Here is a 72,089-nt window from a genome sequence, read left to right as displayed (position 1 = left end):
AACAGAACAATAAGTAATTTTTGGCAGCTCTTGCAAAATTATTAATATCAACCTGGGAGATTGAGATTAATGATTCATTAAAAAAAGCTACTGATTAATGATGAAATACAAGTACCTCAATTCTCATTGATGAAGGCACCCATGTCTAATGGCCTTCATCAACATCAGATCAGCGAGTATTCTCAGTTCATCTTCAGGCTTCTTTCGAATCCACCTTTTTTTGTTTTCTTCAGGATATGTAACTTGGGTTATATATTGGAATCTACTGATAGTTCCATATCAACTTTCCCCCCACTACCTAGGATGATCTAGTCTATTATTCCATCATTCTTGGAAGCAGGAGACATTTGGGGAGAACCCACTGTTGTTATTGTTCAGTTGCTAAGTCATGCCCAACTCTTTCTAGTAGGCCAGGGCCATTCATCCTCCACTGTGTCCCGGAGTTTGCCCAAATTCATGTTCATTGAGTCAATGACACTATCTAACAATCTCATCCTCTGCCATCCCTTTCTCCTTTTCCCTTCAATCTTTCCCAACATCAGTGTCTTTTCCAATGAGTCCTCTTTTTTCATTAGGTGGCCAAAGTATTTGAGCTTGTCCTTCCAAAACCATTAGAAAACACCAATTATAAATCATATTTCTCTGTTTTTAAAGGAAATGTCCTGCCTGCCAATATGCTTCCAGTCAGAATTCTAGATGTTAGTGACTATGCTGAAATTCTTAGCACTGGTAGATACATCTGCAGCATATTGTGTTCCTCTAATGGATATTGGGTACATTATGCATACCTTACATTGGTACCCTGATGATGGAATGCTTTCCCCTTGGATACTAAGTGACACCAATATTAGTTTTGTGTCAGTTTAATTATTGCATTTGTAATTTGATCTACATTCTGCTGATGATTAAATAAATTAATTGGGCCAGTTTATTTAAAGAAAACAAAATAAATACATTTATACTGTTTATTTTTCTCCCAACTGTTGGTTTCTGGTTGTATCTTTTTATTATGAGACAAGTATGTCTTCTCAAGAGAAAACAACTTAAGAGCTTTTGTTATCTACCTCATGAATATCGTGTTAAAAAAGAATTGCTTCACCCTTCAAAACATAGGAGGCACCTGTGCATTGAGTCAGTGAAGGTCATTTCACTCTCCTATACTTCTACCATACTGGAATATGCAAAGTTACTGCTGGGGAAAGAACCTCAATATCTTCAATGTCGAACAAGAGGTTGTCTTGTCAGGACTGTTCTGGACAAAATGGAATGGATGAATTGCACTTTCAGCTGAGGGTGACTGAAAATAGACATTTTAATGGATGTTGAACTCTACAGACCCCAAGACTTTATCATTTTTTAGCTTTTAAACACCACCCTATAATTCAGCACTATCAGCCACCACCTCTTTCATTTTATCATCCACAGGTGAATACATTTGTCGAAAACATGATTTTCGGGTGCTTTATGCAAGTTGGAACTGTCAGAAAACACAAAAGGGGAGAGGAATAGATGACAGTTGCTCAAGGAAAGGGCATTTGTAAGAGTGATTCATACCATGTGACTAAGTAACAAAGAAGGCATATCTAAAGGGCAAATATGAAGTCACTAGGAGAATGTTTTTGAATTTATGACCATGCATCTAAATGATGTTTTCCAGGCCTTCATGCTTATATTTATCTGAATAGCATGGTGAACTTAATACTATAGTTGTTTATTTCTGCAACCTTGGGAAATAAGAAGGATTGAGAATCAAACAGATTTGGCAGCTCTGCTTAGAGAATCTCATTGTTAGAGATGTAGGAAATTCCATATAAGCTCCTCTGAAATGAATTAGGCTTGGTATATCACTAGACAAGATAAGAAAACATGGTCCCATGGTGCTTAATCTAATATGGTAATGAAAACCCACCTTAAATAAGGCTCCACAATTGCAATCAGCTAGTCGTCACTTGAGAGCTCCTGGTGTTCTCTGAGTTTGGTTATTTTCTTGCAGACATTTCATTATTCAAACTTGATAACATCATCATACTAGTAAAGGGTGGGGTTTGCTCTCAGTTTATATTCTAATGTCTTCCCCTGTCTGTGTTGGTGGAAGTAGTCCTGGAAGTTGTTTGTTTGGGCTGTTTGCTGTTGGCTTGTTTGGCAGTTCCTTGATTGAGGTATTATATACTTGATTGTTGGACTGATGTTAATCTTGGAGTTAATCTATGCTCATCTGAGTGCTGATTGCTGTTGGGGAGGTGCTTGAGTCTTTTTAGTATGTAGAGTATAGTATGTAGCTCAGAGCACCAAGAGTCACTCATTTCAACCCTGAGCTACAAATATTGGAATAAACACTTAATCGTTTCAAGAGAATCTATAGGAAAGATGGTGCTACAAATATGCAGCTGAAGTGCAACCTCTAATTTAAACAAATACCAGAAGACAACAGGAGAATAGAATGACTACCCCTCCTCCTCAAATTCTTTGTAGATTTTTTTTTAAAAAATGCTTGCATGGAATATTATGGGGGGTGAGTCATTACCTCCTGTAGATAGGGCTCGCAACTTGGGAGTCCTCCTAGATTCACAACTCTCCTTAGAAGACCATATTGTAGCTGTGACTAGGGGGGCCTTCGCCCAGGTTCGCCTGGTGCGCCAGTTGCGGCCCTATCTAGACCGGGATGCCTTACGTACAGTCACTCATGCGCTCGTGACCTCTCGTCTTGATTACTGCAATGCTCTCTACATGGGGCTACCCTTGAAGACCACTCGGAGGCTCCAACTGGTACAGAATGCAGCCGCGAGAGTTGTACTGGGAGTTTCCCGATACTCCCATGTCACACCTTTGCTCCGTGAGCTGCATTGGTTACCAGTTGTCTTCTGGGTGAGGTTCAAGGTGTTGGTGATGACCTACAAAGCCCTTCATGGCATGGGTCCAGAATACCTTGGGGAGCACCTGCAGCCGGCGTCAACTTCCCTCCGCCCAGTACGCTCCCACAGAGAGGGCCTCCTCAGGGTGCCACCAGTCAAAGAATGCCGACTGGTGGCCCCCAGGGGGAGAGCGTTCTCTGTGGGTGCACCGGATTTATGGAACCATCTTCCGGTTGAGCTCCGGATGGCGCCCGATCTCCGCTCCTTCCGGCGCGATCTTAAAACCCATCTCTTTAAACAAGCTGGCCTGGCCTGATGGGATGGGGTGGGATTTTTATAAATGACTTTAATTTTAAATTTGTATTTATGGGCATTGTTTAATCATGTTTTAATAATTTTAATTTTTGTATCTAGTTTTTATGTATTGCCCTGTTCGCCGCCCTGAGTCCTCTGGGAGAAGGGCGGTATACAAATTAAATTAATAAATAATAATAAATAATAAATATGGAAAGAGAAAACTAGATTTTCTGACAATCAGTGAAGTTTAAAAGGAAATGCTGAGGCTGGGCCCCAATTCAACCTGACACAATTAAAAAAAATGGAGCTCAGATGGTCAAATTTTAAGTAGGCTTTACTATCCTTTCTCATACTGTTGTAACAGAAGACCTTGGGAAATGACCCCACATTAGTAGCCATTTTCAATTTCCTTCTCTCTCACCCTTCTATTAACCAAATAGTAAAAATGAAAGTGGATAGAGATAGAGATATAAATGTATAGGTCTATAGGACAAGAAGCCCTGTTTGAGTTTCTATAGCAGCATAGTGCCGACTGTGGTTTAGAACAATTTTGATTTACTTTAGTCCAGCCAAAATAGCCCAATTTGATACAATTTCACCCAATTTGACATTTTTAATAATTGTCATACAAGCATAAAGGATATGAGAGAGCAGAGGGAGAGTGACACACACTGCTGCTGCAGCATATTTAAAATGATAATAGTAACATAATAGATATATTTCTTATAGGTCATCTTTCACTGAAATGTTTGTGATTTGACACTAATCTAGTGAGGAGGATAACAAAAGAGAATTGACAGATATACATGTGAAAACCACAGAAGAATCAGAAAACCGGTCATTGTTATCAGCAAGAGATAATACAATGCTGAAGGAATTAATTATGATGATTGCTTAAAGTGTACCTTTTTGTGTAGCAACTCTAATTATTAACAGCAACACTTTATAATGGGAAGGAGGTAATCATTTGCAGTTCCTTTAACATTCATTGCAGTAACATTAATCACATTGAGCTCATTTGGTTTTAATGTGAATATAATATGTGATACCACAGGAATTCCATTGTAATTTATCAGTAAATAATGTTGAGTGCTATCAAGAATTCCTTTGTCAAATAATGTATGCTGGTTTTCGAACTAACACTCATTGGTATGCATTGTCTCTCTCTTGCTCATTTATATACTCAACCATCCTTTCAAACATTCTACATAATGCTTCTAGTAGTTAGACAAAGGATTACAGTGGAGGCCAAATGGGAATTCCACTGCCCTTTTTTTTGATAAAACTTATTAAATAACATCCAGATATTGTTCTGACACAGAAAATGCTTTTGGGGTTTAATCAATGATAATGCTATGAAAATTATTATATGCTTGCATAGTCATTGTATTCATTATCCAAAAGCAAGATTTCCTTTATAACATTACAGCATGGATGTAGAATCTGTCGTGAGTATGATAAGTATGCTCAGAACATAAATGGCTTATTGTAATATTTGTAAATGTTCTCGGAGATAAGCATAGGGTGTTTTTGAGCTATCTGGAAGTTGGGAGTAAAGCCTTTCTTTCTCAGGTGAGTGGAAGAAATGGTAAAACCCTGGAGTTATTTGTTTTTCAAAAACCACATGGAAAAATTGGCTACCCAAGAAAAGAATTACCATTGTCCACCAGGTTTTGAACTAACAAACCTCTGTGTGCTAAGCAAAGCATTCAACCACTATGCTATTTCAGCAAAATTAACAAAAGCAGGTATGAAAACTAGAGGTTGTGCTAAAACATGAGCTCATTTGAAGGTGTGGTCTTTTCTTTGCAAAGCAGCCAAAGAGAAAAAAGAAAAAAAAACCTGCTGAAGAAATTGCACAGTTGTCATGGATCCGACAGATGAAACTCTTAAAAAAACTTTGAGGCATTGTTTACCTTAAATAATCTTTTATTTGAGAAACAAAGTATCGGCACTACATAATTAAAGCCAAAAGCTGAATTCCCCTCCCCTGGGCACAAATAACAAAGCACAATTCCCTCCTCCAATTAACAGTCATAAATCACATTCCCCAATTAGCTTGAAGTGTGGACTTTCTCCCCTGCTCTCCAGCCCACCAAATTTTTATTGACTCTGGGCACAATAACCTTGGATTCCCACAGCTGAGTTATTATTGTTATGACTAACTGGACTCTCATCCACTTTCCCCCTCCCAGCATCAACTAACTCTAAAAGCAAAAGAGTAGAATGGCTGCATTTCCATCTGTTGTCAAAGCAAGAACATCTGATGTTAGCAGCGTTGACATTCGCCCCCCTTACAAAAAGGACAAATCCTGTAATACAAACAAAAGCACAAATTAGGGATTGCCTCTTGCTTTGTTAGGTTTCTTATAGAATCTATTAATGAGTGTCAGCTTTTACATCACTAGATTTCACCCAGGTAGCCTCAGACAATGGATATCCCTTCCATTGCACTAAATACTGCAATTTCCCTTTACAAATTCTTGAATCAAGAATACGCTTTACTTCATAGTGAGTCTGTCCTGCCACTACAAGAGGTTCAAGTGCCTTCTTAGGGGGAGGTCTTAAGGTGAAATCCTGAAAAGGTTTCAATAGGCTACAATGGAAAACAGGGTGAACTTTTCCCAAGAGTCTGGAAAGTTTTAATTCTACCTTGACCAGTAGTACGGGGAAGGGTCCTAAGTACTTTGGTCCTAACTTCTTACTAGGTAACTTGAGCCATAAATATTTAGTCAACAGATAAACCTTTTCCCCAACTTGAAATGTCCTTTGAGAAGCCTTTTTCCTATCTGCCTGTTTTTTTGTATGTCTCAGAAGCCTTTTTCAAAGCAGTTTTTGTGGTTTTCCACACCTCCTCCCACCCCCTCACCCATTTATCAAAAGTCTGGGAAGCGGAGGGTCCTTGGGGATGTTCAGGTATTGGGCTGAATTCCTTTCCTGTGGCCACTTTAAAAGGCATGAAGCTGGTGCTGCTGTGAACATAATTATTGTAAGCCACCTCTGCAAAAGGGAGGAGATCAGTCCAGTTCATTTGTTGATAATCCACATAGCATCGGAGATATTGCTCCACCATTGAGTTTGCAGATTCAGCTGCCTCATTGGTAGACAAGTGAAAAGCTGATGATAGTCCTTGAGATGAGCCTTTAAATATCCAATGTGCCCAGCCTTTTTACATCATGGCCGTGACAGAGAGAGTTAAGGTGGAGGGTCTCTGGCAAGTATAGCTTTCCCTCCTTGTAAGCCAAACCATTCCTGCATTTTAGGGAGGTTTGATTGTCATTGAACCATTGGTCTCTAAGGAGCTCTCGCTTTATTTTCTTGGCCCCAGGGTCATCAGGGTTTGGGGCTCTTGAAGGTGGGACTCTGTGTAGCATGACTTGAGAGGCAGTTTGTAGATTGAAGATAATTGCCTCATTACCCTCTTCACGCTGGCTTTTGTACTGGGGTAGTCTGGCTCAGTGGGTTAGGACGCTGAGCTTGTCGATCAGAAAGTCGGCAGTTTGGCGGGTTGAATTCCAAGTGCCGCATAACAGAGTGAGCACCTGTTACTCGTCCCAGCTTCTGACAACCTAGCAATTCGAAAGCACATAAAAATGCAAGTAGAAAAATAGGGTCCACTAAGGTGGGAAGGTAACAGCATTCCATGTGCCTTTGGCATCTAGTCATGCTGGCCACATGACCACGGAGACATCCTTGGACAAGCGCTGGCTCTTTGGCTTTGAAATGGAGATGAGCACCAGCCCCTAGAGTCGGAAACAACTAGCACGCACATGCGGGGGAAACTTTACCTTTACCTTTAGTCTGGATAAAGCATCAGCTAAGAAGTTTTTTCCTCCCGGTATGTACTTTAGGGTGAAATTAAAACAGTAAAATACTGCACCCATTGTACTTGTTTCGGGGACAATTTTCGGGGAGGTTTCAGTGCTTTTAGGTTTTTGTGATCAGTCCATACTTCGAAAGGCACTTTGCTGCCTTCTAGATAGTGTCGCCAGTTTAATAGAGCCCAGAGGATCACAAAGGCCTCCTTTTCCCACACAACCCACCTTGTCTCACACTCAGTGATTTTTTTTGAGGTTTAGGCACAGGGTTGTAGGTTCTCACTCTGGTTCTTTTGCAGTAGCACAGCTCCGATGGCCACGTCACTGGCATCGGCTTGAATTACAAAGGGCTTCCCTGGTCAGAGATGCTTTAAGACTGGCTCAACCACAAATAGTCTTTTTAAGTTCTCAAAAGCAGTCTGGCAGCTCATGTCCATGCTAGTGGTTGGGTTGGATAGGGCTTCCCTCCCTCTTTACCTGTTTTTAGTAATTCTGTAGGGAGTAGGGCAATTTTGGCAAAGGAGGGGATGAACTGAAGGTAGAAGTTGGCAAATGCTAGGAAGCTCTGGAGCTGTTTGTGAGTCTTTGGGGGCTGCCACTCAATGACGGCTTTCATTTTGGTCGGGTCCATTTCAATGCCCTCACTGTAGCCAAGATAATCTAGTTGGGTCTGGTGAAACTCACACTTTGATAGTTTGACATAAAGTTTGGCATCCAACAGCTTCTTTAACACTTCTCTCACTAGTTTTATGTGGTCAGTCATATTCGTGCTGTATATCAGGATGTTGTCAAGATACACCAGAACTCTTGTATAAATGGTCATGTAGGACCTGATTAATCAGTTGCATGAAGACAGCTGGAGCCCCCTGTAGTTCAAATGGCATGACTTTAAATTGGTAGCTCCCCCTGGGACAGTTAAAAGCAGTCTTCCACTCATTTCCCTCCTTTATCCTCACTCAGTAATATGCCTCTCTCAAGTCCAACTTAGTGAAAATACTCCCCTTTAACAGGTGGGTTAGTAAGTCCTTCAGGAGGGGGAGCGGGTAATTTTTCACACTCACTGAATTCAGACCTTTATAATCCACACAGAGACAAAGTGACCCATCTTTTTTTTCTTTAAATAACAAACTTGGCCCGTTCGATAAATCCCCTCACTACATTTTTGTCCACATATTGCTGCATCTCCTCCATCTCAAGGGGGGGGGACATAGTGTACATTCTTGGTTGTGGGAGTTTGGCTCCCAGCAACAGTTTGATAGAGCAATCATTGGGTCAGTGGGGAGGCAGGGTGTCACATTCTTTCTCACTAAACATCTCTGCTAGGTCCCAGTACTCACTGGGGATGAGTGGCTTGACCTGGTTGAGACAAGGAAGCCATGTGTGCTAGCTCATTGGAGGGGGCTTGGATCTATAGGTAACCTCACAGTCCTCATTCCCTTCTCCCACCAGATAAATGGCTTCCATTTGTCCCGCCAGGCTAGTCCTAGGATCACAGCCTCAGTCATTTTCTGAGCCACCATGAAACAAATGAACTCCCAAGACCTCACCTATTTCTAAACATAGGGGTTCAGTCAATTGCGTGACTTGCTTGTATACCCATTTTCAGGGCAAGTGACAAGCTAATAACACACCGGGAGCATCCAGAGCCAACTAGTACTTTTAAATCTACCTGTGCCTCCGTCTTTGGGATTATGAGTTTGGCAGGTAGTGAGAAAGGTGGGAAATGTCAACTCACCATTGGGTTATTCTCTCCTTCACCGTTGCTGTTGTAGGAGTGAAAAGTGGCAGCAGGTCCAGCTTGGGTCTCAGCACCCTCCTGCATGGCGGTCATGACTTGGGCAATGGGTTCCTGCACAGTCCAGTTGGTTTTCTCTTTTGTTGGCTGCTGGGCTGGTTTCTTTCTCACTGGTGGTCCCAGTCTATTCTTCTGCTGAGGGTAAGGGATTGGGCAACTCACTGCTCAATGTCCCTGTTGTCCACATCTGAAACACTTGATCGGTGGACCTGCAGGTGGCCTGGTATTTTCAGTAGTTGCAGTGGTTGGAGGCTTTTTTGGGGGGTGGCTCTCATTTGGGTTGATTTGGCCTTGACTTGTCTTCTTGTGGGGGTGGCTTCTTTTAGAAGGCGAGCTGAACATCTAGTCTTACTTCTGCCTGGTACCATTCTTGCAGCTGATGAGGGACTGCTCAATAAATACAGGCCTTGGATATGTGGTCATCTAGTCCCTTCTTGAAGTGTTGCACTAGGGATTGCTGAGGCCATCTCTCTATTTGGCCAGCTATCTTGCAAAACTCTCGTCATTGGCGATCTGGGCTCTTGGAGAGTCGACAACTGGAGCTGTCTCTCCCCATGGAGCTGGAGGCCATGGTAGGTGGCTTTGAGGATGGGGAGGCTGCTGATCTGCACAGATGGGACTGGGGGTTCCCCTTGGCAAGAATTGATGGCTGCCTCACTGATCATTGTGATTGCTCACATATGGGAAACAGGAAGGGTGTAATCCACTTTTCATCTCTAGCTCCTCAAATCTTTCCACCAACTTCTTCACTGATTGACTATAAGTTGTGGACAGGTACTTCCACTCAGTTGAGTCTTCAGCAGTAGTCAATTTTGTGGTTCCCCACCAGCCTGGAGAATGCAACGTGTGGGAATCCCCTCTTTGTAGCTCAACCTCATCCCACTTTTTGGCAAGGCCAAAATCTCAAGATGTCTGGAGTCCCTACTGGGCAAGGTCCATTCCGACGACCAGATCAGGTGTCCTTGTGGCTTGGGCTTTGCCCCCAACTGAGAGGCCTGAAAAAGTTCCTTCTCCATCAGTGTGCTGGCTTGTGCTCCTCCTCTGGGGTAGCAACCACCACCAGAGTGCTGGTTTCAGGTGCTCTTTCTTTCTCCATGTTGAAATCTTCCCCGAATCTTTGTCGGTCTATCCCTCAATTCTTGGGATAGTGACTGGGGCTCAGGACCCCAAGATAGTTAGGTAAAAATATAGCTTTTGGCTTAATGTTATGGTTCCAACAGATGAAACTCTTCAAAAGAACTTTGAGGCATTGTTTACCTTAAAGAATCTTTTATTTGAGAAACAAAGTATCGGCACTACATAATTAAAGCCAAAAACTGAATTCTCCTCCCCTGGGCACAAAGTAACAAAGCACAATTCCCTCCTCCAATTAACAGTCATAAATCACATTCCCCAATTAGCTTGAAGCACGGGCTTTCTCCCCAACTCTCCAGCCTGCCAAATCTTTATCAACTCTGGGCACAATAAACTTGGATTCCCATGGCTGAGTTAATATTGTTATGACTAACTGGACTCTCATCCACATTCCCCCTCCCAGCCTCAACTAACTCTAAAAGCAAAAGAGTAAAATAGCTGCATTTCCATCTGTTGTCAAAGCAAGAACATCCAATGTTATCAGCGTTGACAACAGTGTTCTTTCCAGAATAGATAAAAGTAAGCAGTGATGATAGGGACGCAGTGGCTCAGTGGGTTAGGATGCTGAGCTTGTCGATCAGAAGGTCGGCAGTTTGGCGGGTCGAATCCCGAGTGCCGTGTAACAGAGTGAGCGCCTGTTACTCCTCCCAGCTTCTGCCAACCTAGCAGTTCGAAAGCACGTAAAAAAAATGCAAGTAGAAAAATAGGGACCTCTACGGTGGGAAGGTAACAGCATTCCGTGCGCCTTTGGCGTCTAGTCATGCCAGCCACATGACCACGGAGACGTCCTCGGACAAGCACTGGCTCTTCGGCTTTGAAACGGAAATGAGCACTGGCCCCTAGAGTTGGAAACAACTAGCACGCATGTGCGGGGGAACCTTTACCTTTACCTTTTTAAGCAGTGATGGGATTAAAATATATGAACAACCGGTTCTCTGTGTGGATGCCACTTCCGGAAGTCCATTCTGGTCCTGGGCAACAAAAAATTAGCTACTGGTTCTGCCGAAGTGGTGTGAACCAGCTGAATCCTTCCACCGGAAGTAAGGCAATATAAGGTGGAAAAGTATATTTTGCAAGTGAAGAAGATAAAATCCACCTGTGGTCAGTTTGAAAGTGAATTGAGGCTCAATGGAAGGCAACATCCATTTGTGAAAGGGCTAACTGGGCATTACAGATAAGGCATGAGCAAGTAGTTTTATCTGACTGCATATATTTATCAGTCGAAACAAATGAAGCCAAATTATAGCAAGAATTACCCTGAACCTGCAGATTTACAAAGAAGCACTTTGCTGTACTAAAAAAAAATAATAATCATCTAGCCCCACCCCCAGATCAAGGTGATATTTCCCTTTGAAATGCTAGATCACAGCATCATCGCCACTTTGATCTGGATGCTAGAAGATACTACTGTGCATGTGTTATTCATACACAAAGATGCCTTTTTGGAAAAGCTGTGATCAGTTAAATCTGTATTAATTTGATCCCAGGCATTTAGACAGAGATCTGATTCCCCCCCCACCTCCAATTCTCTCTTGAATTGGATCACTATGGTAGTCTAGATAGGGACAATGCTTGTAAGCAGAGTGATGCCATTTTCTCACCGTTCCAAGCGTGATGTCAGGAGTTTTTCTAGCATAGATACAACCCATTCACACCTGCATTTCCTGAATATGGAATTGAATTACCAAATTGGGGCAATAAACTGATGCTCATAACAATGCTTTCCAATCTTCCTTTTCATATCAACATTATTTAATGCAGCGGCCCACAACAGTTTTGCTACTAGGACCAATTGTGTGGAAGAGAATTTTTCCACGGACTGGGGTGGGGGAGGAGGAGCACCCAACCTAGATCCCTTGCATGGGCAGTTTACAGAAGAGTTCACATTCCTATGAGAATCTAATGCCTGATGATCTGAAGTGGAGCTGAGGCACTGATACTAGCCCTGGAAAGCGGCTGCAAATATGGATGAAGCTTCACTTGCTTGCCCTAAGCTCTCCTCCAACTGTGTGACCTGGTTCCTAACAGGCCATGGACAGGTACTGGTTTGTAATCTGGGAGTCTGGTATCCCTGATTTAAAATATTTTTGGTAAATTATGAACTAAGGCAGTGATGGCAAGTAAATAAAAAACTATTGTTTGAGCATGATGATTGCTTCACGATCCCGCCCTATCAAAAAAAAAAAATCCTGCTTACAAGGTAAAGTATAGCTAATAAAGAAGTGAAAGAACAGGATAGCACAGAGTGTACTCTTAGCTCATTAAACCAATGAGTAAAACCCCAACTGATTCAGTGAAATTAAGATTATATTATAGCTAAAATTTTCCAACTGCTCTGCTGATACAAGCTTCATTAATTTAATGTTCACATGCAGTGAGTGTCCTGAGGGTTTTTTTCCTAAACATTAAGTGGTTTATTTCTGAGCAATTCCTTTTTGCAACTGTAACATTCTTAAATATCCATTTCATAGGAAAAAGCCTCCGTTTTCAATTTCCATTTTTTATTTCTAGAATGCCACTTCTCTTGGCACAAAGATTAAGTGTCTCACATTCTTTTTAGAAAGAAAACCATCTGCTGGCTTGCAAAATTCTGTTGCTAGTTTTGAATTGATAGTGATTTGGAAATGTAGGAATAAGCAAACACACATGCAGAAACACACATTACAGGAACTTATTTTTTCCCCTTTTGGTTTTTGAGTTTCTCCTGAAACTCCAATTTAGCTTTCAATGATTTATAACCCTTGGAACAGAGATTGTGAATAGAAAAGTTAATATTGAAACATTGCCTTGTTGATAACATTTATTCCTTTCTTTGCATGATATGAAAAATCTGATATATTTTAAGTCTTAAGTCTACATACCTGCAAACATACTAATAAGAATATTCAGGCACCATACAACTTTTCTTTCTGCTGTATCTTCTTATATCTATTTGGAGTGTAAGACAATTGGTTATCATCTCACATCCTTCCAGAAAGTGAATAGGCAACATGGGGTATATACACTTACAGTTTAAACTTCTCCTGTCTGGAGCTCATGGCAGCTGAAGTTTAAACTGACTGAAGAATTATAGGTCTGACCTGAGACATTTTGGCAACAGTTTGCAAGGTATTTAATTCTGACTGCATGTTGCCATGTACTGCCAATAGACAATTCCCCTGCTTTTGTGCTATCTCACCTTTTTGAGCAATGGTAGTCTTAATAACACTTATGCCCTTTCTGAAACACACAGACACACACAGAGAGACAGAAACACACACATACACATACACAGAGAGGTTAAGGCTGATTCAATAGACAGATAGAGGATAGATGGATGGCTAGAAATTAAAAAAAAGATTTATTTTTTGAGGACGAGGAGGAGGAGAAAAGATATCCTTTTCTGATTGGCTTCCTAACTGATTCCATCGATTTTGTCATATATATATACTGTATATATATAATGGGTTAATGAAAATGGAGGCTATGAGAAGGAAATAAAATTACAGGTGACATATTGTTCTCAGCCAGGATGACTTTTCTGTGCTGCAACAAAGAAGGGAGAGTAAAATATCCAGCTATTCTGCTTTAGTCATCTTATCATGTCCTTATTTGCTGTGGAATTCAGAAATAATTGTGACCTTAGGGCTGCACCAAGCAGTATGAATTAGATGTAGACAGTTATGAATGCTGTTTTCCTGAGAAACCTGCAGCTTAGATTGTTTATGGCAAAAAAAGGAATGTTGCTGTTAAGCAAATCCACTCCAGACATTTTGACTTTTAAGCACAATAAAACTAATCCCTCAGTATTTTTAGGCACCACTATGAGAATAGCCAGTTGGGAATGACTGAGATTATGCCAAAATCTGTTTTCCAACAAACCGAGTTTCTCCCTTCCCTTTGGGGTTCTTTTCTTTATTTATTGATAAAATCAGCTTCTTTCTAAACTGTTTTCTCCAGTAAATAAAACAATCCAAAAATATTTTTATTATTATTATTATTTTAATGTGCTTTCCTTCCCCCCCCCAGTTTTTTGAACTTTATTGCCAGAAAGTAAAAGGTGCCTTTTTCTCTTTTTAACTTTGTTCCATCATTCTGCAGAGTCCTGCCTGCCCTCACTTCATAGTCCACAAAAGCTCCCAGCTTGCTCTCATTTCAAGAGCCTTGGTGGAGCAGTGGGCTAATGCCTCCTTAAGTAACACCAGCTGCCTGCAATTAGTGCAGGTTCGAGTCCCACCAGGCTCAAGGTTGACTCAGCCTTCCATCCTTCCGAGGTAGGTAAAATGAGGACCCAGATTGTTGGGGGCAATAAGCTGACTTTGTAATAATGCCGCTTGGGTGTGTGTGTGAAAGCCCTAATAAGCAGACATGTACATAGAATGAAGGCTACTGCTAAGCTTGTAAGCTGCCCTGAGTCTTCGGAGAAGGGCGGGATATAAATGTAATAATATATATATATACACACATACATACATAGAATGAAGGCTACTGCTAAGCTTGTAAGCCGCCCTGAGTCTTTGGAGAAGGGCGGGATATAGATGGAATTAAAATAAAATAAATAAATAAATAAATAAATAAATTATATAAAAAAGACTTTAGATAAGTCTTCTCTTGAGATTTAAGTGGGAAGTCATGTAAGTCATGGTGTGTAGGAAAGATGTTTATTAAAAATGTACTGATAGAGTCTCCTTGTGAGTAAACTAAGTAAAAATGCTGAACCCCATTCTTTTAAAAACATGTAGAATAAATTGACTTTTTTATTTCCACGAAATTAAGTGAGATGGGAAGGGGACGTCCTGAAAAAATCTTTAGCGCAGCATGCAAGTATCAGCAATCAAATACTTGGATCTGAAACATGTTTTTCTTCATTTTCAATGCCAGCATTAGGACAGTTATGGGATATAAGTTATTTGCCAGACCTAGAATGCTCCTTGAAATTTTTGGTGGAAATATCAAGGTACTGATTGTGGGGAAATAAAACATAGGATCTTATTGAGACAGATTTTAAATGTAGGACTAATAATTTAGTACCTTTAAAGCTTTCTCTTCTTTAAATATACATCAGCTTAAACCAAATTTTCTTCTAAACTAGAAAAAAAACATCTGTTTAAAGAAATAACAGTTGTTATATCAACAAGTTGTTCATTATTTTTTCTTGCACAGTTTAATTTTTTAAAAAAATTACATAGTTTTAAAAGTTGAAATCTTTCTCTATTTATCTGTAAAACTTATCAGGGAAATGGGTAGCATATAAATTTAATAAATAAATAAATAAATTGCAAAGGTGATACTTATAATATACCAGGTGATGTCAAGTTTTTTCCTCACTAATTCATTTATTGTTGGGGGGGTTTTCTGCCACCTATCAAGATATAATATTACTAGTAATAATAAAAAAGTAAACAAAATCTTATGCCTGATAACTCATTTTTATTAGGTATGGATGTCTTAGCATTAGCTATGTTTTTTCCTGACGCTTCTAAATAGGTATCTTAACAGAGAGGTCTCCAATCTTTCTCAGTTGGTGGATCGGAGGAAAAGACACACACAAACAGGGCCACGAGCAAGTGCGACACACTCGCTAGCACCACCCCATTTTCGCCGCACAGATGTTAGCATCACATTTTCACTATGCAGCACCCTGTTGTTTCCATGTGGCACCCCGTTTTCACTGTGCAGTGTGCTGTTTGCATAGCGGTGGCAGAACTAGCCAAAGTGGAGGTGAGTGTGCACACACACATGAACACACTGGCCAGCCTGTTCCGCAGCCTGGTGGCTAGCAGGCCACGGCCCGCTAGTGGGCCATGGCCTCCAGGTTGAGGACCCCTGTCTTAACATATCCTTAACACATACAAGTATTTATGCAGACATTTGTGACTTCTACAGTAGATCTACTTTAGAAGTAAGGTTAAGGTATGAGAAACCAGTGCATATTCAAACAGATATTCATTCTTAGTTTCTAAAAGTTGGCTAAAAAAAAAAGTTCCATGTGTAAAGTATAGTTCTCAAATGCTGCTATTGCCTTTAAAAATTGTATTAAAATCTTTTAATTAGGTGTCATGGGTGGTCTCTGGTTGTTTTCTTGCAGATCTTTCATTACCCAAACTAGGTAACATCATAATGATCCCTCATTTCAACTGTGAACTACAAATATTCTCCTTTAAATCTTTTAATATCATGTTTTACAATAGCACTAAACTCTTTTGGTATTTAATGTGGGTTACATTATCCTTCAACACTGTTAAGAGGTAAAAAGCAGAAGATAAATATTAAACTCTACAGTATTAGGAAACTGGAATCTGGTGTAAAATTCTTTAGATAATATGAATTAGTTAAAGTCTAGACTCTAGAGTAGGGGTGTCAAACTGCCGGCCTACAGGCCGGTTGCATCATGCGGAGGCCGCACCCAACCCAGCTCCGGCAATGCGAAAAAAGTCACAATACGTCGTGACATGTCACATGATGCGGCGAGTTTGACTCCTGTTCTCTAGAGAAACACATAACTATAAGAAGAAGCAGAGTGATCTGTCCAAGGTTTGTCTAAATATGTTCAAATAATAATAAACCAAAGTTTAGATTTTACATACAAACTTCTTATTTAAAATTCTCATAGTTCATTTTGCTTTAAAACATGTCATGCATATCTGCCATCACTAAAGAAAGAGAATATTAATAACAACAACCAAATATGGGGAGTTTATCATATCTATTAGTGCTTCCTTTCTTCTGTAATTTCATGTGTAAATTGAAACATTCTTGAGTAACTACTAAGATAATGTCTTTTTCTCATGTTGGCAAAGAATTGTCAGCCTTGAGATTTCTTTGGAGGCTTTTTTCCATTTAAGAACAAAAGAAAGATGTACATCTAGTCACAACAATTGTTGAAGGCTGTAAAAAGTAAAAAAAAAAAAACAGACTGTTCACTTAGTAGCTTTCATGTTTTCAAGTTGGCAAACACTATGGTCAAAGGGAGACTTTATCCATTTTCTTCTGAGCTCTATCATTACCCCTTCAGCCCTTATGACATTTTGACATGTCATCATTTCTGTGATCTGAAGTATGTATCCATTGATTTTTCAATCATTCTCTATTAAAGCCAACAAAGGAGATTTAATGATCCCATTCAATCAATCCCAGAAAAATAGCCACCATTTAATCCCATTAAAAGATCCATACTTTTTCTTGTTTGTTTGTTTTCTCTTGTACTCTTAGAACCTTTAAAATAAGATGTGTCGCTTCATCAATGCTTCATGATGCTTCACAATGGCAATAGGGAGACTCTTAAGCTGTATATCATCCTTTGTAAAAACAGAATAATACTGCATAAATCCATCAGAAAATCGTGAGGAATATGATGACGTCTAGATCCATGGCTATTCAGTGTTCTTTCTGAGGTTGCATTTCATAAAATAATGTTGACATCTTGAGATCTATATAGTTAAGTCCCTAATAACAGAAGGCTAGAAAGAAATATTACAAGATTGCTAACATACTTGCAATTTTTTTTTTGCATACAGATAAAGGTTACTTAGGGACGTGGTGGCTCAGTGGGTTAGGACGCTTAGCTTGTTTATCAGAAGGTCAGCAGTTTGGCGGGTCAAATCCCGAGTGCTGCATAACAGAGTGAGCACCTGTTACTCGTCCCAGCTTCTGCCAACCTAGCAGTTCGAAAGCACATAAAAAATGCAAGGAGAAAAATAGGGACCACTACTGTGGGAAGATAACAGTGTTCTGTGTGCCTTTGGCGTCTAGTCATGCTGGCCACATGACCATGGAGATGTCCTCGGACAAACGCTGGCTCTTTGGCTTTGAAACGGAGATGAGCACTGCCCCCTAGAGTTGGAAATGACTAGCACGTATGTGCAGGGGAAACTTTACCTTTTATAAAGGTTACTTAGGTCAGACTTTCTGCACTGCTTTGAGTTCCTTTAAGTTACCACTTATTTGATTGTGTGCTTACTTAATGCAGTTTTGGAAACTCGTGGTTATCTACATCTTCCTGTCATATTGTGTTAATAGCCACTTTGAGGAGTAGTGATGGCTCACCTCACTAGCCTAGAAGATTAAAATAGTGCTGGACAGATTCCTGGAAGACAGGATTACTGATGACCATCAGCCATGATAGTGCTATAAGCCTATAAGAAATATTTGAGTGTATGTTACATTAGGTGAAATTATTGGTTCTATTAAACCATTATGATATTGATAGGTAATGTCTGTTCCTCTTTTGAGACAAGAGTTTTTCCAACTCATTCTGGAAATGTCAGGAAACTAATAAAGGAGAGATCCAACCTAGAAATTTCCTGACTATGAGAACAATTGATCATTGGAATCACTTGCCTTCAGAAGTTGTGGGTGCTCCACCACTGGAGGTGATATCCAAGAGATTAGATAGCCACTGGAATAGCATAGGATCTCCTGCTTGAGCAGGGAGTTGGACTAGAAGACCGCTAAGATCCCTTCTAACTTGGTTAGTCTGCAATTCATAAACCCTAATTTTAAGTTTATAGGCAACATTGCACCAACTAACAGAAGCAAACAAAACAAAAATAGAAATGAAAATATCAAAAGACTATTGTTTAATGCCTTCTTTTCATTTTTATGAATATCAGGATGCTGAACTAGATCATTGTTTGCTTTGATCCAGCACGGCTCATATTTTATTCTTCTGATATCGGTTATTTGCCTTTCATCCATATTTTTTTTTTGTGAGGATAGTGCTCCATCTAGGAATATGTTGCCTAGGAGTAAAAATAGAAATAGTACTACAATAGTAGTAATAGCAACAACACCAGATATTTTTAATTGAACTGTTTGCATTCCACTATTTACCCCATTTTAATAAATTATGGGAGTACATCATTTGTTAGAATAGGAGGAGCAAGTTGTGTTTCTTATTTATAATGGTTTCTTCAAAAAGGGTGTCCTTTTCAATATCAATAGAAAGATTCTCTAATCTTTTCCTCTGGCTCATTATCATCATCACCATCATCATCACTTGGTTTAACAAATCTTACTTCAAATGGAAATATTTGAGAGCAATGACAGTGAAAGAATATAGAGAGTACTTGAGAATACCAGTGCTTGAGGTTGTCACAGGGGAAGAAGGAGTTGACCTATTCTCCAAAACACTTGAGGGCAGGACAAGAAGTAGTGGGTGGAAGATCAGCAAAGAAAGAATTTAAATTAAATCTAAAACTAAGGAGAAATTTCATGACAGTGAGAATAATTAATTAATGGAACAACTTACCTCCAGAAGTTGTGGATTCTTCATCACTGGAGGTTTTCAAGAAGATATTAGACAGCCATCTGTCCAGAATAATACAGAGTCTCCAACTTGAGTAGGCAATTGGAATATAAAACTTGTAAGGTTCCAACCTTATTATTCTATATTCTATATTCTAATCAGAGCTGAATTTGACAAGTTACTAATGTATACAGAATCATGAAGAAATTCTGAAATATTTACAATAAAAGAGAATATTTGTAACTTAGGATATTTGTAACTATGGATTCCTTGAGCTTGATTGTTTGCTTGCCGTTTTTTTTTCATTATCCAACTAGGTAACATAATTAGAGCAAGTAAGAGTGGAGGTTGCTCCCTTAAATATTTGACAAAGTCCCATAAGCTGGACTGAGATATCTATAACATTGAATGGTCCATTGCCTTCTTGGGCTCCTTGGCTAAAAGCACTTACTCTGATAATGATCCACTTATCTTAACTGGGATCAGATAACAATGAAAACAACAAAATGATCCTGAAAACAAATTAATGCAATAAGAAAACCTAAATTATCATTTGGCTTCTTTTCTTTTTCCTATCTGCCCACTTTATACAGTTTATCCATTCTAGTTGCAATACTTGCTCACTGCTGTTGCTCCTGAAGCAAATAATATTTTGCATTCACTGTAATATGTGCTCATATATGCAGCATTTGTGCATATTTCATGTGATCAGTTCTGCTGAAATAATCATTAGCCTGGAGTGCAGTGGTGATAATTAGAGCTGTGCAAATCCCAGCTATTTCAGCCTTGCGTGTTGGGTAGCACAGTTTCTTTTATTTAACATTTTGCCGAGTTTTGCATCCTGAGGGCTGGATTATGATTTTTGTTACTGTCATGAAAACTGTCCCTCTAAGCTTTATTTTGATAGGGGTTTAGAGTCATAGTTCTCAAAATAAAAGTCAGTTGAACCCAGTCAGGCTGTCTTACTTTCTCCAGGAAAACATAAATCTTCTCTCTCAGTGCCTGGCCTTATACTACTTGAAACTCAGCCAAACCTTGCAAAATTATTCATGAAGGCAGCTAGCCTTCTGAGAATCATAAAAGAGCCTGAGCAAAGGCAAAATCACGTGTTATTGAACCATATCTACACTTTCCCTACACACACAAACACTCAGAACATACAAACCTGTTTATTTATTTTATACTTATTTTTTATTTTATATCCTGCCTCATTGTTTTTTATAAATTCAAGGCAACAATACAGATTTTTGTTTGTTTGTTTATTTATTTGTAACCTGCCTTTATTATTTCTACAAATAATTCAAGGTTTTGAACATATCTAACATAATTTCCTCATCCTATTGTCCTTACAGCAACAACCCTGTGAGGTGATTTGGGCTGAGAAAGAGTGATGGATCCAAGGTCACCTAGCCTGCTTTCATGGCTAAGGCAGAACTATAACTCCCACTCTCTAGCCTGGTGCCTTAATCACTAGACCAAACTGGCTCTTAATATCCAACAGACCTTCCTCCTCCTTTATTTCCCCACAACAAAATCCTATGTAGTGGGTTGGGGTTGGACTGAAAGTGGGAGAGAGTAGCTGGCCCATAGACACTTTAAAGATTATGTTGTAGGTTATCATGAGATAAACATTAACTCAAATACACCAAATGCCATTGTGGGAAGAATCCAGAGAAAGAAATATTTTGGGAAATATTAAAAAGGCAGAATATATTTCCCCAAAGAAATAATGGAGAATATCTTAAAAAAGAAAGAAACTAGTCCCAGAAATCAGCCCCAGCCCTTAGGCAGAGGCCAGCTTTTAAAAATGCAAATTCAAAAATCCATTCAGGAAGGTTGGAGCCAGGAAGCTAGAAATTAGGAAGGCAGACACCTAAAATCTACATACCTCCACCCAAATTCTAAGGATAGGAGATATAATAGGATTAACCCACGAATCCCAAAAGGGCATACTCAGACTCAATTCAAAGTTCATGACACAGGAAATACAAAGCCTCAAACAGGAACAGGAAACAACCTCAAGAACCCTAGAAGGTATAAAAGCCCACCCCTCTGCTCCATGTGGACAATCTTTCCAGAGCCATCTTTCTGTCTGTCTCTCTGCTCTTCAATAAACTACAACCTTCTTTTTAAAGAAGTCTCCATGTTGTTTATTCCCAGCTTGGATTGGACGGTGATGACGATTTTTCTTTCAACACCATCTAACTCAGCAGCCACCTTATGCTGATTGGCTCATTCTGGGCTAAAGAGTATCCACCTCTACCAAGCTTTACTGTTATCAGTCACTTACCTTTCTGTCTTTATGGAGAATATATGTAAGAAAACATAGCCCAATCTCTTCTCAGTCTATATAATATTTCCATGATCTTAGACAGTTCAATGTTCCTCAGCACTGGGCATTGAACATTAGGTATTCTACAATTGGAACTGGTTATCTGTCGTGTATTAGAGGTGAACTTTAGCTGATCTTACCTTTATGAGCATCGTGTTCCAATGGAGATACAGTACATATCCTGAGAAAGGGGAAGAAAGTGAGGAACTTTGGCAGCAGGACAAGTGGGCGAGAAACCAAACGAGGAGACAATGGCAGCAGGAAAACTAGATTGAAGCCATAATGACAGTAGCAGAATTGGCACTGAGCTTTCTGAACCTTTGGCACCAGTCATTCTGACTTCGGGTGCCAACCCTGGCTATATCTTGAATACAGGTTTATAGAAGCAAAGTTTCACAAAGTGGAAAGCTAGTCTGATAAATGAAAAGACATGGCGGTATCTTTATCTGGTCATTTGCATTTGTTTTCCAATGATGAAAAGGGCAATTATTTTAGCTTTGCAATAAGGCAAATATACTAGCTTCAAGAAACTTTAACGTTAGACTTCTAACACTTGCTGCAATTTTTACTTAATTTCTTCTTTCCCTTCCTGAAGCTAACATTCTATGGCTAGGGATCTGTAAATGCATTTAACTTATGGGAAACACCCCCCCCCCCACATCACCCCAGTGAAGAAAGCTGCAGGACACCTTTGGCATCCAAAGGCAGGATGCTCAGAGCTGGTGTTGCCATCAGCTGTACATACTAATGTCTTTATCTCAAAGCACATGGGAGGAGAACTGGGTGAAAGCTGTATCTGCCTAAGGTTAAGCAACTCTTCTGACTGATGAGCTGGTCCTATCTGAAGTAAGAACAAACGATTTCCCTGAACTAGCATGACATTAAGATGACAGCTCTTATCTGCCATGGTTAGTTAAAGCATGGGAAAAGTGTCCCTGTGAGAATTCCAGGAAAGACCAGATATGCTGTATTTCAATTCCTTGCAAGGGCCAAATTCAAATAATTTTGAGCTTCCTTAATTATATACCTGGGACCAAAGAGTTACAGACATGTATCATAACATTTATTTTTTAGGCTATTGGGCAGCATTTTTCCAATAATTGTTTCCCACCCCTAAAAAAAAAGGACAAGATAGAATCCATTGCAATTAAATTTTATATGCTGTCATATGGCTTTGATAGCTACAATAAAAAGGCAAAAAGGAAAACTATACATCTCATTCAAGCATCTTGTCCATACCATGCAAGTTAATGTGTATACCTAATTTATTCCTTTAAAAAAATAGTTACATCTCAGAGGTGGAAGGATGTCTGTTGATGTCTTCTCAGTTTTGACTTTGAATGCATTTGTTCTTAAAGCTTGGTCTTGTAGTCCCTTTGTCTCTTTTCTGCAACTTTCCTGTCTTTAGCCAGTGCCAGGTCTTATTATTTTTTTATTTCCTCTGCTATTTTTTTTAGTGTACTACTATTATTATTATTTTAATCTTTTAAAAAGAAAAAAATGAATTTATAGCTTTGTCAAATATGCAATGTTTTGCAACCTTCTCTAAACCGGGGGTATCAAACTGCTGGCCCACGGGGCAGTTGCATCTTGCAGAGGCCGCACCCACCCCAGCTCCGGCAATGCAAAAAAAGTCGTGATACGTCACGACACGTCACGTGAGTTTGACACCCGGGCTCTAAACTATGCACATAAAAACTATATACATGCACATAAAACTATATACATGCACATAAAAAAACTATATACATGCACAAAAAACTATATACATGCACATAAAAACTATATACATGCACATAAAACTCTAAACTATGCACATAAAAACTATATACTATATACTATATAGGGACGCAGTGGCTCAGTGGGTTAGGACGCTGAGCTTGTCGATCAGAAGGTCGGCAGTTTGGCGGGTCGAATCCCGAGTGCCGCATAACAGAGTGAGCACCTGTTACTTGTCCCAGCTTCTGCCAACCTAGCAGTTCGAAAGCACGTAAAAATGCAAGTAGAAATATAGGGACCACTACGGTGGGAAGGTAACAGCGTTCCATGCGCCTTTGGCGTCTAGTCATGCCGGCCACATGACCACGGAGACGTCCTCGGACAAGCTCTGGCTCTTCGGCTTTGAAACGGAGATGAGCACTGGCCCCTAGAGTCAGAAACGACTAGCACGCATGTGCGGGGGAACCTTTACCTTTACCTATATACCAGACGTGTCAAACACAAGGCCCGGGGGCCGGATCCGGCCCGTGAAGTGGTTTCATGTGGCCCGCAAAGCCATCCTGGAAACAGTGAGGGAACGGCCCCCACTGCCTTGGCCCTGGCCCAGAGACCCTCCTTCGGCCAGAGACCCTCAGATCTGTCCCACTCCTGCCCGGGCCCCAATAGGCACCCTTGATGCGAACGACATAGAGCTGGCCACGCCCACTCAGTAGGCCATACGCACTCTAGCCACGCCCACCCAGTAGGCCACGCCCACCCAGGCCATACCCACCTGGCCCCCTGAGGGCAACCGCAATGCTGATGCGGCCCTCAATGAAATTGAGTTTGACACCCCTGCTATATACTATATACACACAGATTCTCTTAATTGTCACTCACTTTTTACATATAACTTTAACCACTTCTTTGTGCAAATATGTTGAGTGGAGAATAATAGACCCTCCAGACTACATTGAGTTCTGCCTGATTGTTATTAATGGAGACACTTCATGTAGGTAATACTATTTTGTTTCTACTGAAATCCAGAATTGATTTATTCTATATGTCTGATGGAGCCTATAATATATACAGGCATATTATTCTAAGCTGAATCCTTACATATACATATCTGGAAATATATGTCACTGACTGCAGTTAGCCTTTAATATAGACCTCTTGTTTGGGATCAGATATAGAACCAGGCTGCAACAAATGAAAAAGGGGAGGAATCCATTGTTCCAGGACTGGAATCTATTGTTCCAGATGTCTAGTTAGGTTAATGATCTTTCTGAAATTTGGGAACTGGCATTCCAGTTTGTTTTGTTTATTTATTTATTTCAGTAGAGCTACTTCAAAGTAACAAAATGAATACTGAGCTGCAATCATTAGAGACAGCAAGGAGACAAGGAGAAAAATAGAAGTAAAAACAGGAGGAAAAAAACTAGGTCTGCTGTAACAATGTTCTGGACAACTAATAGATAACAACAACAAAGAAATACAAAGCAATCTTGAGTTTTTGCTGCTGCACAGCAGCCTTTTAGATTTATTTTATTTATTTATTTATTTTAGATTTGTGAAGCCCAAATATGGAAGCCCTAGCTACAGATATGGAAACTTATTTAATATTATTTAATCAGATATAGTTAACTACTAGACTCAATTAGAGAATAATGTTACATAATTTAGCAATTATGAATTATGGTTGAAATCTTTCCCAGATTTTAAAAATATTGTTATACTGCATGTAGCTGTGTAGCTGGAATGAAATATATATATATATATCCCAAACTAGAGATGTCACTAAAATTGTTTATTGCTAGATGTTGTTATGGAATTTCCTTCATATTCTTTATGCTTCTCTCTTTTTATATGTATCCAATTCATATAACACATTTTTATTTCTTTTGCTATAAATTCCTGGCATGTTTTTTTTCAATCCCATAAATTTTGTCCGAGCATTTTTGAACATAAGACAGGTTAGCTAGGGGCCATTAAATCCATTGCATATATTCATCTTCTGACATGACATTAGGAGTGGGCTATCAGCCTGTCCCAAAAAAGAAAACCCCACCAACCTATCCAGCATTTTGTAAATTTTTAAACAGAATCCAGAGGTAATAATAATAAACAACTTCCTGTTCAGGGTTGAAATAATAATTCTAATATTTAGTATTCCTTTATTTTTTTAAGGAATTTATATGGACAATTCCCACACTGCAACTCTGCTTGGCTAAGAGAAGGTTAAAAACACAAAACAAAATAGCCAATAAATATAAATATTAGAGAAAAAGAACAGGAAACAACATACAAGGAGGTTAAATCATAACATACTCAGATTCCAAAGCTATTTACACTATAAGCTCAAGGCTCAGGAGGGAAAAAAAAAGATTTTACTAGCAGGAACCTGAACTGTGCTTCTTCTGGGACAATTGGAGATAACTTGGGCCTGGGCCACAAAGAGCTTCAAAAGTGATAATCATCATCTTAAATGACACCCAGAAGGCTTTAGAAATCCAATGAAGCTTGCAAAGTGGAGGTGTCATATGGGCATACTATGATGTACCCATAATAAGCCACTGTATCCTGGACCAATTTCTGTCTCTGGATGTTTTCAAGGACAGTCTCAAATAGAGCACAGTGTAGTACACCAAGTGTTCCACTAGGACAGGGGTAGACAACCTTGGCTCTTTTATGACTTGTGGACTTCAACTCCCAGAATTCCTGAGCCAGCAGGTTGCCTACCCCTGCACTAGGGCATAAGTGACCATGAGCCGGCCTCACAAACAAAAAAGGGTAGAACTGCTGCATAAGAAGAAGTTATGCAAAGGCCTTCCAGTGGTGGGATTCAAATATCTGAACAACCAGTTGTATTACGTGATGCAGGTCTGGGCTTCCAATGCCTAGAACAGACTTCTGGAATTGGCATCATGCACTTCCAGTGGGCTGTTCTAGGCCTGGGAGGCCTCCTCCAGGTCTCCGATGACTAGAACAGACTTCCGGAAGTGGCATCAACGCACTTACAGTGGGCCATTCTAGACCTGGGAGGTCTCCTTCAGGCCTCCAATCCCTAGAAAGGACTTCCAGAAGTGGTATCCATGCACTTCCAGTTGGCCGTTCTAGGCATGGGAGGCCTCTGAGGCCTATACTGGACTTCCAGAAGCCATCCAGTTCTCCGAATTCAGGTAAATTTAGCTACCGGTTCTTCCAAAACAGTGCAAACCAGCTGAATCCCACCACTGGGCATTTCTAGCGATAGAATGTCATCTGCTTTTCAAGGATACGTTGAGAATCTAAGAAAACAGCCCACTAGTTTCACCTGGAGAAGAACTACTTTGTTTAGAACTGAAGATGGACAATTTTCAGATGCAATGGGCACTAAACTGACAACCATTCCATTTGCTTGGGTTTAAACAAAGCCCCACCCAAATCCAACAGCCTCTGGAACTGGAAGGACTAGTACCATCACTCTACCTTGTGCTTAGTCTTCATTACTTGGTGCTATATTTTCAGAATTTTATATAAAATTAACAAACTATCCAGAGTTGGATAACTATAATAATGGTAAATTTAGAAACCAGGTCTTGTGTAAATGGGTGAAGAAGACAGGTACATTTAGTAGATTACATGGAGGAAACATGATAGCATTAAGAGTTATCATCAGTGTGGGGGGGAAATCTTAGGTAAGGATAGCTTTACAATTACTTATAGGTATTTACACAGAATCTGAAGGGCTTCTGTCTAGAAAACTCTAGGTATAAAATTTGCACTGAGAAGATGGTTAGGCTAGTTTATTTTCAAGGTCCCTTCCAGACTGCCCTTGACTGCATTGCATGATATCAATCAATGTCAAGCTGAATTTAATGTTTGGTATAATGTCAGTTTACAAAAACAGGTAGTATTTATTAGACCAATGTCAGACTTGTGACATGATAGATAGATAGATAGATAGATAGATAGATAGATAGATAGATAGATAGATAGATAGATAGAAAGATGACAGACAGACAAGAATTTTGCAAGTTTGATTGTGCTGTATCTCCTTCTTTGAAGAGATCACTGAAATAGGGAGATTTTGTCTAAGTCAGGGGTCCCCAACCCCCAGTCCATGGACTGATACTGGGTTGCGGCATGCCAGCAACTGGGCTGCACAAACAAGCAAAGCCTCATACACAAGATGCAGGCAGCATACAAAACCATGCACTCTCCGGTCCGTGGAAAAACCTCTCTCCATAGAACCGGTCCCTGGTGCCCAAAAGGTTGGGGACCTCTTGTATAAGTCACTCCTGAGCTTATTTTGAACTTTAACATGTTTCAGCCTCTTTTGCTTAGGCAATCGTTTCTGCATACTGCACAAAAGTAAGTTTCCTTTCTCTCTAGAACTATATGTCTAAATGAAAAAATATGTGCACTGTTATCAGATAACTGCTCCTATGAAAAAAGTAATGCCTTGGTGATGGTTTAGAGTAGAATCCAATGCATGTTTACTAGTGGGGGACAAATTTAGCTGAACTCTCATTGCAGCCATTATATAAAGTTTTATAAAGTTTTAGCTGTGGTGTTTTTCATGCCCTGGGACACCAAACACCTGACTCCATTTAATGTTTTTGTTTACCTGTGCAAAAGAAAAAGTCAAGAAAGAGATTTAACACCTGAAGAAATACTATTAGGAGTGAAATATTTGTGAGACACCTGCCAAAACATATGGAACATTGTCTCATAGGAGATTTCCTTAACAGTTGCAGACATCTGATATCATGAAAGTTAAGGTTTTGGAAATATTGAACTACATGCAATATTTTATAGTTGCTTCATAAAGTATATAGGTTGATAATTGTAGAAAATGTGCCTTCATAAAAAAAAAACAACACCCTATCATCTTCAGGTGTTACAAGACTGCCTTTTGTTGCAACAAAGAATAGGAAACTCTTCTGAAAACATTCATATGTCAACATATTCAAAATCTTTCTCCATTGTGCTTTTCCATTTCATCTGTCTCTAACTCCATCTTTCTATGTGCTTTCAGATAGAGTGAATGTGGCTAAATGGATGGGTAGCTACAAAGATTATCAAGACACACATTCTCATAATGCAAATTTAAAAACTTTTTAAATGTTGATACAGTCCACATACTTAAATTTAAAGGGTTACCTATGTTAGTTTTTAAGAATCAGAATTAATAGCATCTTGAAAAAAAAACTACGAAGCTCCTACGTACTGACTGTTCATTCCTTCCAGAAGAAATAAAATTGCTAAAATATTACTTTTAAGACTTTCTCTGCCTTCTGTCTGTCTGTCTATTTTTAAATTCTTATTTAATATATAACATACGGATGTACTTATTAATTAGCATTTACTGTAGCAAATCTGGGTTAACGTATTTTGGGGAAACATATATGATTACTATTATTATCATTTTGGGAACAGTCTTTCAGAGATTGGAAGTTTCCATGGACAGAAAAGGCAGAAAAGAATTTTCAAGGATTTTCATTTTTGCTGTGACATCGATCTTTGAACAGAAGGTGAAATGGCTTTATGGTCAGTGGGGAAAGGGATGAAATGGTTAAAAATAAATCTGCTAGTTTTATCCTCCAGCAGGGTTTCTGATACTCATCGATAATTAATGAATGAGCTAAGGATGAAATGTGCCAAAGTTGTCTCTCTGCACCCCCTAATCATTATTAGATATTAAATAATATGCAACTTACTGGAGGGCCAAATTACTGTTTGAAAACAGTCAAATGCTCATAGATTTTTGCTTTGTTTTTAGTTCAAGTCAATTGCAAAAAAAGCCTTCCTCCTTTGCCGAGTCCGACAGATTTTGTGTGTGTGTGTGTGCAGTTTGTGCTTCTACAGATAATCCACCTCCAGAATAGAGAAAGATCTATCTTGTGGTTAAACTTTCTCAGTGCCCCAAGCCTACACTTTACTTTTGCCTATTATCCTCTAAGATGTTTTATCTAATAGCTTCCCCAAAGGAAACAACTGGTTTTCAAATAGTGGCACAAGTTTGACTGTATTTAAAAAAAAGAAGAAAAAAAATGCATTTTGATTTTCTCCATGCTCTGTTGCCCATTCTAGCCAAATACATTAGGATTCAAGGCATTCTGGAGTCATCACTGAAGTTCTGAGCAAAGCAGTGTGCAAATTGTGTGAGAGCAAGACAGCTCCGTTACCTGAACTGCAATGTCCTCCATCAACACACTAAAAAAGAAAAATAAGTTGGGTTTTGTCTCTTTGTTATTTTTTTTCTTTCCTGTATACTGCTGCTTCTCTCTCGGTTTTCTGAAGACACTGAATTCTAGTCACTAAAAGGTTTTGCAAAAACAGGCAAAAGAAAACAACCATCTCTTGGGTGGCAGAATTTCAGTTAATAAATATCGTCAGCGCTGGGGTTACCCTAGCATCCATGACAACCTTAGGTTGACACTGGGGACAAAATTGCCCAAGTATGTTAGTTTTCTCTAGGTATGCACAGCTTATGCACAGCTTGCCTGTGTGAGCCACAAGGCAAACTGCATATTACATATTTATGCAGCTTTCTTTCATGCTTGTTCTCCTTGCTGAAGACACACTGAACATGGAGACTATTCCACTCTTCATCTCCTGCAGCTGCAATTAAAATGGATCACGGAGAGAAGGGCTAGGGACTGGTTGCCTCTCCTAGACAGACCTATATTTAAAACAAGACAGGGCAATTTCATGTATTTTTATTAATTTTGCTGAATTGTAGCAGGTTTCAGGCAAGTATATCTGGCTTTTGTCTGACAGAGACAGGAGAGAAGTAAGGATCCTTCTGCTGATTCATTTGATTTAAAACATTTGTTTAAACACAGACACATAGACAAGCCCTCTCTTTTTTAATTTAGCCATTTTAAAATATATATAGGAAATGTACAGTATTTATTTTTAAATATAGCAAGTATGTAACAACTGGGAATATCATGCTAAAAAGAAAATCTTGTATAGCCGTAGATTGGAAAGAGCCAGTTTAAGTTTTTACTACTACTACTACTACTACTACTACTACTACTACTACTACTACTACTATTATTATTATTATTATTATTATTATTATTATTATTATTATTATTATTATTATGTTAGTTTATAATATAAAATTCAAAACTCTTAAAGCAAATAATAGGAAAAGTAGGGGAGGAAGAACGGGAGGGAAAAGTGTAGAAAAAAGGGAAAAAGAAAGAAAAGGCATTGACTTCTGACTCCCTTTGGTGCAGCAGAATAAGAAATAATAACAAACCTCTTTACTTTTACATAATAGTATAAAGTAGCTCCTAAAGGTTTCTTACAAGGTAAAGATTTCTCTGTCAGATGTGTCTGACTCTGGGGCACGGTGCTCAGCTCTGTTTCTTGGCCAAGATAGGCAGCATTACCCAAGGACAATTTCCATGATCATGATCATCACTATATGCCAAAGGCACACAGAATGCGCTTACCTTCCCACCAAAGTGGTACCTATTTATGTACTCACATTTGCATGCTTTTGAAATGCTAGGTGGGCAGGAGATGGGGCAAGTAATGGGAGCTCACTCCATTGCATGGAGCTCAGGTCTCAAACCTGGACTCTCAGCTCTTTAGCTGACAAGCTCAGTGTCTTTAACTAAGGACCCATCACGTCCCACCTCAAGATTCTACAAAAAGTTTGTAAGCCTCCCTGAGTCTTCAGAGAAGGGAGGGATATAAATGGAATTAAAATTAAAAAGAAAAACAAATAAACCAAAAATCAGAGGAAAGCAAGTGAGCAGTATCAGAGGAATCGTTAAACTTTCCATCAATCTTTTCTGTAACTCCAAATTCCATGACTCCCATTGCTTTTTTTTTAAAAAATGAGAATCCAAACGTGTTCTTCCAACGAAATGTGGCTCAGCTGTACTCAGTGCTGAAGGTCTTCTATTTGACTGCCTTATATCCATGTTCATTGTCATTTCCCACACTAATAAAGCTATCATTTGTCTGCCTGCCTGCTTGCCTGACACTCACTCTCTCTCTCTCTCTCTCCCTCTCTCTCTCTCTCTCTCTCTCTCTCTCTCTCTCTCTCTCTCTCTCTCTCTGTCCTCTGGCCTGAAAATACCTCTTTATCAAAAGAAGTTATAGGTCTATGTGTTTATGTGAGGATTCTAATGTAACCATTTAAAAAAAACCAAACATTTGATAAAGGATGTCATCTTTCCTTTGTTCTCCACTCCTCCCCTTCCTTTTCTGTTCAGATTCCTGCATGATTTAGAAAATAGTGCTGTATCCCACTTCAGTAAAAGGTTAAACTATGGGCATATAATGGAGGGAACCAAACAATACACACATTTCAATAATGCCAATATGTCCTAAGATTAGTTTTACCTGACTACCTCACTGTGTTGGAAACAAAAATAAATGTATGTTCCCAAAAGCCACAAAAATCAAAAGTGACATAGAAAACTGCAGAATTGTCCTCATTATACAATCCAGGGATGCTACTGGAACACAAAGTCAAAATGAAACATAATAGTTTCTCTTCTTGAAATCAGAATTTCTATCAAAGCAACAGGCTTTCATTATACTGATGATGGGGAAGCCACTGCTGTAGATATTTCTCTGTGTCATTTACTTGCCTAACAAAATATACCCTGTGTAGAGCATCTGGCTATCAATGAGTTTTTTGCTCTTTATGCAGTTTTCCAGCTGGCCTGACTAAATAACTCCAAGGTTGAAGCAACTAGTCCAAGGTGACTCTGGCATTCTAGCATACATTACACTACTTAGGGCCTACAACCACCTTCAAATACATCAGTACATCATATAAATCTCCTCATGCAGATAAGTCTCTGAAACAATTTCTTTAGTTTTGAACAAAGCAGTCAAATACTGTGTAGTCTGGGGAAAAATGTCACAAATGTGGAGCTGCATTTGATATGCAGGTGGGCATACATATTTCCATACGAATTACATTGTAAATCAGAATCACTTAAATACTAATTAAGTTGTCTCTTCAAGGTTATTTTATTACTCTGTGCTTGCCTTTTTCTTTCCCTTTTGCACCAGAGCAAAATCTTATCTGATCTGTCAGATTCAAAAATTAAACCATAAGGGATACTTATTAGCACAACACTGCTGGCAGATTTATCTCAACAAAGCCACAATGAAATTTAAAAAGTGTGTCTAGGCCATTGACTCTAGGATGCTTGATCAATGCCCTCTGGTGGCTACTGCAGTATGAATAATGGGAGTTATGTATAATTTAGAAGTATATAACATAAATCTCTCTCAATTTCTATCTGTATAGCTTTTACAGTATAATCCAACATCATTAAACTCAATATAACCTTTGCCCAGCTCTTTCATTGGGAACTTGGCTGCACCTCCAAAATGTATGTTTGTACATACAACATTTGTAAACCGTTCCTTTTTCTTTCAAAAGAATATTTCATATTTTGTAGGATTATTGTGATGAATTGTCAAACTAGCTGCAAGTTTCATTTGTCATAAAAAAGTTAAGGTTTTTTTTTTTAAAAAAAACCAACTAATAAACCACAAGTCCATGGACTTACCTCAGATCAAAATGCTTTCGATCCTACTTTGTGATGTTCCAACACTTTCCTTCTTGTCTTCAATTGGAAGCTTCTATACTTTCTTTGGAATTAATTCCATCTGGGCTTAAATGGAGAATCAATTGCCTAGATTCTCTAGAGAATAGAGAATCAATAGAAAGTCAAGAATGATATTGCAAAGGTACTAGAGCTATTAAAAAATTGGTGCTCCTTTGGCAGTCTACAAAAATGTCAATGGTAGCCCGCAAATAAGATCTTGCCATAGAGCAGGCATGTCAAACTTGCGACGTCACGTGACGTTGCACGACGTATCGGAACTTTTTCCCATTGCCGAAAATGGGATGGGCGCAGTTTCTCTGTGACACTCCGGCCAGCAGGCCAGCAGTTTGACACCCCTGCTATAAAGTGTTCATGTTTTTTTTTTGCTTTTGGCATTCTAACCATCTTCCGAGAAGGTCAAGGAACTGTAGAAGTGCTTTCCTTTGGGCATTGTTAGTTGGCAGGAACTAGAGCACCAATCCTCTATTAGTGAACAGGGCAGCAAAAAACACTACTATAACAAGATGAATTTCTCTATGGCTGTGTAGAAATCTATGAATAAACCTCCAAAGCAGATATTCTTAATAACCCCTGCTGGAACTTAGGTAGAGCAATGTTATTTATTAATTTTCATTATTATGCTGCCTGTCAGGCAGCTATTGAAGGCATTCAAAATAGTTTTAAGCAACCAGTAATGCTCAGTGCACAATTACATGAAATCAATGCAGTTTAGTACACTTAGATGCCAGTTTCAAGGTTTATTGTGCCAAGTGTTTGACAGTTCCATCATTCTTTGGGTGTTTGCTTTTATATTAATCCTTTCTGAAGGTCATAAGAATTCTTTTTTTTTTCTTTTCTTGAAGCAAATAGCATTATTATTATTTTTCCCAGGGCTGCTCTATAAAGTAATAAAGGCAATGAGTTGGAGTCTGACCCTGCCTGAGATACTGATTATGCCTGGTATTACAACTCCAAGTAGTAGTAGTAAATAAAATGATTAGTAAAACATGATATAAGAAGAAGAAAAAAAAACTTTAGCAAATGCTTTCCCCAGAATGGAAGTTATTTCAGCTCAGATCTATTGTCTACACAATTAAGATTGTATTATAGATTTTGGTAATGTTTACTTCTAAGCTTGTATATTTAACAGCCAAGGTATAGTAAAAGGGTCACTGCAATTATAACATCAAATGGATACATTAAAAATGAGCCTCGGCAGGTAGCAGCTGTTTGGCTGATCTCAGAAGCTAAGCAGAGTTGGCCTTGATAAATAAATTGGAGGGGAAACTATCTGAAAATTCTAGGGGCATAGGCTATTCTGGGGGGGGGAGGAGGGAATAAGAGCAAACCACTTTCCTAATGCTATTTTTAAAAAAAATCTTTAGGGACACAGTCACCAGAAGTTGAGCTCAGCTCTGTAGTGTCATTATAAAGAGCCTTGGTGGAGCAGTGGGCTGATGCCTCCTTAAGTAACACCAGCTGCCTGCAATTAGTGCAGGTTCGCATCCCACCAGGCTCAAGGTTGACTCAGCCTTCCATCCTTCCGAGGTAGGTAAAATGAGGACCCAGATTGTTGGGGGCAATAAGCTGACTTTGTAATAATGCCGCTTGGGGTGTGTGTGAAAGCCCTAACAAGCAGGCATATACAGAGAATGAAGGCTACTGCTAAGCTTGTAAGCCGCCCTGAGTCTTCGGAGAAGGCCAGGATATAAATGTAATAAAAATAAAAATAAAAAAATAAAATAAATAAAATTATCTTAACTTTTATTTAACAAATATTGTCTTTAGCCACTCCATATGGAAAATGGCAACTTTTCTGCTTGTCTTGATTATTCATCACAAGAAAATAGATGTTAAATGTACCTGAACAGGAAAGAACAGCACAGTTGAAGGAGTGTTATCTGCCTACTTCTTTCTTTTTCCTTTCATCTTTTTATCACAACAGTAGGGCTGTGCTGAATAAATATTTCCTTTTTTAACCATTAACTTTCAGTTTGAGGGAACATAAATTATTCTGATTTTTTTCCCCAAAGAAGGAAAAAAAGAATGGTCATAATCTCATCAAATTTGGGCTGTTTAGTTAGAAATTGTAAAATGTTTCTGTGTCTCTCTGTGTAAAATGTCTGCTTTTCTGTGTGTATTATTTTTTTCAATAATCTGTTATTTCCTTGAATTTCCAGGTTTCACTTAAATTCCAAGACGAAAACTCACATGAACATTTCACTTTATTTTTCACTCTAAATCAGTAAATACAAATCTGTTTTGAATAAAGAGATGCAACAAAAAGATGAGACAATCCACCATGATAGCCAAAGCAATAACATTTAGACTTATATACCACTTCATAGTGCTTTAGAGGCCTCTCTAAGCAGTTTACAGAATCAGCATATTGCTCCCAACAATCTTTATTTTACTGACCTTAGAAAGATGGAAGGCTGAGTCAACCTTGAGTCAGTCAGAATCGAACTGCTGGCAGTGAGCAGTGAATTAGCCTGCAATACTGCATTCTAACCACTGAACCACCACGACTCATAACCTTCACCATTCATTCATTCCATCAATCAATCTTTTTTTTTATTTTATTAGAAGAAAATTTTAAAAGTTCAGAATCCTGTGTCTTCAAGGGAACTTGAAGAACATACATTGGTACAGTAATAGCAGTTGGCATAGTGATATATTATACTGTATTTCTCTACAATATCAGCATACATACATTTTTCAATCAACATATTTGATATGAATAAGAATTCTAACACCTACTTTTGCTTCATAAATTAGTTTTTATGCCATTGATCTTGAAGAACCATTTTTATAGCAAGCTCTTCTAGCTTTATGTTTTAGCCTACATTATGTCCATAATATTTCAGTCACAGCACAGGACATACAGTCACCTGCATAGGTCATAGAGGGATGAAAGTAGGCATGTGTTTGCTCATAATTGATCCACCTTAAAAAGGTTTCCATTATTCTCTTGCTAAAGTCTAGTGAATCTCAGCTTGCTTCTGGAAGCTTGGGACTTTAGGTGGCTGAAGAATTTAAAAAAAAATCTCAAGAGGTTTTCAAAATTAGAAATAGCTTCATGGCATTTTTAAAACATTTGGTCTATGGTGTATCTATTTTCATTTCTAGGTGCATATCTGTGCCACAATAGCTGTGATTTATTTTCTTTTGAAATCAAGTATGAGGATAACAGTAGCTATTGCTTTAAAGAGGCTGAAGTATTATTTTAAATGGTCAGGAAATATTCATCTCATGAAACACAAGTGACCCCCATCTAAATTAATATTTCTACCTTAAACATCAAGGAAACTCACAGTATGTTGTATCAGGAAGTAATATAAGACGTCTGTCAAACTTGGCCAATAATTGCCTAGCTTTCTGAGCCATAATTAACATCATTTGCAGGATAGATCTATCTAGTTTTCCTGAAGGTTAATTGGGTTTAGATCACTGAAATATAATTCATATCTGATAGATATAATTTGTATAAATCACATACTGCCTTCCCCTCCCCTCTAAAAACATTTGAGTGGTATATGTTAATTAAGGGGATATTTAACTATTGGACTACAAAGCACTTTATTCTATGCTTCCACAAAGAAACTTAAAAAGAATAATCGAGATACTGAAAAAAGCCAATATAAGTACAGGGAGTTAAACGGATACAGTAGGTCAACTATTTGAATTGGCCTGTGAAATGGCAGCATAATTTATTAGATATGGAAAGTGATCTCCTCTAGTGTCAATTCTGACATAGTGATTTTCCTTAATCCACTAGACATAGTGAGAAAAATCCATAAACTGTGCAAGAAAACAAGGCTGTATGGGTGGCAGTGTATTAAAACTAAGAATCCTACATAACTCTGATCAAAGTACAAAAAAGAGCAATGAAATTAATTACTGGACTGGATCAACTAAAAAAAGAGGCTGCAAAATCTTCAGATATTGTCAACTTTTAAAATATACATGGCATCATTGTAATGAATTAAAGTTGTTTTGCCAAGATAAATGAAAGGGATTCTGAACTTATGTTGGGATTCTGTATTTTGATAAATCTGTGGGCCTATTCTTTTTTTATTCTGTTGTCAATCTCAGTCATGTTTCACATGGAAAGAGTTATACTGGATCAGGTTTAAGCCTGTATAACAATATATTCATATCAGATTGAATATGAGAACCATCCCTCTAATCTAGAACTTGAATAAAACAGATTCTTGGATAATAAAATCTAAGCTATGAATTTAAGCACAACATTTCTTCAAATCAATTACCTGAATATATAAAGGGAAGACTTCATATACTCCCATTTTGTTTCCACTTTAAGCTCCCTACATAGGCAAATCCCCAAAGTTTTAGATAACTTTAAATCATTACTGAGGCTTGGACTAGGTCAGCTTTGCACACAAGTTATGTCTTCTCAAACAAACTTAGTTTTGCAAAGATCCTGGAACAACATAGATCTAGATGCGTTAGTAGCAAGCATCTACAGTTTTACCATGACCTGTAAGTGGCCTTGATGTTTCTGAGAAAAAATATCTGTGCATTCCAGGAAATGATAAACTCCTGGTAAGAGTGAAGAAACCAAGACCTAGATTACAAACAACATTCCCCCCTCCCCTAATTTTATTTGTCAAGGATGGAGACTTAGTATTTAAATGAACCCTCTTTATATCATTCCTCCCCTAGTTATAAGTAAGAGGAAAAGAGTTTGTAGAGGATATCTTGGAAAAATGCACCTTGTATAAATCGCACATTGCCTCCCCCTTTTTTTATTTTGCATTTCTGAACTACCCATTTCCCTCAGAGAATGACTCTGGGCAGTGTGCAATAAAATGTCAGAATATAAAAAAAATATAAAAATTAAAATGTTAGATTTGAATCCTTTTTTTTACATTTGTATCTCATTATCTATTTCTAAACAAATCCCTCAAATCTCATCATTCAAATACAATCTGTAACTACTGTATGTATTAAAAGTTAACAGAAATAACATCACAATTATTTTAACTTTAATCAAGTGAAATGTAACTAATAACTTCTGTCCCATATAAGTTGTGCATAATGTCTTAAAGTGTCATCTTATCTTCCTAGTTACAGTAGAAAAAAATGCATCAAAGCTTGTCAGAAGTAACTCCCTTTCTATTTTAGCCTTGATCAAGTAAACTCACTTTAAATTCCTTCCATCTACTTTGAATGATATTGGTCTTATAATGCTTCAAATAATATCTTGACACAACATTCATTTTCTCTTTCTCCCTTTTCACAAGATCACCAACAACTCTTTTGTATATCCAATATAAAAAGGTATCTAATTTGCTCTTCAGGCCTATTAAGTGTATGTCCTTTTTAGATATCAAAATATTGTCCTAATTGTAAATTCAGTGTTTCATCTCAATGCTTCAATATGTCCATTATTTTAGTTGCTTCTAGTGGTCCCTAGTGTCTATTTAAAGTCTCATCATTTTGTTATTCTTCCAAATGCAAAAACATGGTTAGTTTCACACAGGAGTCTTTAATTTAAATCCATTTATAAGAGAGACAGTTTGGTCTAATGGGTAGGGCACCAGGCTAGAAACTGGGAGACTGAGTTCAAATCCTGCCTTCACCATGAAGTCAGCTGGATGACCTTGGGCCAATCACTCTCTTTCATCCCAACCTACCTCACAAGGTTGTTATGGGGAAAATAGAAGGAAGGAAGAATGTTTGCTGCCATGAATTGTTTGTTAAAATAATAAAGAAGGGATATAAATACATAAATAATTTCCTAAAAATAACACTTAAACTAACACTCTGCTTTCTCTAACTAAAAGAAAAAAGCAAGAGAAATTGAAACAAAGGATAACTGAGCATCTGCAACAGTGCAAAAAGAAGATAATATGATAGCCTGAATTGAAGCTTGTCCCAAAGAAACAGCTAGCAAAAGTATTAAAAATGCCAATATTGCAATTTCAAATATAAGCACCAAGAAGCAAAGCATGCAAGAAGCAAACCAACCAATATACAGCACAAGTGCTATTATAACCAACTACATTGGATGCAAAATCAGCAAAGAAGAAAGCCAGACCATGCACTATCATAATGGAAGATAGGTTGGGAAATAAGATCAGCAAGCTGAGATCAGATGAAAACATGCTAGAACAGATAAAAGAAAAGAAGATGAAGAACAAGAAGACCAAAGAATACCTGATCAAGAAACACCTAGAAACTATGTAGACAATAATAGAGCAGCAAATTAAAGGCTATAGCCAAGTAGATCAGCAACTGTGAAGTTCTGGGCACAATTATGGGACAACCCAAAGAAATATAAGAAAAATGCAACCTGGTTGAAATTCAGCAACTTGTAATAATAGTAGAAATGACGAAGAAAAAGGCATGGAAAATCAAAAAATGGTTTCATCTGACTGATCTGCACCCAATTGTTGCTGAGCAGTTTAACAATATACTGCAAGGACAAGAAATTGAAAATTCATTAACATCTTGTAAAACCTACCTGATTATGAAAGATCCAAGAAAAGGGATCAGACAACTACAGGTCAATTACTGTACCTGCTTACTAACAGGTTTCAAATTGCTAACTGATATGATAGCTAATGTAGACCATCAGCATCTAGCTGAAAACAAGCTCTTTCCACCTGAGCAGAAAGGAAGCTGCCAAAACAAGCAGAAGAACAAAAGATCATTTCCTAATTGACAAGATGATTTTGGAAAACTGCATGAGAACAAAGACCAACTTGAATGTAGGTTGGATTGATTACAAGAAGGCATTCAGTTCCTTGCCACTTGTTTAGATACCCAGAAATAATAGAAGTCAGTAGAAACATCAGAGGCATCACACATCAGATACCTCAAGGGCATCAACAATAAATGCTGTCGTTCTGGATGAACTACTAAATTGATGCCGAATGTGAATATATTTGCTATTATGACAGGCTGTATTTTTATATGAGTAATGTTTTGGTTAATATTGTTGCTGCTTTTGATCAGATGAACAAGACATGTTCATATTCCCCAAATGCTACATAGTGAAGTTTCATATTATGTGCATAGACATCAGAAGTTGATAGATGTCCCAAATTCCAATCTGAAGAGTTGTCCATTGAAGTGAAGAAGTACAAGGACAGAGATTGCCAAGATCAATCCCAAGTAGCTCAGTGATATTGGGCAAATGTGTACACTCACTGGGATATGCCAATTAAAAATTAAACTGATGAAGCTTTTATTTCTATGGATGCAAAATATTTTGACTTTCCATATCTTTAACCATACTACATTTTTGCTTTGATGCTATGTATAGAACACAGGTGAAGAGATCTTCTCTCCTATGTGTACAATAGGGTTTTTGGTGCAGGAATAACCATTACAGCTAGTTCAATAACAGTCATTAGTGTTATTGAACCTGTCCATTTCAATTGTGAGTCATGACAATAAGACGGTGGGTCACAATACTGTATCCATTTTGAGACCTTTTTTGCAGTGGTTGTTAAGTGAATGCTGTGGTTACAAAATAAATGCCACAGTTATAAAGTGAAGTGTTTGCTAGGAGCCATTTTTACCAAAAATCAGAAGAAAATGATAGTTTTCAGCAAAAACATCATAAATCTCTGTTGCAAATGGCCTGAAATGTAGGCTGGTTACTAAGTGCCTAATATGCAGTCACATGACAATGGAGTGGTTGTGGTTTTGCCATGATGCATCCGACCCATGGGCCAGCAGGTAGACACCCCTATTCTTTACCTATCACATAGTTCTTTACCTGATAGCCTAAGAAAAATGGAAGGACTGCTCAAAAGCAAATCATAATCTGAATTCTTGGCATATAATTATGAAGCAGACAGAACTTCAGATACACCTGGCATTGACAACATGAAATATTTCACAAGTACATGTTATCACATCAATCAGGTTGCATTTAAAAGGGAAAATCTGACTTTGTCATGATACAGCTCTTAAAGTAATAAATTCTTTACAATTGGTAAGCCTGAGGTATGCCTAATTTATTCATTACAGACCCTGAAAAATAATTAAGCCTTGCTTTTTTTCCTGGTGCTTCATTACAGTCTAGCCCTTTCTCTGCAGCAGCCAAGTGACTGAATGCTTATTAAAATAAATTAACTGCAAAACTTTTAGCTCAGTCTAAAAAAAAAAGCTAATCCACTTTTCTAGTAGAAGCAACATTGATTAAATAAACCTAGTTCCATGCAGAGCAGCCTAATTCCTTTAGCCACAGTTTTCAATCTTAAATCATGTTGTATCTATATTAGTTTGAGCAGGATATAATGAGCTGAGTTTATAATTGCTGTTAAGCTCTTTCCGCAAGTGTTTTTACTGACAGGGTGGGTGGTTTTTACAGCTCCACAGACTCAAACAAACACACCCACACTTTTGCCTGCATTCAGCTCCTTTAGATATATTATTTTTTACACATGGCTGATACTAGATGTTGGCAAAGAAGAGCAGTTACTGGGATCCATAAAGTGCTTGAGATCCAGCTGTTGAGAGACATGTCATCTATTTACTTACTCAAAGTTTTTCAAATTCTATGTATTGTTTGTGGGTTTCCATTCATAACTATATCCCATGTAATTTATTGCCCATCATTCAAATGTCATGTTAAACTTTGTTTGCTCTGTTCACAGTGATTCATGGTTGTCTAGAGGATAAAAATATGTGAAGTGATTGAGGTATATGCCACAGTCTTTGCCGTTAATCAAATCACGTTGGTTTCATCCACCTTTAGGATTGATTTCTCCCCAAGACAAGAAAGTGTTTAAAGTCTCATCCACAAAAGTTCTCATGAATACATAATTTTGCGTCTTCTTTCAAGTTGTCTATTAATCTTCATAGTGCTCCATTAAGATCCATAACAAAAACATTTAGGGCAGTCTAACTGATTTCAGGAGTTAATATGAGTTTCTGAACTTTTGGATTTAAAGTATTGAATGAAACCATTTGTCTTTGACTTGACTGAAAAAAAATATTTAGACTCAATGCAGACATAAGAATAGGATTATTTTGAATTTCAAATCCACTTGGACTTGATTGTTCAGATTAAGTTGGAATTAAAGTTAAGGCTGATTCATACAAACCTACTAATTGCTTATTTAAATACATGCTATAAGGTAAAATGCATTAGAAAAAGTGTTTGCACTGAATCTTATCTTTTCCACTTGTCCCACAATAGCATCCAATAGTCAGCAGGTATCTGACTAGGTGTTATTGTTTCACTGGGAACAGGTGATCCTACAAGTAACATAGCTCTTTGCCATTCAGGTCTTTAAAAAGTAGCACTTTGGATTGAATTCAGAAACCCTATTGATAGTTAGTGCAGCTCAAGTAGCAGTAAAAGTCTAGACCAGCACCAGGTCTGAAAGGGTAGTCAAATGTACAGCACAATTTATTTATTTATTCCCCACCTTTACTACTTTTATAAATAGCTCAAGGTGGTGAACATACACAATACCCCTGTCCTATTTCGCCCACAACAACAACCCTATGAAGTGAGTTAGGCTGAGAGAGAGTGACTGACCCAAAGTCACCCAGCTGGCTTTCATGCCTAAAGTGGACTGGAATTATATTCTCCTGGCTTCAAGCCTGGTGCCTTAACCTAACCACTAGACCAAACTGGCAGTAATCCAATAAGGAAATTACTAATGTACTAATGAGTGCAAATAATGTCTTCCATTCCAGGAATAGCTGCAATTAGTGAACAAGATGGATTTGTGCAAAGGCTTTCCTCGCCACAGTTGCCACTTGCTTCTTGAATTTGTTCAATTGCAACCAGAGGTATTCCTGTAAAATAATGGATCTAATGGATCTGTGAAGGCTTCCTGTGAGGGATTCCAGACTGATGACCTCAGAAGTGGTCTTGCTGGTTTCATTGGTCTACAGTAAATGCCTTAAAAATATCAGAGTGTAGATGCCAACACGTTTTTTATGGTACATATCAGATAGTACGAAGTGAAGGAAGGCTACTTGATATTATAGTTTGTCCCTCTTCCCAAATCATAGGTCAGACCCAAGGCCAAAGACAAGACAGTGAAATCCAATCAAGTCAAATTCTTTATTTGCTTATATCTAATGGGATAGAATCTTGCCAAAGTAAAGTTATCACATTTTAACCTAATACTGTAAATATACCCTGGAGGATTCTAGGGTGTGGCTACATAGACAAATTACTCCCTCTCTGATTCAGCTCAGGATTTTACAGTCTCTTAATCTGGACTTCTCTCTGGAATGCATTATCATCTCTTGCAATACTTTTCCTTCCTTCCTCTCATGGATCTTACTGGAATTCCCCCCACTGCTTCTCCCAGGGCCCATTCCATTATATCATGCTTGTGTAGATCAATGGATGAGGAAAGTTAGAATGTCATAGGGTCATCAAAATGGATGCCTTCCCCCCCCCATTAACCAATCCGAATGGTTGGCAGGGTTAGCTAAAAAACAACTCTGTCTAACCAACAAGCTTTTCCCATATCTTGAAAACTACTTAGAAGAGATTCAAGGTCCATTCTATTATATTTCACTTAGTTGGCCAGATAAAATATTGAGGTGAGGCACCACAGAAAAAGGGTACCCTTTATTCCATGGCACACAAAGAGATACACACCTCCTATAACCAAAAGGGAAAGAAAAGAGTAAAATCAGATTGGGGCTGTACCCCTGAGTTGTGGTGTCATCTTTTTGGTGTAGTGCAAACTCATCACTGCTCCCATCACTGCAATTCCATATACATATACAAGAATCATATGACAATTGTTAATGAAATGCCATTCATCTTCTGCAGCAACTGAGACCATCACAAAGAAGGCAATTGTATGACTGACTGAGTTACCCAAAACTGTGTGGGGCTGGTATTCAGCAGTGAATCAACTGAGTATGATTGTGTCATGTATGCAAAGTGCTTATATGATGCACAAAATGAGGACTCAGTATACAATTGGTGATAACATATTGTAGAATTTATTAACAAGGCACCAACTTATGTGTAGGAGCCATCAGAACAACTATTATTTCCAACATGCAGATAGGAAAGCTAAAGTGAGCAGATAGTGATGGCTTTTCACTACAAGATGGATTGAGAGATTCAGATGTAACAAACTGGCTTCAATCCAACTGTGCATAAATACATATACAGCCATCAGAATGTCCTTAAAAACTAAGAGAAAGCTATAATGTTGTTCAGCTGCTCAATAGGAAGACTAAATCCTGTATCCACAGCTCCCTGGAGAAAATGGTTGGAATGATTAATATGTTTCTATAAGGGTTCCATGTGCAAAGGTTTGTCAGTTCAATCAGAAATAGTGCTGACCCCAATGTTTTCCAGGTTTGATTTTGGTTGAAAGCGGTTATTGAGGGAACAGCTTCTCCCAAAGCCATTAATCCTACCTTCCCATAGTTTTTCACAATCATTTACAACCAGTGTTTTCTCTTTCTTCAACAGCTGCAGTGGCATTTTTTTTCCTTCAGCTTCTTAGTTTTGTTCATCCTCAAGTGATTCCAGATAACAAAATATTGCACATTACAAGGTTACATTTACAGTTTGGTGCATCTAAATAACAGAAGATCTTTACGGTGAAAGTCAAGATTATGATTAGTGTCATTTATCCACCCCATCTCCACAATACGTCTTTTACTTCTGGTGATTTTTTTCCCCCATGAAACAGCCCTTTTGCCATATAGAAAGAAAAAAGATATAAATGGCCCTCATCTGTATAAGCACCTACATTCAAAGGCCAAAGGTAAAAACAAACACCCTTCTGCAATGATTTTATTAAGCTGACAAGACTGTGCCCAAAATATAACATGTGCATTAAAATAAGTTAATTAGAGAAAATTGTTTTAATAACTGTCTAGTCATGCCGGCCACATGACCACGGAGACGTCCTCGGACAAGCGCTGGCTCTTCGGCTTTGAAATGGAGATGAACACCGGCCCCTAGAGTCGGAAACGACTAGCACACATGTGCGGGGGAACCTTTACCTTTTAATTATTATCAATGTTGAGGATGGTCAATTTTTAGGGTAAACCAGGATTTTATATATGGAGATAAAATCATAATAATATGTGTGCCTATCTGTCTTTGGAGTCAGAGTTCCTTAGTGGCAAAGGTCAAGGGTATAGAACAAAGAGCAAGGTAGAAGCATCTATGGTTGGCATCTAGCTGGGGTTGATCTTTAGTTATATAGTATACCAAATGCTTATTTGTTCAAAATGGGCTATTGTATTTTGTGCTCATTTCTGAGCAGAAAACTAAAATCATTGCAACATTCCTTCATAACTGACACTGTCAGTACAAGAAGCAAAGCAAAGCAAAGCAAAATCAAGCCAAACCACACCACACAAGCTTTGGGAATCTCAGCTGATCTTCCACTTGACATTTGCTTTAATCATGGTATTAAATATATTAAAATACATTCATCGGGAACACTGCTCCCTAGCCATATCAATAGGTGCAGGAGATGTTTGGCTGCAAAGAATACCTATTCAGCCTATATTGTTGAGAGACCTACAAATGGAGGTGAGTATGGAAGAATTAGAACAGTTCATGAAATGTTGCATTGAGAAGCAAGACTGCTTCTCCCAATGGAGAGAATGCCAATTATCATCTATGGCTCATAGTTGGTGCCACCTTTTCTTGAGCCAAGGCATCAAATGAAATACACTTAATGATTTCCATTTCATAGAATACTTTCCTCTTTCAGTGACCATTTTCTTCCTTTTCTTCTTTGAGGTGATGTGTTCATGTTGTTGTTGCTGCAACACTGCCCATGGTATAACAATGGCATGATGATTATGGACTTGATTGACGGGAAAAATCTTTGGCCATTTCTGCAATTAATCTTTAATAAGAGAAAACCTCAATTTTGGATCTACCCCAGTTCCCAAAGTAAGTTTGAGAAATTTGACAATTTGAGTGAAATTGTGAATAGTGATAACTGTCACAACAGGAAAAAAAATGTGGATGAATATATGCAAACACAACATGAGCCAGACATAGATTTGCCTATTCAGTCTTACCAGAAAGTTCCTCTACTTTCTGTACTGAAATTTTTCCATAGACCAAACTTAATTGGAACAATGAAGCAGCTTTCCATCTTCCTCCCCTCAATTTCTGTAAAATATTCTTGATTTGCAATTTTTTTAAAAGACGTGCAGTCAGAAAGTTTAATGCAAATGTCCCTGCTTTTTTGATAACTATATCTCCTGGAGTGTCTTTGAGAGCAACATGTTACAGTCTCATTAAGTAATTTCCAAAAAGGTAGTAGAGAAATATATATTTTCCTGAAATTTTCAAAACTGTTAGTGTTATATATACATTGATAATAAAAGCTACCATAAATTTGCTTAAAAGTTTATCTTTAACCATAGTTTCTCGAGCATACCTTATATATTATAAATGAGTGCTGAGTGCTTATGGAAATGCCCTACAAGCAGATGAACTTGCTTGGTGTTCCTTGATGGAAAGTTGGTACATATCCAATAAAATGAAAATGACTTGGTCTGAGGAGAAAACTGTCCTATATTGATTTTACATTTTATACAATAATGTGTACATTTCATGATGAAACGCTGACTTAAAAAGTGACCAAACAACTGTGCTGTTTATGGGGAAAATCTTAAATACTTTCCTGTAAATGAAAAGTTGGTTTTAAATATTCATTTATATATGTATATAATTGTGCAAAAAGTGGCTTAATCATCAGCAAGCTTTCACTAAAGTCCAATGGATTTTTCACTGTTTACAAGATAAATATACCTTACTGGACATATTTAGCTGCCTCAGACTGGCAGATTATGGATCTCAGATTTCTCAGTCCTATTATTCTTCAAGGAAGATAGATAGCAGTTGTGGAACCTTATGTGTTGTTCTAATCACTATGTCTTCATAGGCTACAGTGTCTATCAATGAAGTTGTTGTTGCTTCATATCATTTTGAACAGAAAAGCACAGTATGCTGAGGAAGCTGATTATACAATATATAGATGTCAACTTTGTTACATATATTAGGGAGTTTTATTATCTAAAAGAAACCTTTATTTTCTTCAAATGCACTGAAGGTGACCCATCATCTTTATTTGTTAATTTGTGATGCCTTTCCCTGGGACACTGAAATTTTATTACAGAAAATCAAGTAAACCCTTAAAAAGGAAGTAGTGTAACTCATATTGTGACATGGGTTATCAATACAAAATGTAGGTTCACCTAAGAAGACTGAAGCTTAAATATATACTATATTATAATGTGTAAGAACTTTGTAATACAGAAAAAGCACACTGGATCAAAAGAGCATCAACAAAATCCAAAGATTGGTATTATATTTGTCATAAACATTTGCTTAATTTGCCAAAACCATGTCAATTTCCGAGGAGCCGTGAAGGAAGGAAATGTTTTTTTTCTTCACATAACAGGAGAAAATAAGAAGGCAAATAGGCAGTGACAGCTGACTAATGTAATGTCTGATTGCTTTTCCACATGTCAGTGATAAAATCCATAATATTTTTTTAGCCTCCATGAGGGGAAATATAATCCCGCCTTGTATTGCCTGATGTATTCAACAGCCGTGCAATTATGCTTGGCAAGTGTATTATCATGATCCAAAAGATGACATCTAATTTATAGATGGAGTAGAATAAAAACAAGAAATGGGAGTGTAGCATAAAAAAAAGGAACCAGCAACATCAACCAGGAAACTGGAATGTAGCAATCCTCTGAATATTTTAGGTGCATTGTCCACAATGCAGAAGGAAAGTTTGGAATTGTGCACATTTGGACAATTTTCATCTATATGAAACTACTTTTTCCATGAGGGTGGCAAAGACCTGTATATTTAGTTGTTTCTATCCTGATTCTGTGCTGCATGGAGAAGTGGAATTATAATTCTAATATATCTGAAAGGCTTCAAATTGGGAAATGCTCTTGCAAAATATGGATGAAGAATCTATGGCCATCCACAGGTTGTTGAACCACAATTTAACCATAAGTCAAACTAGCATTAGTGAGGTTGGGAATTGAATATCTGGAGAAACACAATTCTTCTAATGCAAATGTATATTATTATTATTATTATTATTATTATTATTATTATTATTATTATTATTATTATTATTATTATTATTATTATTATTATTATTATTATTATTATTATTATTATTATTATTAAAAATTAACTACCAGAACAAAGAATTAAGAATCTACAACAAAAAGTAAATGTAAATTCATATATATTTATATATGTAAATTTAATTATGACCAAAGTTATTACTTTCCATGCAGTTCATTTTTTTTTCTCTGTCCTATTAAAAAACTACAACTTGACAGCAACTATTTTTAATGGGGGGGAGGGAGGGGTTGGGGTGGCTCTGTAATTCATGTAAACCAAAAATAAATATCCTAGTTATGTCCACTTCTTACTTTATCTCTGATAGATGGGTAAATAGTTAGATTACTATTATCAGTGAAGAGAGGCAGAAGTGCATTTAAAGTAAGTATTGACTTTGGCAGTTTGCATGAAAACAATAATCAGAATAGGACTAAATGACATAAATATATACTTAATTCTAAACTATCATGCTATTTGGGCTCTGTTTTTTATTGTACTACAGTATTGACAGCTGGTTATAAAATGGAAACTCCAATAGCTTCATGGGAAGTGACGAGGGTCATAATGCAAGTTTTACAGTATTTTCTTTTCTGCAGAAGTTTTTTTCTATTATGGATTTATGGGGGGAGAGGAAGAAGAAAGAGAGAGGGGGAGAGGACGAGGAAGAGGAAGAAAGGGAGAGGGGAGGGGAGGGGAGGGGAAGGGAGGGGGAGAGAGAGAGAGAGAGACAACATGACCTGTTTATTAACTCACCATCATGCAGCTCCTGTAGATTCTGGAAACTGGCCAGTTAAAATTGACAGTTCGAATAGCTTGTTTTTATGCCTCAATATATGTCTTCCCCCATCCTTCCAGTGATTGCTACTTCTGTTAAAATCCCCATTTTTTAAGAGTTTATAACTGACCCCGAAATGCTCTCTTTGCAAAAGCTGGCTTTTACTAAAAGGTCTCTATCTACACATGACATTTGGTTTAACCACATTAGTCAAGGACCAATTTGTTATATTTTACAGTGTCTCATGGAATGACCCCAAATAGGAAGCTTTTCTTTAACACAGTCTAACATTTTCTGGGCTTTTTATTGATAAACTTTATAACCTACTATGAACCACACAGATACTGCAACCAATTTTGGTCCCCATACTACAAAAAAGATGTTGAGACCTTGGAAAAAGTTCAGAGAAGTGCAACTAAAATGATCAAAGGTCTGGAGACATATGAAGAATGGCTGTAGGACTTGGGTCTGGCTAGTCCAAAGAAAAGAAGAAACAGGGGCGACAGCAATATTCCAGTATTTGAGGGGCTGCCACAAAGAAGAGGGCACCAAACTATTCTCCAAAGCACCAGAGGACAGGAGAAGAAACAATGGTTGGAAACTGACCAAAGAGAGAAGCAACCTGGAACTGAGGAGAAACTTCCTAACAGTGAGGACAATTTTTTATTTTTATTTTTATTCCATTTATATCCCGCCCTTCTCCGAAGACTCAGGGCGGCTTACAAGCTTAGCAGTAGCCTTCATTCTATGTATATGCCTGCTTATTAGGGCTTTCAGCCCCTCCCCCAAGCGGCATTATTACAAAGTCAGCTTAATTGCCCCCAACAATCTGGGTCCTCATTTTACCTACCTCGGAAGGATGGAAGGCTGAGTCAACCTTGAGCCTGGTGGGATGCGAACCTGCACTAATTGCAGGCAGCTGGTGTTACTTAAGGAGGCATTAGCCCACTGCTCCACCAAGGCTCTTAACCAGTGGAACAGCTTGCCTCCAGAAATCATGGGTGCTCCATCACTGGAGGTTTTTCAGAAGAGACTAGATAGGCGCTTCTCTGAGATGATATAGGTTCTCCTACTCAAGCAGGGGGTTGGACTAGAAAATCTCCAAGGTCCCTTTCAGATTCTATTCTGTTCTGCTCAGTTCTGTTTTGTTCTGTTTTCTTTTATTCCTATTCCTATTCCTATTCCTATTCCTATTCCTATTCCTATTCTAGGTTAGCCTTGGCATCAACCAAATAAGCTTTTGTGCTATAGTTCGGAATTACTCAGGGTTTAAAACTAAATGGTCTTTTACCAGGCTGTTGAGTGAAGGGGCTTAGATTGATAGTCTAATACTTTTTTTTCACAATTCCATCTATCAGAAAGGATATGAAACATTTTTCTAACAGCAGTGAAGGCCACAATAATGTGGCAGTGACAGTGGATAAGCAGCATGGCAGAGAAGTCTTAGTTCAAGACTAGCAATGGAAGCTTTTTGCTCTAACCTTACCATGAAGCAAGCTGAAGGTTGAGGAGTTTGCCACATGAAAGTATAGGTGTCCTCCAGCATGCGGAACAAAACAAAAACAGCAACAATCTCTCAGAGAGCTACATAATAGAATAAAATTTTACTGAACTAAAGGTGAAAATCTATGCCATCATCTGTTAAAAGAAATGTCAAAACAATACATCAGAAATATTTTTCAAAAAATATTCATTCAGTCCCAGGTCCATTCTACTGAATTCTACATTTAAAAAAAAAACATATTGCTACCAGATCTGAAATTTGTGTGCAAAAGTAGAGACTGAAATGAGACCCACTATTGCATAAGCTGTTTTCCTCCAAAGTTCTGGTAGATATACATTATAATGCCATCTATTAATATCAATTCTATCTTTTCAAGTTTTAAACCCTGAGTAATTGCAAACCATAGCATGAAAGCTTATTCCAGGGGTCTTCAAACTTGGCCCTTTTATGACTGGTGGACGTCAACTCCCAGAATTCCTCAGCCAGGCATGCTGGTTGAGGAATTCTGGGAGTTGAAGTCCACCAGACATAAAAGGGCCAAGTTTGAAGACCCTTGGCTTATTCGGTTGATGCCAGGGGATTCTATCTTGCAATGAGAAATAAAAACCACATGCTGGAGACAGGTACTTTTCAGATCCATGCTAAAAGAAGAGCAGAACAGGAAGGCCTGAGTGCAAACTAATGCACTGTTTCACATGGAAAATATCTAATAGCATTCATTAAATCTTACTGGCAAATAAGGACAGCTTTTCAATACATACGATTCCATCTTTTCCCCATATATCAGCCCTATGGAAGTTTCTTGTTGATGTAAAGCAAGCAGGAGATCCCAATGGCTTTCTTATTTGCCTCATTAAGCTCAGTGTCGACTGTAAAGCCATTAAGAAAATCTGTATCTGATATCACTTTTCCTCAGGTGCTGGTAATTGCCGGTGTTTTTTTGTTGTGGCTATTTAGATGAATGCTACATCTTGTTTTCCTCATTGCACCTGTTCTCTGTAAACCTCTAGGTCTAGGAAGAGCCTTGAATTGGGTGTTTTGTTTGAAATGTGAGGTGAGCTATCACACATTTAGATTCTTTTAAAATGTCACATTAATAATTTGCTGGAACTAAGGCACCTGCTTAGACATAACACTGGACAGGCCAGTTGATTTTTACTGAATGACACTCATGAAGTATTTTCACTGGTCCATTTAGCCTACTGGTCCAGTTATCTCAATGTATGAAAATACAAATATATTCCTAAAATGGCTTATTTAATAAAAAGGAAAAGAATGTCAGCTTTTGTGAAACACATATTTGGCCTCTCTGCAGTCTGGGGAGTCATCAATAGTGGAGCTATAAGCCAATTGTCATATTTGCTGGCTAAGAATATAATTGGGTGTGTTGGTTTATATTCATACACGCATGCATACATATATATGAACACACACACACACACACACACACACACACACAAAATACTGCTGTCAGACACAAAGGACCAGGATCACACTTGAAGTTTCAGTTAAACTGATTTATTGCTTATGCCCATGTATAGGAATCTACTCAACTACATGCCATCTTTTCAAATAGCATTATTTTGGTACTTGGTAAAGGCTAACAGAATTCAAGTGGGGTTGGAATTAGTCCGTTTGTGGCTATATAGAGTTTCTAGACTGATTTTTCTTTTGACTCTACCCCCAGGTTCTGCTACTCTTCCTACACATTTGTATGTATATAATTCTTCCTTCCATTTGGCTACCTACTCAAGTAAACCTGGAGCAAAATCTTTCCAAAGCAAGACATGGAGGGTAATTATTATTTGCAAACTTTGCATTAGAACAATATGTTTGACTTGGAATGGGAAAAGAAAAAGAAATGAATGGGACTTTTTAATTCTTTTGTTATTGATCACTAAATGATGACTAAATTGTTTTGCATTGTTCCTTATTCTAATTATTTTATGTTTTGTTTCTATTACATATCCAGACACAACTAAAATTGACAAATCTTTAAAAAGTTGGAAGGATGAGACTACAAGGAAAATGAATGTTCAAACATTTCAGAAATCTAACAATGATGGGGCATCTCTTTTATCCTTATGGCAGGAATATTTTCCTTGAAACTGTGTCCAAGTGAAGGATAATATCCTGGAATATAAACCCGGGCTGGGGGGGGGGGAATCATCTGTTTTTATGCTATAAAGCTTCATTCTTTGGTGAGAAAATATTTATAGCTTACCCAAGCTTTCTTTTTGTGTGAGTTAATAATTCCAATTTATCTCTTTTCAGCCTTTAAACATTTAGCATGTTTGATTTCAGTCCACCATGCTTTCCCATCAAGTTGGTCATTATTTACTGGCTCATTCTGTCAAATGCTTTGTAAAGGAAATACAATACAGATAGCCAAATAATATGCAACATAAATAACCCAGTAAAATACTATGAAATCACAATAAAAACAAATGCACAATATTTAAGAATCACAAAGGAATAATAAAACAATTAATGAAATAAAGCATAAATAACTCACATTTTATTATTTGCTCACTAGAAGCATTACTTGAAACATACCAGTCTTTCAAATTTAGTACACCCCTTCTGTCTATAAGGTTGGCTGCTTCTACAAATGAGTAAAAAATAGTATGTGATACTGCACAGTATAGATTTCATTTGCCGATTTGAATCCATCAGGATAAACTTATATTTCTCATTAAGTTTTGTTTGAATGTGAAAAACAAGACTCTTGCATTCTGGAAATCATAATGTAAGATGTGCACTGCACCTTTTTATAAAAGCAGACCCCAAGTAGACCTGCTCTTCCACAGGAAGAACTTCAGAATATTTCACTGGGGCTGACAGAAACAGACTGGAAATTTTGCTCTGCTGTTTAAAGTGCTCCTTACTGCAAATTCTGACTTACTGCAATCAACATTTACTGTGGTTATTTATCTGACAAAGCTTTGTTGAGGAAAGAAATCAGAATCAGAACAAAACAAATAGGCATTCCTTTGTGATGTTCTGATAGTCTTAGATTTCTGCAATAAATCTCAGCACTCTGTCATGAAAATTCATACTTGGCACTTACTTAAACACTCACAGATTGCACAACATCCCAAGTGTGTGTGTGTGTGTGTGTATTCACAAATGTGAACAGTTTGTTAGATGGCATTCAAACATGAGTTGCTAAGAGAATACTGGAGGCAGCAGCAGATGTGGAAAGAAGATCAAGCAGAGGAAGTGGCTGGCAAGGCAAGATCCTGCATGGGACGTGCCATGGACAGATAGCTGAGGTGACTGACATTGGAAATCCTACCAGTGTCTGGAAAGGGCTGGATTAAAAAACAGGCACTGATCATAGCAGCACAGAACAGGCACTAAGCACCAGATACATAGAAGCAGGAATCTATCACAATCGGCAGAATCTAAGGTGCAGACTGTGCAGGGAGGCTTCAGAGACACTCTGACACAGAATGGCAGGGTGTATAATGCAGGCAGGAGCAGTATACATAGAATGGCACAACCAAGTAGATGGCATTGGGTATAGGAACATCTGCATTGGTTGGACCCTCCTAAGTCCAATTGGGAGATTCCACATAGAATATCAAGGAGAATAAGAAAGCCCAGATCCTGTGTGACTTCCTGATCCAGACAGGCAGGTGCAATCAACCAGATATTGTGGAAGTAGACAATGAAGTAGACAAAGAAGTAGACAAGGACCAGAAGATAGCGGTGATAAGTATAAAAGTGTCAATTGACCGCAATATCAGGTAGAAGAAGTATGAGAAAATAGAGAACAACCAGGATCTGAAGGAGGAACTGGAGAGGATATGGAACAAAGGCCACAGTGGTCCCAGTGGTGGCAGAAGCACTTGTGTCTGTGACTCCTATTCTGGGAGACTGGCATTCAACAGATTCCAGGAACAACATCAGAAGTCTCTGTCCAGAAGACTACAGTTCTAGGAACCATGCAGAATTCAAATGAGGACCCAGATTGTTGGGGGCAATAAGCTGACTTTGTAAAAATGCCGCTTGTGGGGGGGGGCGAAAGCCCTAATAAGCAGGCATATACATAGAATGAAGGCTATTGATAAGCACATTGATTTGTGCTTCTTAGATTGTAAGCCACCCTGAGTCTTCGGAGAAGGGCGGGATATAAATGGGATAAAAAAAATAAAAATTCCCAGGACTTTGGTAGAGGAGCTGAGATTAATGAAGACATGTACCACCCATAAAGGGGGAGAAGGGCTCTCTCTCTCTCTCTCTCTCTCTCTCTCTCTCTCTCTCTCTCTCTCTCTCTCTCTCTCTCATATTATATATCTATCCAGGGCTTTTTTCTAAAAAAAAAAAGTGCTGGAACTGTCATCTTGGCGGGCGCAGGCAGTGGGAGGGGCAGCACTGCTGCAATCACGGGCACGAGGGGTGTTGGCAGCAGGCTGCTCCCCAGGGATGGAGCTGGCACGGCTGGTGCAGTGGGAGCAGCAGGGTCCGCTCTATACGGAAGGGCTGCGCAGGGTGGGCAGCGGAGGCATGGCAGGGCAGGCAATGCAGGGCAGCCACTTAAGCGCGCAGGGAAAGGTGACGGTGGTGCAGGTCCAGCACTGAGGAGGCCACCAGCCTGGCTGACATGGGTGAGCACAAGGAAGGAGTGCACATGGACTGCATACAACCCACCTCCCACTCCTTGTCCTCTCTTACTTACCTAGTTGAGATGGTGTAGTTGGGCAGCAGGGAGGGATGCAAACTTCCTGCCAACTCACCTTTGCTGCAGACAACTTGCCAGTGCAACGTTTGCCAGCCGGGTCTTTTGGTGCACTCAGCAGCAATTCCTATTAGCTTTCAAGTAGCATAGCTTCTGGGAGGGAGGGAGTAGCATAGCTTGTGCAAACGCTTTTTTTGTGTGTGTGCAAAAAAAAAGGTGCCGGAACGCCATTCAGAGTGTTCAATGAGAAAAAAGCCCTGCTTTTATGTTTTAATCTTATGATTTTAAAAATATATTTTTTTTCTATTGTAAGTTGCCCCAAACCTCCCCATGTGAATTGCATACAAACATTATATAATCGGTAAATAAAGGTATAACATATGTTAAATATACATCAAATGATAATATGCTTCCCTACAAAGTCAATTCTTGCTCAATGACAGACCAAGGAACTAACTTAGAAAGGCAAGAGGAAAATCTAGAAGAGGTCTGTGCAACTTATAGTAGGGAAAGGCCCACACTGATAAATTAAAAATCTTTGTGGTCTGCAAAGGAATGCTGGTGGGCTAATCAATAATTTGGTGACTAGAGGAGAATCTACAGTGTTGGAGCTCATGATCATGGTAAGCCATGGAGACACTAGGCAACATGACTATTAGGGCAGTGGTGGTGGTTTTATTACTTTTTTTTTAAAAAAAGTCTGTGCTTGGCAGGCTGCATGTACAGGCCTGGTCTAGAATTTATTTTGGAGCATTCAACTATCTAGAGCAGGCATGTCAAACTCATTTTGAGGCAACTTCTTATAAAAGAATTGCCATTAATTTGTTTTAATAAAATAATTTAAATCAATTTTTCACTTGATTTCAAATTAAATGAATTATATTGGTTGACAATGAGAATTTTTTTAGTACAATTGCCAAATGCAATAAACTGGTTTTAGGTATATGTTACTGGAAGGAAAAAGCAATCCCTGCTGCGTTACATGTATGCAGGTATCCTTAGGGTACCATAATTATGGATGAGAAATATTGGTTGCAAAGCTGGCATTTCTGGATGTAATACAGATATTTTGGACTTATTTTTGTTTCTTTGCATGTTTGATATTTTAAAAAAGGCATATGCTACTGACTACACTTATGCACATATGTAACATCTTTTGCTAGGATACATGACCACTGCTTGTCCAGAATGTGAAAAGTGAAAGATTGTGACTAAACAAAATTTTAATGTACAGATAATACCACCAGAAATTATTTTAGCCTTTTTAATAAATGTTGTTATTGATGTTAAGCTCACCATGTAAAACATCATATATTGTTATGTATATCTTAGGTTAATTATTTAAAGACTGAAGTGCAACCTAACTAGATTCTGAATAATCTATTTTTCAAAAAACACAACAGTCTAAACAGTAAAAGTAAAGTCCAAATTAAGAATATTTCATTCTTACAAATTGTTTAATTTAAAGTGGTTTAGTTTTAATAGATGGTTAGATTCAAAATAGTTTCAATAGTACAAAATAGTACAAAAGATACTATTTTTTTTCTAGCATTAGCTAAATTAGACATATTACATTGAGAAAAATGTTTCTCATTTCTTTCCTGTTACCTTTATGAAATCATCATTGCAGTGATTTTAACATAGGAAATAGATTATTTTCTTAACTAATTTTACCTTCCAAAAGACAGAAGCAGATGAAAAATCTGAGGTTCTTTCCTGTTGGTTTTTTGAATTAGCTGCTTTAGATTCTAAAAGTTTAGTTCCTAAAGAAGTAACCCTGTAAATAATTTTAATGTCCTCCTCTAGTGCAGGGGTAGGCAACCTTGGCTCTTTTATGAATCAAGGACTTCAACTCCCAGAATTCCTGAGCCAGCATGGCTCAGTTTGGAAACATCTCCCTTTCCCCTCAGCATGGCTGGCTCAGGATTTCTGGAAGTTGAAGTCCATGATTCATAAAAAAGAGCCAAGATTGCCTAGCCCTGCAATAGGCTTAGGAAAGCCAATGGAGGAAGCTTTTTCTTCTTCTTCTTCTTCTTCTTCTTCTTCTTCTTCTTCTTCTTCTTCTTCTTCTTCTTCTTCTTCTTCTTCTTCTAAAAAAAATGGTGTCGGAACACCGTTCAGAGCGTTCTACGAAAAAAAGCCCTGTATTTATTTATTTATTTATTTATTTATTTATTTATTTATTTATTTATTTATTTTATTTATTTATTTATTATTTATTTATTTATTTATTTATTTATTTATTTATTTATTCGGTTTATATACTGCCCTACTCCCAGAGGACTCAGGGCGGTTTACAAGGTAAAATTTAAAAACAATACAATATAAAATTAAAATTAAAATAAAATTAAGTCTAGCCGCAAAATTTAAAAACATTAAACCCCTCAGTCCAGACCAGATAGCTCAAAGAGCCAGGTTTTTAGGTCCTGGAGAAATAAATGAAGGTCGGGGGCAGTATCTATCTATTATCTATCTATCATCTATCTATTATCTCTCTCTCCCTATCTGCAGCAAGCATATCCTTTGCAGGTTTAGGACTTCTATCTTACTATTGTTGTTGTTAGTTGCGAAGGAGTGTCTGACCCATTGCAACCCCATGGACAACATTCCTCCAGGCCTTCCTGTCCTCTACCATCTTCTGGAGTCCATTTAGGCTCACACCTACTCCTTCAGTGACTCCATCCACCCACCTCATTCTATGTTGTCCCCTTCTTCTCTTCCGTCAACCTTTCCCAGCATTAGGCTCTTCTCCAGTGAGTCCTTCCTTCTCATTAGGTGGCCAAAGTATTTGAGTTTCAGCTTCAGGATCTGGCCTTCTAAAGAGCAGTCAGGGTTGATCTCCTCTAGGACTGACCGGTTTGATCGCCTTGCAGTCCAAGGGACTCGCAGGAGTCTTCTCCAGCACCATAGTTCAAAGGCCTCAATTCTTTGGCACTCAGCCTTTCTTATGGTATCTTGCTGTGCATATATCTATATATGTGTATGTATGTGTTTCTCTCTCACACACACACATAGTTTTATATTCAAATATTTATATTTCTAAGCCTTTTTGTTCCACCTTTTTGAACATTCAGATACATCTATTTAGTAATTACACAACAGTTCAGTTTAGCCTGAGAATTGCTGGTTCCTACCTTTCCATTTTCAGCTTTCATAGGTACTGTTGTTATAAACGTGAACCTGGGCATATGTTACTATTTTGCAGCATCCACTTCCATGAATGATGCAAATGGTTCTGTATTTGCTTCTAAAATAAATGATTTTTTAAAAAAAATGTTTCCATTGTTGTTCAAGTAAATAAGCCAGCAAAACAGTTACTTGTCTGTTGCAAACTGTAATATGTGGCCTCATATAGATGTCACTATATAAATTACTCTGAATACAAGTAGAAACTAATATTCCCTAAAGCTGGAATCTCCACAGAGATAAAGGAGATAAAATTTGTAACTCAATTCTATAGTATTAGTCTTCAAAACAGATGACATTCTACTTGCTTTTCTGTGATACACATCCCTCTTTACCTGACAATTCAGCCTGATATGAAAAAAGTGTCATCAATATAAATGGCTATCCTAATGTTTGAAAATGCAAGAATGTTCCCAAAGGTTCCTTACAATGAAAAAATATATAAGCCTTCTGATTCAATATTATTTCAGTTAGGTTTTGTAATTTCTCCTATTACTGCTACATATGAATTATCCTGCTGCTGACCTCACTGTATTTTCTTTAACTCCTAAAATATTTGGCATATCCTCTTTGATTTAATAACTTAATTGTGTACAGTGAAAGACCTTTAATTTTTTTTGAGAATTTTATTAAATATACATTTAAAAACAAAAGTGGACATGATTCAACTTTCCTAGCTACAACACTACTATTAGTATTATCTTATGTTACAGAAAGAAATAACAAAAACCTAAAATACAATCTATAACAGGACAGAGTATAAAAAACTGTACATATACGATCTGTTTTTTAGTAAACTGTCATTTTTTAGTAAACTGTCAGTTTTTTAGTAAACTGTCATTCAGTCCTCAGCGTTATATTTGCGTATCTTTCAGTTATATAGATGCTAATAAAAAATCCTTACATTATCAACCAATCAAACAATGTTCATCTCAGCGATCCTCCTTAACTCTAACCAATTGTACAAATTTTGCCAAATTTTATAATACTCCATTTCGTTCTTATTTTTGATCTCTAGGGTTAACCTGTCCATTTCAGCGCAGGATAAAATTTTATCTATTATTTCTTCTTCAGTGGGTGTTTCCTTTCTTTTCCATTTTTGGGCATATGCCAGTCTTGCTGTGGTTAAGATATGTACTAATAAGTAGAGAGATGCTTTACTGAGATTATCGTTAATAATCCCTAATAAAAAGATTTCTGGTTTTAAATCAATTTTTTGTCGTAATATTTCTTCCAACCAATTTTTAATCCACTGCCAAAAAATTTCGCTTCTGAACATTCCCACCACATATGATAATAAGTCCCTGGAAGCCTTCTGCATTTCCATATTGGTGAGATTTTTTTATCTATTTTTGCTAACCTTATAGGGGGAAGATGCCATCTATAAAACATCTTGTACAAATTCTCTTTATAGGAGGTGGCTAGAGTTAACCTCCTATTTCTATCCCGTAGTAGTTGCCAATTATCTAAGTCAATATTATAACCAAAATTTTTACTCCAGGTTAACATTGTTTCTTTTACCTGTTCTTCTAATAAATCCTGTTCTAATAAATATTGGTATATCTTTTTTTATCAATCGATCTTCTGTTCCTAGAAGATTTTTATCTACCGTATTTTTCGGACCATGAGACACACTTTTTCCCCCCAAAAGTGGGGGGGGGGAAAACGAGGGTGCGTCTTATGGTCTGAAGGTGATCTATATGGCCAGCCCCAACCTCCACAAGTGGAAAGCAAGGGAGAATGCCAGGAGCACGAATTGGCACGTGCTGAGAAATGCCAGGAATGCGAATCGGCTGATCTCGTGCTGCTGCAATCTGCCTCGTTTCAGCCTGCTTTCTCTTTTAGCAAGGGAAGCTGAAACCAAGCGAGGGAGTTTGCAGGAGAGCGAGATCGGCCGATTCGCATTTCTGGCAATCTCCCTCACTCCGTTTCAGCTTGCTTTCTGCAAGAGAAAGCTGGGCTTCAGGGCCGCCTCCGCGGGTACTGCTCTAATGCACAGAGGGAAGGACAAAGAGGGAGTGAAGGAACGAAGGAAGGAAGGAAGGAAGGAAGGAAGGAAGGAAGGAAGGAAGGAAGGAAGGAAGGGACAATGGGAGAGGGAGGGAGAGAGAGAGAAAGAGAGGGAGAGAGAGAGAAGGAGAAAGAATTTTTTTTCTTGTTTTCCTGCTCAAAAAACTGGGTGCGTCTTATGGTCTGAAAAATACGGTAATTGTGTATGCTCTAATTTTATCCCTGGTTCTTTTTTATCTTTTCTGTATTGTGACCTTATTTGTAAGTATGCCCACCATTCTAACTCTACACCATCTTCTGATAATCTTTTTCTTGTTTTCAGAAAGACCTTTAATTTTTGTTCACCTCTGAAAATATCCATAACTTCTTAGAACTTGTGTTATTAACTGACTACTACTTGATAGAAGGAAAATGTACCAAGAATGTGTTATTGGTACTGAACAATGCTTGTGATCAAGTCTTTCTTCCATGGGGATCTAAACAGTGGCCCCCTTGAACCTTCTCCTTTTCCTGTTCTCAAAACCTGAGCAACATGTGAGCTTTTCTTACAGTCTGATTTTGTTTTTACTTATCTAAATGTACTTTGCAATTTTTGAGAAGAAACTATGTCTCATGAAATGGAGGCAAAATAAATTCCCAGCCTCTTCTCAATAGAAGACATTTGTTTGTTTATTATTTCCTACCTTTATTATTTTTTATAAAAATAAAAGGTGGCAAACATGCCTAATACTCTTCCTTCCTCCTATTTTCTCCACAGTAACAACCCTGTGTGATGGGTTGGGTTGGGAGAATGAATAACTGGCCCAAAGTCACCCAGCAGGCTTTCATGTCTAAGGTGGGACTAAAATTCACAATCTCCTGGTTTTTAGACTGGTGCCTTAACCATTAGGTCAAACTGGCTGATCAAATCTCAAGATGAAACTGTTTGTCCTGTTGAGATTCTTGATACTCATATAGTAATAACTCCTGTGCCTTCTGATATAATTCATTCTGGACTTCTTCTTTTTCTTCTGGAAAGAAAAATGGCTTTCTGAAGTGATAGATGAACTGCAATAAACATGCAATCTTATAGAGACTAATCATGGTAAACTGTATTCTGAGATGAAATCTATCTTCAGAGCTCCACTTCTGCATTGAGGATTATCAAATGTGTTATTAACTTGCAAACCTTTCTTTTTTTCCAAAATATTTTTCAATCTCAGTTCAATGCATGATCTTGAGATTTTGCAACATTAACTAATATATTGGTTTTTTAAATTATTATTTTTTGTGAAAAATAATAGCTATTTAAGAATACATGCAGTTGAAGGTGGATTAACAATCTCTATAAGAATGACAAGTCTCCTTAATACATACATTTAATTCTATTCTAGCATTAAACTGATTTTCTTAAAGATAATCCACAAAAATCAAATTAAGTACAGATTTCAATTGGCATTTTTAAATCTATTGTATACATTTCTGAATATGCTGTTTCCCTAAGCTTGACATTTAATATGAATTTTTATTTGCATCATATAAATTGGAATTGTGCAAAATCCAAATCATATTTGTGTTGAAATTTATCTTGTAAAGCAGATAAATAAAATCTCAATTTAATAGATTGTTTCCCAATTATTGTCTATTTCCAAGCAGCAAATAATATTTAATACATTCCAGTTTTGTTTTTAAAAATCATTACCTCAAATGATGATTGTTTAGTATTTCTTATTAAAGCAGTTCCCCATTATAGATTTAAAGCACCAATTGTTTTCTTATTTTCAATATTAAGCAGCTGTGAAATTTCAAATTATTATTGAAGATTTTTAGAATATAGGCATCATTGAATCTATTATGATTAAAAGCAACAGTTTTAATTTTCACCCCACCAGAAACCTGTTGATTTGTGAAAGAATCTAAAGCTCAGATCTAAGATGTGAAACTCCATCTACACTATCTATTTATTTATTTATTTATTTATTTATTTATTTATTTATTTATTTATTTATTTATTTATTTAGACTTATATACCGCCCTTCTCCCGTAGGACCCAGGGCGGTTCACAAGGCGATTAATACAATATAACAATACAAAAGTTAATAACAAATTAAAATAAATTAAATTATCCTTAATTAAAATCTAAAACCCTTAACTCTAATTAAAAAACCCAATTACAATAGGTTAAAAATTAAAAGTTCTCAGTCCTGGCCAGAAAGCTCAAAGAGCTTTCAGCTTGCTTTTGGTGACTACCTACCAATAACCATGTAGTTTTCTTGGCAACAGTATAGATATCTCCCCAATGGTGCTTTTTAAAAAGGCAACTGGACTTTGTTTTTCCTTGAAGACATTTTGTTTTTCAACCAAGAAGCTTCTTCAGTTCTGACAGTCTTGGATGAAAAATGTCATGGTTCCGACAGATAAAACTCTTCAAAGAACTTTGAGGCATTGTTTACCTTAAAGAATCTTTATTTGAGAAGCATAGCATTGGCACTAACACGATTGAAGCCAAAAACTGAATTCCTCTCCCCTGAGCACATAGTATCAAAGCACAATTCCCTCCTCCAATTAACAGTCATAAATCACATTCTCCAATTAGTTTGAAATGCAGATTCTCCCTCCAGTTCTCCAGCTCACCAATTCTTATCATCTCTTATTTCATTAACCTTGGTTCACACACTAGGTCCATTATTATTATGTCTAGATAAACTCTCATGCACATTCCTCCCCCCAGCATCATCTAACTCTAAAAGTAAAACATAAGAAGAAAATGGTTGCATCTCTAACTGTTGTCAAGGCAAAAACATCTGATATTAGCAGCGTTGACATAGCACCTTTGGAACAACCATGACATGGATGATTAAGAATATCCATAGACAGTACAAATATTTTTTTTTATTTTTTATTTTATTTTAGTTCCATTTATATCCCACCCTTCTCCGAAGACTCAGGGCGGCTTACAAGCTTAGCAGTAGCAGTAGATATGCATTCCATTATTTGTTTCTGGGATTATTTTCAACTTTCCAATCTAATTTATGCCCCTGGAGTTTTCTGATGATCTTCTGTCTAAATACTAAGCAGGCCAAACTTGCTTAGATTTTTCAAGATTAGTTAAGGCTGTTACCAATAGTGCTAGGTAGTCTCTCAAGCATTTAGCTTGGTTGTCTCCATGTAGAACATTAATTTTAATTGTTTTTACTACCAATTGTGCTAATATCTCTACTTCTTGACTCAAAATATCCCATATATAAAAATTGTAATAACTGTATGTAATTCATCTGAATTAAACTTTAGTGAAAAGAATGAAAAGAATCATGTAATGTCCAAGTTTTTTTAAAAAAAAATGCCTTGTAAGAACTAGAAAAACTATTTATGCCTATATTGATAAAATTCTGTACTCATTTGGACAAAGTAGTTATGAGAAAACATGGTATTCAGTGTTGATTTTTAGCACTATTTGAAAAAAAGAAAAATATCAAAACCAATCAATATCACTCTTGACATTTGCAGTCCACCTCTTCAAAACTGAGATAATTGAGTATTTAAAGGAATACAACTCTTCTATTGATCTGAGGAATTTTAGGCACTATACTTTGAAGAACTCACTCAAATCACATATATAAAGCAGTTACCAAAGTTGATCTGTCTGTGAGGCTCAGCAATTTTAGGCATATTGTAATAGCTAAAGAAAAATACATTCAGTAGCATCAATAACAGTATGGAAGACTATGTTACATCAAACTCTATTGTCTTTAGAAACACACAAAAATACATAAAGCTATTGTCTGTACAAACACAAACAAAAAATATAATTTAGATCCTAAGCTATCTATTGCATTAAAAAAGAAAAAAAATGGTTTATAATGCATTAGGGGAAAAAACTTGACATATTGAGTTCAAAAGTCATGGAAATAACACTTATGCCAAAATAGACAGAAAAGTATTGAATAGTTTCTTGTTCTAGTATTGAAAGAGAAAAATACAAACAAAGAAGAACATAAAGAGTGTTTTGCTTATGATCCGATGCAAATTTGTTTGAAATCAATTAATTTTGAGATGCATAAACAGCTAAATTCTATCTATATAAATTCCAGCAAGTTGGGAACCATCCAGCTGAGTGTTACTCTTGATGACTCTATCAGTAAGAAAGTCTGTTTCATTGCACCTTCAGTTGATTTATGGTTAACAGTAGCTTTCAAAAATTAAAGTTAACTGTGTCAGATATATGAAAGCATTGTCAATCCTTTATTAAGGTCAAAGATCAGCATAAGGAGGGTGGGGTACAAGGGATTAAAAAGCACAACAATGCAACAAAGTAAATGTACATAAAAAGCTATAAAATATAAAAACAGAAATCTAAAACAAAAATTGAAAGAAGTTTTAAAAAGTCTTAAAAAATCTAAAAACAGAGACAAAAACAATAAATGGACAGGAAGAAATCTAAAAAAAATTAAAACTATCATAAAACACTCAATAATAATGAGCTGGGTACTCATTAAGCTGTTTTATGGCACAGGTCATCTTCTAATCAGATTTTAAGTGCTGTTGTATAGAGAAACTGGCAACATTATGTCTTGTAGCAGAGTTGATATCTGACAGCAGCAGGGAGGTATATAAAATTGTCCTGTACACCTTGAGCATTTATTCAATAATTGTAAAATAAGGTTAGTATGAATGCATCTATAATATATAACTAGAACATGTTTCATTTTTTTCTATACATCCACAGTCATAGGGCACTGTCTCTCTACATAGGGCAGACATGTCAAACACAAGGCCCGGGGGCCGGATCCGGCCCACGAAGTGGTTTCGTGTGGCCCCTGAAGCCATCCTGGAAACAGTGAGGGAATGGCCCCCGCTGCCTTGGCCCTGGCCCAGAGACCCTCCTTCTGCCCAGAGACCCCCAGATCTGTCCCACTACTGCCCAGGCCCCCATAGGCACCTTTGATGCCAATTATGTAGAGCTGGCCACGCCCACCCAGTAGGCCATACGCACTCCAGCCACACCCACCCAGTAGGCCGCGCCCACCCAGGCCATACCCACCTGGCCCCCCGAGGGCAACTACAATGCTGATGCGGCCCTCAATGAAATTGAGTTTGACACCCCTGACATAGGGGATCTTCCTGTAAAACCTTCAAAGATAGCTGAGGGAAGGGCATGACATTGTGCCAGTGTAAATACTCTGGTGGTTAGGTACTTCAAATGTTTATTAAGTAAGCCTTGGAAAAAACTAAATTCCTATTGGCTTTATTGTTGATAAATGTTGTGTATCTGAGTAGATCCATTTGGTGTTCCATGTCTGCTATAGGTTATTTAATGAGTAATTTGGCTTGATCATATCTCATCTTGAGTAAAAGATTTGGAGAGAAGCTCAAGGGTGAAATTTTAGTTGTCACTGCCTTTTTCCATGTGACTGAAAATCATTCCTCATAGTTCTAATGATGAAAAATTGGAGAAAGAGCCCAGTTCGGCATCATAGAGAAGTTGTGCTATTGGCTTAGCTCAAGTAATTTGAGTACTGCAGGAATGTAGTGACCATCTCTTGTTCTGAGGAATTTAAGGATGACAGATGAGTTCCCAATGGGGTGTGCTACTGTTGGTAGAATGCAGTACTTTTTCCAAGCATATGAAACAGGAGACCTCCTCAATCTTGTGGTCATCTCTCCTCCCAGAGTGACTCGAGGGCCTATTGACAAATGCCGTGATTTTGATTTTCAGATGATTGAATTCCTTGCTGATCTTCCTTGCACTACTGGGCTAGTGCACTCAGTGCTCTTTTAAGGCCAATGGGTGTTCTTGAGAGTATTGCTGCATTATCTGCTCAAAAATAAAACAGAAGTGTGTCTTCCAGCTACTTTTGGGGAGTGAAAGTACATATGAAATATGAAAGTTCATTTTTGAGGAGATGGAGGTTGATTTAAAGAATGAATAAGGGTGGGGCCTTGCAGCCTTGTTTGATGCCTTTTTGGGTTCCAATGACACTGTGAGATGGCCCTAGTGTATGAAAGCATTATTGCAGTTTCCTAAGTGTGTGTGTGTGTGTGTGTGTGTGTGTGTGTGTCCATGCAGACAGAAACACAAATATGGTACTATGCAGCAACCGAAAACAAAATGGCAGCATGTGGTAATTCCACAAAAAGGTACAAACAAAGAATCATTCTAAATTTTCATGATAATAATGCAACCATCACATTTTCTGCACCCTAGGGTGTAATTGGCTCTGGAGTTTGCATTCATTTTAATTATTTAATTGTTCTTTTACCCTCTGTTTGTTTATTTTGAGCTGCACGTCCTACTTCTGTTAGTGGGACAATGTTCACTTTGTTTTTCACCTTTATCTTCACCCTCAAATGCCATTTATTCTGAAGAAAAAAATATTGTAAGGAAAATACAATCACCTATGTGGATATGGAGCATCCAGGCTAAAGTGACAGCATGGTTTATTTGGTGTTAGCAGAATTTTATCATGGCTGATGTATTTATACATTCATGGTAGAATAAAAGGTGACCTTAAGAAGGAAGGAGGGTTTTTAGTACAAATGACAGAATTTGAAACATGTATAAAGAACCACCTGTTAGGACAAATATATAAATGGCTACTGAAATATGACACAGAGACAGAAGTATCAAAATCTTGTGTGATAAACTCAGGAAAAATTTTTAAAGAAACAATTACATTGCAACAATTGAGAGACTTATAGAAGAATTCAATAAAATTTACCTCAAGCTATAATTTAAGAGAAAATTTGTACAAAATGTTAACTGGAAAAATAGATAAATCATATAATAATGATGTTGGTAATGTTGGGATACAAAAGGAAAAATTTCTCATATGTGGTAGTTGTATTACAAAAATGAAAATTACTGAAATATGCAGAACTATTAAGAATTTTTTAAAACAAAGATTGAATTGAAATGTTATTTTTCTCAAAAAATCTTTCCAGAACAAATGAATTTTTAAAATGTCACAGTATATTAAGACAGTGGTTCTCAACCTTTTCTTCACAGTCCCCCCCTTAAATACCTTCTGTGGCCATGGGCTACCAAGATCTAAGATTTAAATCATAACATTTTTTCAAGCCTTTGCAGATCCCCTGTGAAGACATCCTGGCTCCCCAGGGTTCTGTGGACCACAGATTGAGAACCACTATATTAAAATATATGCTAAAGGCTGCAAGGAGAAATTTTGCTTAACATTAAAAAAGAGACACTTTGCTCACAATATCAGACTGGTAAACCAAACTTGGAGAATGTAATGCAATAGCAAAATCAACAGAACTTTGATTAAATTTAAGTAAGAATGGCTTTCCTATATATCAAGGAAAAGTCAGATAATTAGAGTATGATTTTTTAAGAGAAATTGGCAAATGCCTTGTGTCTTTTGTTGGTTATATATCTGTTCTTCAATTTCCTGCATGCATTTTCTATATTATAGAAAGCTCATGTTTGTGTCCACATTGAATTTTTAGATGTCTCCTATTTTTCTTTTGGCTAAAAATTGTTTGTAGTTACACCTTCAATAATCTTACTTGACTAGAATTTCCATTTTTCCTACTTTTCTCTTGCATGATTTCAAGTCTGTAGGCCTAATTTTCTTTCCATTTGAGTTCATAAAAATCCAATGTTCTGAAATCCAGTGTAAAATGAATTCCAAAATAACATGGCCACTTTCTCCCAAAGCAATTCTGTCTCTTGGTAAGGATTCAGTCCAAATAGCAGACCTCCTTGTTATTTCTTCTACCTTCTGGTGCATATTGTTAGCAAGAGAGGACGTGAATTTGTTACACAGCTGACTTTTGACTGAGTCAGATTTTCAGCAAATAACTACAGTAGCTGAGATCTCTTATAAGCACAATTGTGTCATTGTTTAAAAGTTTGGTCTTCTGATACATAATGTTTTCTTTCATCTTTTGCCTGTCCAGGTGGTCTATAATCAACAATGCAATGTTCTGTTCATTGTCTAAACATATGCAACAGTATTTCCATGCTGTGATTGGTGAATTTCTCTCACAATATAAGTTCTTCCTGTACAACACCACACTTCCTTACTTTTGGATAAGTCTGTTACTTTTTAATAAAAAGTGGAGAATGTGAAGGATAAAGGAAGTTCTGATTGTCATGGTGAGATTGTGCTAGGTAAGGATGGACAAATTTTGGGTTGGAAAGGAAAAGAATGTTGATGGGAATCATTGGGTATGAAATAGACCAGAGGAGGGCATGAAGGAAGCCATCAGATGGAGAAAACATGGGAGAAAGAAGAAATTTTATAAAGTGAGATATGTTCATGGGGTGACACTTTTAACATAAATTAAGGTGGGGGGATGTACTAAAGACATAATCATAGCCTCCTTAACAGAATAACAGAGTTGGAAGGGATGTTGAAGATCTTCTATTCCAACCCCCTGCTCAAGCAGGAAATTCTATACCATTTCAGACAAATGGTTGTCTGATCTCTTCTTAAAAACCTCCAGTGTCGAAGCTCTCACAACTTTTGGAGCTCTGGAGAACAACTTCCTTAGAAGGTTCTAAGAAACAGGGAACAGGAGACTGCCGACCCAGGGTTTTTTAAATTCCTTTAGCATTCTGTTATTGTAAATATAATTTAGAACAGCTCCATTTGAAAGTTCCATCTGGTGAGCTTGTGCTTAATTCATTACCTGTATTCCCTCATTCTCCTTCATCCATCTGAATGCCTTCTTGAAACTGCACCTCTCAGATTTCTGCCATTATGAATATCAGGTATTGATTTCTTCACTTGAACAAAATAGCTTTGTAAGTGATATTCAGTCTCGGCCTTGTGCTTAAATCTCACTTTGATGAAATTGCACAAAATTTGGCTGCCAGAAAATAAATAGAAAGCTTTATTTTCACGCTACCAGGGAAAAATCCAAATTAAGCTGCTTTCCAAAACTTCTCTAAGAATGTTGTTTTGTTTTGTTGCCACTAAACTGTGCAACATGCAAGCTAAAAATTACCAGCAAGAGAGATAAGTGTGGCAATAACTTCACTCCTGCTGGGAGAACACCTGGACTTGGTTAGATGTTTGCAAATAGCAAGAGCATCTGTATGCTAAAATTATTTAAACTAAAAGAAAAGGAGTTGATATCTTCCTAATATGCTATTGCATGTACAAGTACTATTTGAGAAAACATTAGCAAATATGCCATTTCCCTCAAAACCAATATTCTGCACATATAGTAAGTGTTATTTAATGAAAAGCAGCAATCTATAAGCTTCACTGAGATTCTAGTTCCATATGAAAATCAGAATAAAATGGGAAATGTAAAAGGATTGATCAAATTATGGAATAAAGGATCTATAGGGTTTCTGGATTATAGCTTTGTTCATTCTGTATTGTTTTTTTTAATTACATTTATAGGATTGCTAATGACTCTGCAATCTTTCTTCATAGTTAAACCTGGATGCTTATGAGAATATGAAGAAACTGTGGCTGGTGGATGCCATGCCCCCATTTTAATACTACCTTTCCTCCGCTTTCTTTAAACAACTATGGTTTCCCATGTAGGAGCCCTGATGGTGCAGTGGTTAGATGGCAATTTAACTCTGCTCACAGGAGTTCAATCCTGACTGGCTCATAGTTGTCTTGGCCTGGGGTCAGTAAAATGAGGGCCCAGATTGTTGGGAACAACATGTTGACACTGTGAACTGCTCAGAGAGTGCAGTAAAGCACTATGGAGTTGTTTATTAGTTTAAGTGCCATTGCTATATGTCACTTGAGAGGAAGCCAATCTGTTTAATTTATTTGTAACTCAAGGTAGAAAGAGTATGTGCCATAGTTGGATTCGTGTATATGCATTTAAATCCTTTTGTTTGCATTACTTTATTCCTTCCTTCCCAAAACAGAACTATAAATAAATTAAGCAGATTATCCTCCCTTCAAATGGCTACATTTACCTAGATTTGGATTCAAGATTTTTCATCTGTTGTTCACCAATTTTATGAAGGCTAGCTTTTCTAAAATGCCTTCATTTTGTCTCAATTATTAATCACCATATCTTATGATTGCTATACGTCCTCAATGATGACAAAATGTTAGAAACACATGTTTTGGAAGGCTCTGAATAGACCTGCAAAGTCATTTTAAAAGCTATAGAAATTTTCTAGATATGGTTTCCATAGCTTTGAGTTTGATTTTTATCTACTGTACTCACTTCAGAGGGAATAGAATAGAATACTCCTAAAATCTAGTTTCAATTATCCCAACTTCAGTGCACATAGACAGTCACTAAAAGAACAGAATGAATTGCTTTTTCTACAGTGTTATGGGGCATGCCATGGTTTACCATTTTCCAGTTTGCTGGAAAACTTTACTCAATCTTTGCAACTTTAATATCTATTGACTTCAACTCCCAGAATTCTCCAGTCAGCATGCTCAGCCTTGGATTTTAGAAAAAACTAAAATAAAAAGATAAAATTGTACAACAAATGGTTTACTTTTTTATATATAAAACTTGGTCCACCTTAGATTCTGTCTTTTGGAATCAACATCTATCTTACATGTTGAAAAGCAGGCAGTCTGCTGAAATTCAGAGGAAATTTGAGTATACTTTTGCATTTGCAATATATCTTGCTTTGGAAAGTACTAACATTAAAATTCATAACTTTCACATACAACTTTGTTTCACTGTTTCCATGTGTTTGCTTTCCTTAAAATCATTAACATTTTATACTAAACAATTTCATTTTTTTAAAAAAATAGCAATCTCTTATATATTTGTGGAAAGTTTATGTAGCTGATTTCTAGTTTAGTCTAAGCCTAGCAGCATTTCAGTCAATCCTGATCAGCAGGCAGTCAATCCTGCATGCACTCATTTCACCCAGCCAAATACAGCTTGTTTATTTATTAAATATCAGCAGATGTATTTGTGAACTGGCAAAGTTCAAGACCAAAGACAGGGAAAAACAGGGAGAGGAAGAGTGGCATGAACAAGAGGCAGAAGTTTAAAAGGGCAGAGGCTTAATATAAACAATATATATTATCTATATCCCAAAAAATGATCTACATATTAGAAGGTCAGAATTTTCCAATGCTATTGAAAATAATACCTCAGATACTTAGCACAGGCAGTTGCAAAGAGAGTGGCATTGCTGATTCCAGTTTTACCCTATTGTATGTACCTATTAACAGCGAAATAGAGAGATAAATAGGACATTAGGTGAAAAATGGAGAAAAATAATTGGGAGGGTAGAGTGATATGTCCAAAAATATTTATCAAATACCTTCCTGAAATTATCTTGGGAAACAAGAAGAACAGTACACAAAAGGGCTTGTAGCTGTGTGCTTTAGTGAATCAGCTTGCAATTTAAGTGATAAGTTAATTAAATTGATGTATAATGTGATGCATCTGAAATTTTTGAATTTGAAAATTTGGAAAGTTGATTTCTGGTTACTTATTCCCACCAATAAATTATGACTTCATTCTATAGCCATGTAAGATAGTCAAATGTCTGAGCAAAAAATTACTCTGGACACATTTTTCTCTGTGCTACTTAGGTTCAAGATATAAGACTGGGAAATTCACATTTAAATTCCCACACAACTGTGAAGTTCATTGGGTGATTGGGCCAATCAAATCTCCTTTTTTAGTGAGTTGTAAACTTTTTAAAAGATATTTTTACCTTGTTTTAATTGCTGTATTCTGTTATTTCATTTAGTACTAGCAATGTATAGGAATAAGTCATTTACGAATTACTTATAGTAATTTATAGTGATAAAGAAAATTGATAATTTTAAGATTTTAATGCTAGTATTAGTATTAATTCTAGTATAAAGGCTAGCTGGTAATTTAAAGGCTAGCTGTTATTTTAAACTCTGGAATCCAATAGACTTGGACTATCTATTGGAGATGCAATAAAGCAGGAGACAAAAAGAATTTAAGAAAGACTAGAGGGAGTAACAACCCTGAGATTTTGCAGAGAGAACATTTCAAGCATTCTGATCATGCCAAGGTTGTGGACACTTCTTGGCCATTAAAACTAAAGGATTAACTGCAGCACAAGGACACCATACATAAGTCTTCTTCCCTTCTTTCCTTGCAACCTCTGCTAATAAATTTCATGCCTTATTTGATTGGGAAGTAGATTATTTCCCTTTTC

This window comes from Vipera ursinii (genome assembly GCF_947247035.1).
Source record: "Vipera ursinii genome assembly, chromosome: 3".
Lineage (NCBI taxonomy): Eukaryota > Metazoa > Chordata > Lepidosauria > Squamata > Viperidae > Vipera > Vipera ursinii.
Note: the sequence above shows the minus strand (reverse complement) of the source record.